Below are 72,089 nucleotides of genomic sequence, written 5' to 3' on the forward strand. Positions count from 1 at the left end.
GATCCTCAAGCACAGTGTATTCATCGGACATGGAATCATTCCAGACATCATCGAGAGAAGCCTCTTTGTAATTGCGAGGTTCATCATTGGTCGTAATAGCCGCAAGAAAAGCCGTATGGCCTGCGGAAAAGTTAGCTCGAGAGAGATAAGCAGAGATGGGATAAGGTGTAGTACCTGAGACCGTAATCGTGAGACCAGGAGAAGGAGTCGATGAGTCGAGAGAGGGGGTAGAGTAGAGTGCATAGCGTTGACGACGTAGTCTTTGAGTAGGACAGAAGGTTTGGAGACGCGTTTACCGCGCCCAAGTAGTTCTGGGAGACCAGGAGATGATGTATCAGCAGGTGAAATAATGGGTATTTGCGGAGAAGGTGATGGAAGTGAAGGTGATGATGTAGGTGATGATGATGATGTAGGTGATGATGGGGATGGTGTAGTGGTAGTATCGGGAGTTTGTGTAGGTGAAGGCTGTGTGATCGCTGCAGGAGGTAGTGATGGCGTAGTTATAGGTATTGGAAGTGAGGAAACAGGAGGTATGGGTATAGGAGGTGGAGATGGTGTGGTTAAAGGGAGTAGAGGTATGGTAGAAGTAGGTGGAACCACTGTAGGTCGTGGCTCTGGTGAAGTAGTTGGGCTTGACGATAAGTCCCAATCATCAATGATTGGAGATGGTATAGTTACCGTTGGTGAGACATCAACATCGCCAGTATAACCTGTAAACTGATCCTCGACAAAGACAAAATCACGAATCGAAAAGAATTCGTTATCATCAATATCATATAGGCACCATGTCTTTTTCCCATAAGGATACTGATATCTTGCATATTTCCATTATCTTATCCATTCACCCATGTGCATTTTGATCATATAGACTAGAATTTAGCCACGTTTAGGTTGCATTTTGCATACATGAGTCTTTATCAGGTGTTGGAGTACCACATGGAGTTCTTGGAGGCATTTGGGTGCATTTGGAGCTCAAAAGAAGTGTGTAAAGCGATCAACGAACGAACAGCGCACTAGAGCGACCTCATCGGAGTGACGCCGTGAAGTCGCTGTGACACACATCCCGGAGCGACCTGCTAAGATAGCCATTAGACTTGTTAGTAATGATTACTTGCATGTTATTCAACCAAAGACATCTGATGTTTGAAATGTGTTAGCAAATGACCATTCATCCAGACATAGAGTTTGTTTAGAATTGTGTCTAAGCTTAAGGTTGATAGTTTGATTGATCATTTGTCATCCTTAGTTCGAAACTTGATCACCCAAGGTGTAATTCCTATACCCATGAGTTCCCTTTTATCATAATCAAAGAAAGTCACTTCTTTTATTGTCTTATTGTTCTGTTATTGCATTCTCCCATTAGTAGTAGTTTAAAACAATCAAATTATGGGTTCACTTAGATTAAGTAGGTACTTGCATTCTCGGTGCTTTGAATCCCTTAGAATTGGTTCGACAATCTTTTATACTACAACATTTGTTTTAGGAGCCTTGAAAACTCCTAACATCAAATTGGAGAAAGAGACACTTGCGGCTCCGGTATCCAAATTTATCCTTGGTTCGATCCCTCCGGTGAGCATACGCCAAACACCCAAATGTACGTAAGTATTCATATGAGGGAGCTGTCCCGTAGAGTAAACTGTATGGTGTTTGACCTTGAAGTAGGGGCGTTGGGGTGCGATTGATCAAATATGCGGCCGTGAGTATACTTTCTCCCCAAAATGTAACCGGAAGATTGGCTTGGAACAGAAGGGCGCGTGCAACATTAAGGATGTGGCGATGCTTACGTTCTACACGACCGTTTTGTTGGGGTGTGTCAACACAAGACGTTTGATGCTTAATTCCTTGTTGACGGAAGAACGATGTGAGTACCATGAACTCGGATCCATTGTCTGAAGGGATAGTCTTGACCATCTTTCCAAACTGTTTCTCCGACATAGCACAAAATTTTTTAATTAAACCTTGAACCTCAGATTTCTCTAACATCAGAAAGGTCCAGACGGCGCGAGAGTAGTCATCCACAATAGTTAAGAAATAAGCTGCTCCACAAGACGCATGAGTTCGATAAGGACCCCAGACATCAACATGAATTAAAGCAAACGATTCCAAAGCTTTATTACTACTCTCATAAAAGACATATCGAGTTTGTTTGGAACGAATGTGTGTCATCGAAAACAACTTTAGTATCAGAAGAAACTGGTAATGTAGAAATCACTTTAGTAGAAGGATGCCCAAGTCTACGATGCCATAAAACAGTAGGTGATAAACTATTCCTGCGAGTTTGATTTGATCGTGCAACTGTGACTCCTTTGTAGTAGTAAACCCCCTCTCTCTCTTCACCGGCTCCAATCAGGATCCTCGTAAAACAGTCTTGCAATAAACACAAAGTGTTAGTAGATATTGCAATGCACCCAGTTTGTTTAAGGAGACGAGAAACCGAGATCAGTGTGCAATTAAAATTCGGAACAAACAACACGTTGCTAAGAAAATAATCCTTGCTCAACGATAGAGTGCCGATCATTGTAGCTCGAGAGGCTGTTCCATTCTTGGAACGTAACCGGAGAGGGAGTGATAGGAATAACATCACGTAGTAGTGAGAGGTCTCCTGTCATATGATGAGAGGCACATGTATCCAAAATAACATCAGAGGTGTTTGTTATACCGGAAAGACGATCGACAGAGAGCTGATTCTGTTGGCTTTGGAGAAGATTGATCAGTGCCGTTATCTGATCTGAGGAACCCATAGTAGTAGTATTAGCAGCAGAGGCAGAGATAGTACGGCCACGTCCTCGTCCACCAGAGTTGGAGACATGACCGCCACGACCTCTGTTGGTTGAGCCCGATGATCCCCGTGAAGTTGAACGTTGTTGTTGTTGTTCAAGAAACCAGTCGGGATATCCGTGTAGAAGAAAGCATTCATATGCTTCATGACCAGTACGCTTGCAGTGTGTACATGATCGGTTGACATCTCGATTGCGGTATGTAGTTGATGGAGTAGCGAGAGACACATCAGATGTAGTTGATTCTGTTTTGACTGAGAAGCCAACTGCATCTTGTTTGGTTTCGACTGATCGCATATTGTTGAGATGTTGTTCCGCTCGTATAACACGTGAGTAAACAATGTTAAGATCTGGCAAAGGATCTTCGTCTATTATTTGGGACCGAATAGAACTAAAACGATCCCCGTTTAGGCCGAAGAGGTTTTTGTGAACCTTAGCTACTTCTCGCTCCTTGTCGAGCTCGGCAGACGCATCACACGTACATGAAGTAATAGTTTTGAAAGTAAGTTGCTCTTCCCAAAGTTTAGAGAGTCGTCCATAATAGTCAAGAACCGACTGTCCATTTTGCTTACAGTTAGTAACCTAATCTTCCAAAAGATGTTTACGGACACTGTTCTTTACAGAGAAACGTTCTTTAAGTGATTCCCACAACTTATAGGCATCAACAACATGAGAGACAGTAAAGCAAAATTTAGGATCGATCAAAGTATGTATCCATCCAACGATCATAGAATTAGTAGAGACCCAACGAGCAAGATCAGGATTTGACGTCGGTTTCTGAATTGTACCGTCGATAAACCCTATCTTTTGTTTAGCTTGGAGAGAATTCCAAAACTCAACTGCCCATTCGGAATAGTTATCCCCTCGAAGCAAAACAGGCGTAATTAGTGAACCTGGATTGTCCGAGTGATGTAGAGTATAAGAAGGCTCAGTAGAAGAGCTTTCTGTAGTAGTAGTGGTAGGGAGAACAGTAGAGGAAGTAGTGGACGAAGTCGTCATTGAAAGAGGTAAGAAGAATCAAAAAATTTAGGTCAAAGATTGATTCTGCTCTGATACCATAAAATAGAATATAATGTGTTGTCGTTATTGATGTCCAAAGACTCGTATATATACAAGAGATAGATCCTGATCCTATGTGAATTACATATGTAGATAATGACTAAGTCATATTTATCTCTAATTTACATGTTTATCTCTATAGGATACCTATAACACAAAACTAAATTAGTTATATGGAAAAACACTGTTTGACATTCCGTAACACCCAAAATGTCCCTACTCCTATTCTATTTCTGATAGAAGATATAACCTACCTTACATACACATTCCTTCGTAATTACAATTTACGTATGAACATACGGTAAAGAACAATAGTTAGAATTGCAAGAAACTATACTTTAAAAAACTAATATTGTCTGATTTCATGACTAAACGTTCTCCCCCAGAAGTTGAGATCTCTGTCTTTATCGAGAATAAGGTAAGAGTTGGGTTTTCATGTTGTGGTTCATTGTGTTTGTTGATTTTGTTGGAGATAAACTTGAATCTATTTGTGTTAATCCTATTTAATATGTGTTTTAGATAAGGATGAATCCTAATGAGATTAGGATAATAAACTCTATATAAGAAGATGGTGAGATGTGCCATGAACTTGTGAGATTTAGAGATTGTTGTGAGAGCTTGAGTTTTGAGGTATTTTCTTAAGCTAATGAAGGGAGTTTGATAATCTTTGAGTCTCATATTGTGAATGATAAACTGATATTTGGTATCAGAGCTTGAAACAACGCGTAAGAGATGGGAGATATTGTTCCTGTGACCGTGAAACCTAAAGTAGGAAACTCTACGATAAGTTGCCCTATGCTAGACTCGGCAAACTACACTGTGTGGGCAATCCGTATGAAGCTTCTACTAAAGGTTTACAAAGTATGGGAGATCGTGGAAACAGAATCAGTTGAGAGCGACAAGAACGACATGGCTATCGCTCTTATTTTCCAATCTATTCCTGAATCACTCATCTTACAGGTTGGAGAGTTGACTACGGCGAATAAAGTATGGGTTGCTATCAAATTTCGTCACCTAGGAGCAGACAGGGTGAGAGAAGCTCGTTTGCAAACCCTAACAGCAGAGTTTGATCGCTTAAAGATGAAGGAAACAAAAACCATCGATGACTTCGTCGGCAAGCTATCAGAAATAAGTTCCAAATCTGCATCGCTGGGTGAAAACATAGATCAAACAAAGATGGTGAAGAAATTTCTTTCAAGCCTGCCAAGGAAGAAATTCATACATATGGTGGCGTAGTTAGAACAAGTTCTTAATCTCAATGACACCACGTTTGAGGATATAGTGGGACGACTAAAGGCTTATGAAGAAAGGATAAGTGAAGATGATGGAAGTGGTCAAGAAGAACAGAGCAAGTTGATGTACGCAAGCTCCGAAAACCAGAGCTACTAGTCGAACCGAGAGTATAATGGACGAGGTCGTGGAGGAAGATACTATAGTAGAGGCCGTGGAAGAGGAAGACAGTATCGCGAAACAGATCTGTCTAAAATTACCTGTTTCAGGTGTGATAAAACCGGACACTTTGCATCGGGATGTCCAGATAGATTGCTGAAGCTTCAGGAGGCTTACGAAGTCAAGTCTGAGAAAGGTGATGATACTCAAGAGGCAGATAGATTACTAGTTCATGAGGTTGTGTTCTTAAATGAAAGGAATGTGAAACCAAAGGAACTTGAAGTGAGCTCAGAGAATGAAGAGTGTGGTATTTGGATAATGGGGCAAGCAACCACATGACAGGAAGAAAGAAGTATTTTAAAGCCATTGATGAGTCGATAACAGGGAAGGTGCGCTTCGGGGATGACTCGAGGATTGACATCAAAGGCAAAGGCTCTGTACTCTTCATCACTCAGGACGGGTCAAAGAATTTACTAGCTAACGTCTACTACATTCCTGATCTCAAGAGCAACATTTTGAGTCTTGACCAAGCAACAGAGGCTGGATGTGAAGTCAAAATGAAAGAGGGAGATCTTACCTTAGTTGATAAAGAAGGAAATCTTGTAGTAAAAGCCAAAAGATCTGCTAATCGCCTCTACAAAGTACTCATGGATGTAGTGGATGATAAGTGTTTGCAAGCTACAACAGTGTCTGATTCAGCTATGTGGCATGCGCGTCTGGGGCACATAGGAGCAAGTTCGTTGAAGATAATGATACGAGATCAACTGGTGCTAGGCTTACCAAAACTGAACGTTGAGACAGACCCATGTTCGTCGTGCTTACTTGGCAAGCAAGCCAGACGTCCGTTCCCATCTTTCTCGAGTTACCGTGCTGAGACTGTACTGGAGTTGATACATGGGGATCTCTGCGGTCCCATCAACCCGCCCACAGCAGGAAACAACAGATACATTTTTGTTCTCATTGACGACTGCTCTAGGTATATGTGGTCGATACTTCTAAAAGAGAAACATGAGGCATTCGAGAAATTCAAGATCTTTAAGTTGATGGTAGAAGCTGAGACAAAGGCGAAAATCAAGACTTTGAGAACTGACAGAGGAGGAGAATTTACCTCAAATGAGTTCAAATCCTTTTGTGAGCTTTCAGGGATCAACAAACAGCTCACGGCGCCGTATTCACCTCAACAGAATGGCATAGTAGAGCGCAGAAACCGAACGTTAATGGAAATGACAAGAAGCATTCTCAAACACATGCGAGTGCCAAATTTTCTTTGGGGTGAAGGGGTTAGACATTCAACATACCTTATCAATCGTGTTGGAACCAAAGCCTTGGAGTTATCAACACCGTACGAAGTATTGAAGGGACGGAAGCCAAACATTGAACACCTCAAGGTGTTTGGGTGTGTCGGGTATGCTAAAGTAGATGCACCTCACTTGAAGAAGTTAGATGACAGAAGCAGAGCACTTGTGCACTTGGGTACCGAACCTGGATCAAAGGCATACCGACTATATGATCCAACAAGCCGAAGAATTGTGGTGAGCAGAAATGTGATCTTCGAGGAAAAAAGAGCTGGAGCTGGAGTAGTCAACCACGGGAAGTTGCTGATGAATCTAGTAACTTCAAGGTGGTATTTGGAGAGTATGGGAATCACGGTTTAAATGAGGAAGATAATATAGATAACGATAAAGCTGTGGACTCAAACCATGACGAAGAGTATGAACCGTCTCAGAGATCAGAACCGTTGATTTTACCTGACGCAGAAACAGAGGAACCACAGGTGGAACTCAGAAGATCAACCCGAATCACTAAGAAACCAAGCTACCTTGAGGATTACGTCTACCTAGCAGAGATTGAAGGGGAAAAACGTTTGCTTGTGGTGAATGATGAACCGTATTACTTTGTTGATGCAGCAAAAGAAAAGGTGTGGAAGGATGCATGTGATGACGAGATCGCATCCATAGTTAAAAACAACACTTGGGAGCTTGTTGATCTTCCACCAGGAGCTAAGGCAATCGGATTAAAGTGGATTTTTAAGATCAAACGTAACTCTGACGGCACCATCAACAAGCATAAGTCTCGCCTGGTAGCAAAGGGATACATCCAACGCCATGGCATAGACTATGAGGAGGTTTTTGCACCCGTAGCACGCATAGAAACAATATGACTTATCATCGCATTGGCTGCGTCAAACGGATGGCAAGTTCATCACCTTGATGTGAAGACAGCATTCCTGTACGGAGATCTGGAAGAGAATGTCTACGTGAGTCAACCAGAGGGATATGAAGTAGAAGGAAGCAAAGAGAAGGTATACAAACTCAAGAAAGCACTCTATGGCCTAAAGCAGGCTCCAAGAGCATGGAATGAGAAGCTAAACCATACCCTTGGAGAGCTGAAGTTTGTTAAATGCACCAAGGAACCATCTCTGTATCGCCTACGAACGGGGAAAGATCTTCTACTAGTAGCCGTGTATGCGGACGATCTATTGATTACTGGGTCTAAAGCAGATATGATACATGAGTTCAAGCGAAACATGTCTTCCAAGTTTGAGATGACTGATCTGGGGTTACTGACATACTACTTAGGCATTGAGGTACTGCAACATGGTGGAGGAATCAATTTGAAGCAGGAGAGTTATGCAAGGAAGATACTGGAAGAGACGAGCATGAGTGAATGCAATGCTACATTAATTCCGATGGATGCAGGTTTGGTATTGTCAAAAGCTAAAGAAGAGCGAAGCGTAGAAGAAAAGGACTTTCGACGTGTTATAGGGTGTTTACGATACCTACTGCACACTCGTCCTGATCTTGCCTATTCAGTTGGAGTATTGAGCCGGTATATGCATGAACCAAAGGAGACACACTTCGCAGCTTTGAAGTAGGTGTTACGTTATGTAAAGGGAACTTCAAGCTACGGATTGGAGTATAAAAGAACTGGAGAATCGACATTGGTTGGATACAGTGACAGCAGTCACAATGTATGTGTTGATGATGGAAGGAGCACTACTGGTCACATGTTCTACCTCAACAACTGTTTGATAACATGGTGTTCCAGCAAGCAGGAAACCGTTGCGTTGTCGTCTTGTGAAGCTGAATTTATGGCAGCCACTGAGGTGGCTAAACAAGGAATATGGCTGCAGGAACTACTAGCTGAGGTTGTGGAGAAGCCATGCGAAAGGGTCATGATCAAAATAGACAACAAATCAGCCATTGCATTGACGAAGAATCCTGTCTTTCATGGACGCAGTAAGCACATCCATAAGAGGTATCATTTCATCAGAGAATGCATCGACAATGATCAGGTTGAAGTGGAGCATATTGCAGGAAGTCTTCAGAAAGCTGATGTGCTGACCAAAGCACTTGGAAGAACAAAGTTTGGTGAAATGAGAGAGCTGATTGGAGTGAGAGATCTGGCGAGTGAAGTCTTCAAGTTTAGGAGGGTGAATGTTGGAGATAAACTTGAATCTATTTGTGTTAATCCTATTTAATATGTGTTTTAGATAAGGATGAATCCTAATGAGATTAGGATAATAAACTCTATATAAGTTGATGATGAGATGTGCCATGAACTTGTGAGATTTAGAGATTGCTGTGAGAGCTTGAGTTTTGAGGTATTTTCTTAAGGTAACAAAGGGAGTTTGATAATCTTTGAGTCTCATATTGTGAACGATAAACTGATAGATTTGATGTGTTTAATCACTTTTTTTTTGCAAAACTTTTTCTTCATCGTTTGTATATTTTGCACAATAGGTGTTGTTACACATGTTTATAGTGTAGCTTTATCATTTGGTGTTTAGGATAATATTGTCTGATCATGCCTAACAAATAACCATATGTGCAAATACTTTCGAATGGTGCATACATTTGCAATTACCGAGTGTGTTTTGTATATTTACTTAAATGACTCAATTTTTTTTCTCAATTGTACTTCAAAATAGAGTACAATTTCACATTGTAGTCTCTCGTGTACTATTTGATAGAGAATTTTCTGTTGTACTACTTTGATATGATGCTTTTAGAAAAAGTTGGTAAAATTGATTTTCTGGTTGCTATCAAACTCATAGATTAATTTCCTCGGTTTTTCTGTGTAAACTTAAAATGTAATTCATTTAAATAACACCAGTAAATAAAACATAATTTCAAAAGTATGTTAACCACGTAAGAAATACGAACTCTCCGATCGTGATCGGTGTGACACCACATACATAAAGTTTGAACTAGAACCGACTTCATGATGGCTTTCCAAAATTAAAAATATATTATCTTAGGTTAAAATAATTATTTATAAACAACCCATTAGTTACACATGTGTAGAGTATGTCTTCTCAGTAAATAAACAAAAAGTTATTTTATATTTCGAGGTTGAAATAATGTTTAAATTAAGGGAAATTGAGGCACATATACGTAACAAAAAAAGAAATAAAGTATATATCCATAGCAATAATCAAGTTAGAGTATTCTGTGTATTTTATGTAATATTACTTATTTTACCCTTTGAACAAATCTTGACCATTGATTTTCATATTTCTTTTGTTTCTTTTGTTTCTTTTTCATTTTTTTTTTGTCTTTTTTTTTTCTCCCCCTCCAAATTTTATTGATGTATATCTTTTGGATCAAATATAATTTAACTAAATAATTATATTAGTAACGATATACATATTTTTTTTACATATGGTATAACTTAAAATTTTTAAACCTAATTTTTAAACAATATCGGACAAAAATTATACTATACTATTCATTAAAATAAAATAATACATTTAATTAAACGCATTTAAAACAATGTGTTACTAATACTTATAGTATATTACTCTATTTACTTAGTATAATTTTTTGGAGCTCCCTCCTTCCTTTTCCCTCCACCTCCTCCCTCCTCTTCTTCTCCCTCCTCCCTCCTCCCTCCTCCTCTTCTTCTTCCTCTCTCCTCCCCTTGCTCTTACTTCTCATCTTTCTTTCTCCCTCCACCTCCACCTCCTCCTCTTCCTCTTCCTCTTCTTCCCCTGCTGTTCCTCCTCCTCAAATGCATGTTACTTTTGTATATTTTTTCTATACTTTTATATACTATTTATTTAATATACATAGTACGGTATAATAATACGTCATTTTTAATAATATGTTAAATGTACGTGACATGTTCTCAAAGAGAATAAAGTAAAAATATGCCAAATTGTTCCATCAAATAGTAATTATTGTAGTATGGCTATATTCTTTATTTTATGTCCTCTTATACATATACAACAAATTCTCCCTTAAATTAATCCTCAAAAAGGATGTTTAAATTAAAAACAGTTAAATGATACAAGACTATGACTTAAGACTTATGAGCCAAACAGTATTTTACGAGGAACATAAGATAGAGGAGGTTCCTAAGAAGAGGAGGGTGAAGATTACATACAAGTTGACCCGTTGAACACGAGTCTTGTGTATAGTCTTCCACAATCACGACTCCCGCAACCGCTACCGACAATACGAAATTAATATAGCATGTCAATGTCATGGACAAAATCTTTTTAGCGTTACACGGCTTAGGCGCCTGAAAATTTGGAAACAAGAACAAGTTTGAGCAGTGATGCGTTCACTGCGTTTGGTGAAAACGTAAAAGGCCATGATGACTATTAAATTTTAAGTTGTAAATATAAAATACTTCAAATTCATGAGAATCTTATTTGTACGCGTCGTCTGATTTGTGACCAAGAATACTGTGTTGTTGGTGGAGACTAAAAAGAACAATTCCAAATTTAGGAGTTGACGAAATTTTCAAAGCTAATAGTCTTTTTTTTTTTTTGAACAAAACAAAGCTAATAGTCTAAATGTGATATGATAACTAGAAGCAGACCAAACTCTAACAACCATCTATATTGTGTGTGACAAAAATGAAGCCTCCTATTTTCTGTTCAACACGTTAAAGGGACATATTTCAAATTGTTACTCCCCTCTCTTACCAAAAGATATTTTATTACCAAAAAAGAAGATATTTTAAAATATTTTTAATGTTTAGTTTTTTACAAAATTTTAAAGTAAACAATTTCCATTGACTCTAAACCGATAGCAATTAACAATTTAACTATCGTCCATAAATATTCTTAATAGTTAAAATTTGTTTATATTAATTAATGAAATCTGCATTGAGATTTTTAATAAATTTATCTTTAAGATACAATTAACAATGTAACTACAATTTTTTTCGGTATCCACAAAAGTGGTGAAATACATCATGCATATCCAATACTCTTTGTGCCAAGAAAGCTGACCATTATGTCTATGAAAACACCACGTTAAAATAGTTTGTTGCAAAAAACCACTTGTAACAGTTGCAAAAAACCACTTGTAACACATTCATGCACTCCATTACCCGTGTGAACTGTGAAACATGAAAATACTACATCAAATATTCGTAGCTCCATTTGATCAAAGAAATATTCCTAGCTCCTATTATTGTTTCTTTTACTCTTCCCTACTGCAAAACCATCTCTAACCTCAAAATTTATCTGAATTTTTTTTTTTTAAAGAAAATGATTAAACCCGGATCTATTAAAGACACAGACCTAACTCCCGGATGAAAAGTGCAGTCCACGGATAGACCCTCTTCCGGATATTCAAATGGGCCGAAATGCAATAGCCCATATCCGTATAGGATGACCAAAAAAATATGATTTAGTTTCGCATGACAGGAGGATCAAACCTGAAATGTGGTGACATCCGAGCTCTTCCCCTTACCACTTCACCGCAATCTCCCGGTCAATTTTATCTGAACTTTCCAAAGCCTCATCAACGTAACATGCAAAAATCTTCAGCTCAGCCAGAATCTTTATTTGAAATTTAACATCACCAACCATATACATACTACTACAAAGATATTGAAGTTGGGATTTATATCATTAACCTCGTAGAATTAATAATCTTTAAACACAACAGACCTTAAAAGAACTGTGTGGGCTACAACTACAAATGAAAAAATAAATGTTACAACATTGAAGGCAATACATATATAAACTATATATATAGTCTTCTGCACCTCCTAAACTGTGCAAATAGAGAACCTACCTTACACCGTGACAACATTCATATTTACATACGACTCCTACGAAGTGGTTTTGTCCCCCTTGTAATACCAGACCGGCTTTGTGTAAATAAGATTGGTTTTTATATGGATCTATCAACCGATTCCTGGAAACCTCCGAGCTTTATGAGGATAAGTGGAAGATTTTTGGAGTGTTCTCGTTGGTGGTGGAGGCGGCGGCATCATCATACGGGAATGATTCTTGAACTTGCTTGAAGATGAATGTTTTCTATCTGACTCTATCGCGGATGCTGATGAGCTCGGGAATGATCCTTTCTTGTTCTCCATCGTTGATAGTTTCAGTCTCTTTGAGGGCTTAGGAAGATGATGGCGATCATGATGATTATGCAGCGCTGCTGAATCTTTTCTCACGTGGTTGTTCTTCTTGCTGCTTGAGATAAGATGTAAGGAGGAGGAGGATTCAGTTGTTCCGTGCCTTTCAAGAGGCGTTTCTATTAGTTTGGATTTGCGGGCCTTCATTGACTTCTGAGAAAGCATCGTTGGCCACCTGAGGATTCCGTTTGGGTTGTTGTTGTGGTTTCCGGATTGGACTGCAAAGTCACAAAGCGTTTGAGCAGCTGCTAGTAGCTGAGGACAGGATCGAGCTGCAGAAAAACATAGCATCAATCATATGACTAGGTGATGAGAAATTGAAATGGCATTTGTGAAAACATACCATCGTCTTGAACATCTCGCGAGCCCTCTGCTTCTGCATTTGATGAGACACAAATCCATATCATACAATTTTAGTTAAAAGAATAAAAGGGTGAAAATTTAGATTCTTACCAGTAGGAACACATGACGCTTTTTGAAAGGTAGACACAGATGCTTCTGTGCACTGGCACGAAGTGGTCTTAGTTCCAGCACCAGTTTGCTTCTGTACTGGAAGGACTAAGTTTTGGTTGAAAGTGAGTGAATCCAGATTTGCGAAATGATTGGTTATACTCTCCTGAGAGCTCATAGTAGTCTCGGCTATTCTTAGCCATCGCCCTTGACAAAGCGTTTTGCCAGTAAGAAGCTTTGCAGCTTCCGAGTTGGTTCTAGAGCTCGCATTATAAGCCTGTGACCACGGGAAATGTGGCAATCCGCCACGTAGAGGTAGTTGTTTAGCTGAACGCTGCTGATCTAACATGTTCTTAGAGTTCTGAGAAGGTTTTGAAGCGTCTTGGAGCAGAGAATCTAAATCTTTCGGCGAAGGAAGCCCTAATCTTTTCAATACATCGCTAGACTCGCATAATGGAAAATTAAGTGGTGAGGAAGGAATCTCAGGATTGACACAATGATCCTGAAAATACACAAGAGTAGATAACTTTTCAGTTGAATCAACAGAAGCATACAGAAGCAGCTAAGGCCATGTCAGAATATATATGAAATTTCAAAGTATTGAATTAGGTAACACACCTTAGAAGATGAGGATAGATCTCCATCAAGAGCATTTACTTTAACGCTGTTTTCACCATTTACTGTTGCAGAGATAGAGCTAGGCGACTCCAGAGATCTGCTGATGGAAGCGTCTAATTCAGCAGAGATTTGTGATTGAACAGGCCTTCTAGTTGGAAGAACAGACCAAACATTTCTGACTACACTCAGCAAAGTGTCATTAGTCTTCTCAAGTTTCTTCATTTTGTCTTTGCCCAAAGAAGGACACTCATAAGAGCCTTCAAGAAGCTTGTTCAGTGACAAATCTTCAACGAGTTTGGTAACATCATTTATATCAGGCTTCAAGCCATAGGCACCTGCATGCAAGGCAGATTATGACTTATGAGGTACACAGAACAATAGAAAAAGATCATAGCATGTCATGACATGAGGACAAGACCTTGCCATATCAAAAATGTCGTGTTTAAATGAAAATACTAGTGAAAACACAGGTGCTGTGACTCTCACATAGTCACATTGGTACTATAGAGATCCAAAGAGTATGTCAGCCAATGAAACCTTTTCAGTTTGATGTTAAGGAGACTAAGAGAAAAGAGACTGAAAATCACCACACAACCAAGGGAACCTCTAGAGCTACATCAAAACAGGTTCACTTGTAAATTCACTTCAAAGTTCAGATTGAAAGTACACAAGAACTAGCCAAAGTAAATGGACCACATACCAAAATAAGCATTTTCGCCAGTGGCTGGATTGACAGTTGAAAAAGTTCTAGTGAGAACTTTTGGAGTCCTCTTATCACTTCGCCTGCCATTACAGCTGCTTCGTTGCTTCACTGCTAAGGGTTTATCTATGCACAGCATTAAACAAAAAAAAAATAATAAGTAGCCAAATTAAAAAGTAGCATCTCGGAACAAACTTCAAGAACATATTACATACTCTAAAGTTACCTGAGAGAGTAGATCCTTGTCCAGATAACTCCTTGGAGTCATTATCTCTGACAGTGTCATCTAAAAGAATCAATCTAGACCTTTTGGAAGTAAGGTTGCTACTACTATTTCTCGAAAGCTTTCCTCTTTTCCTAGAAGACTCTGCACTTTCAGGACTGGCGATCGGTAGATAACCGTTCTGAGGCTCGGAAGAACTTTCAACTCGGAGTTTGGTAAGCCTATCATGTACAAAGTCGTGTGAGTGCATTAACTTGCGCCATTGAGACGGATCTGAAACCCCTCCTCCTGGAAGATTTAGAATCTTTAAAAGTTAGCAAATTTACCAAATCTCTGACTGGATCTATAACGCAAGTAAAAAAAGGTCTAACCTTTCTTACTAATTGAACGCTCAATCTCGACGCGAGTCTTCTCACAGTTGCTGTTGTCTGCTGTTTTATTCGACGAAACCCTAACTCCGCCGCACCCTTCGGATCCCATAAGCTTAGCCTGCAAAGAAACCACCACGGGACAAGAAACCTCCAAAACGTCCATCAGAAGACGACATCGCAACCGTGTAGGCTGCGAGACGAAGAAGACATCTCTTCTTCTTCTTCCAAGCTAAAAAAGCTTCGATCGAGCTCGAGAGAAGCTAATTTAATTCGTGTGGGAAAATCGAAAGCTCGAAAAGAGTGAGATTGATTTAGGGATTTGACGATTTGGGGGAAGAAGAAGAAGAAGGCGATGGTGCGGCTGCGTGGTTGATTTTTCTAGGGCAAATGAAAATATGAGAGTGGATTAAAGATGAGTATTTATAGTTTTTGGAAAATTAATTTTGTCATCTTTGGATATGCTCTATGTTCCGGTGTGCTCGTCTGCACCGGTACGCATGACGTGTTTACTGCATTATTGCTGTAGACAGTTATTAGCAACCGTTAGATACAGACTGGTGACGAGGATTTTATGATCTAACGGCTTTACTGAGTCATCTAGGCTTTCGCACGTATCTTTTTTGGTGAGTTTCTGAAATGTTCCCATGGAGTGTTCAGGTGTTGGCTTGGGCATATTTATTCGACGGGATTACCCCTTATCTGAATACCAACGCCGTTAGATTCTCTAGTGTCCGTTAAATGTTTATATACATTTTATTATTATTTGATTTTAAATAAATTCACTTTTATTTCTATCAACACTAAATTCACCTTAATTTTGACCGGAACAATACCTTTGATAGATGCGGAACAACTGTGGTGTGCTCCTAAACCAAATACATTGAAACTATTGAATGTAAAATAAGAAGAGTGTTGAAATCTTAGTAGAAAATATGTGGTTTCGACTAAATTGAAAGTATTCAACCGTTGAACTTTTTTTTTTGGTGGCCCGACTTTGCTACTTGACGAAATGTTATTGGTAAAAATGTTTGATGCGTGTAAGCATGCATCCTTTATTTGGATATATATTTTTTAATATGGATAAAAATGTTATTTTCATGGGAAATTGTACTTTATAACTAGAAAATAAAGTATAATTAAGAATTTAACTAAAATAAATAAAAAGTCTCTAATAAATAAAATAAATTGTACCTCTTCGTAATCACTTTTACATCCTCGATAGTTACATTCATCTCTAAGTCACCATCACCGTTGTCACCGCCACCACGACCATCACAAAAAATAATTCATTGATCTGAAAGCATAAAGTTGATTGCTAGTCATCGGAAATCTATAGTCGTCTTCCTTGATGATGATGACTAAACTGGAGGAGATGACGATCGAGGTGAATCTTGTGATGTTGGCGATTAATTTTTTGATGGTTCAACAATCGATAGTGAAAATAGGAATCAAAATTAGAGAAAATGAATAGTGTATTGTAATATGTATTCTATTCTATATTACTCACCTACATAAAATAGAAATGTCACTTTACAATATATCTCTCTATCTCCATCTCACCTTCCTCTTGATCTCAATCTTCATCTTTCCTCCTCCTGCTCATACCCTCTTCTTCCTCTTCCTATGAGAATTTTCTCTTCCATAATAATTATTGTAAATCATATAGTTACTATTCTATTTTACTATATTATATTCTATTTTAGAATGATATAATAAAAATGTCGTTTACAATCTATCTCTCTCTCCTCTTTCTCTTCCTTCATTTAATTTCTTATTTTTCATTTAGCATGATTCATTCCATTTATATTTGGTCCTCAACCACAATCATCGTTTCCTTTGGTTTGCCACTTTTGCAGCTGAGGCATCTTCCGATTTTTTCACAGCTGTTCGTTTATATCTACTACTTCCATATATACTCCTCATCATCATTTATTTACCGGTAACCTGAAAGGAGAGAGGCTATAACCGGAAGAAAAATGAACAAATGATATGAGATCTAATTATGTCAAAATCAATGCTATTTAATATTTTCTTAATTTTGTTATCAAAATTGGTTATTTCAAAAACTAACCCTATTTTCATTGGTTGTGCAGATTTTTTTTATTTTATTTTTATCTCCATCCAATAATTCACATTCATTTATTTTGTCATGAAAATTTTATAAAAATAAAAATTATATCAAAATTCATATTTTATGATCTATAAATAGAGAAATTTTCATTTCATTTGGATACAGAAAACGTCATTTTTATTATAATCAACTATCTTGGTGTTATAAACTTTTTTTTTGTTAAGTAGATCCCAATAATAAACCTTTTAACACCTAAAATTCTTCAAATTCCACCACAATCATCAACTGTATCTGTCCCAATATGCATTTGCAGTCAACATATATTTCAACGGAGATATGACGTTCTCCGTGAAGGATGTCGGTTGATGGAGAGTCTCACACCATTCAGTCTTTTTCAGAATGAGTTCATATATTCGCTGCGACACGGGTTCAACTCGCCTTGTTCCTAAGCATTTGATGTGAATCACTGTATCAGCGGGCAAAGATACGCATCCCTAATCCTTTGCTAGAAGAAGCATCCTCCAAAAAACAACCAAACTCCCCAAAGATTCAAGCTTGATGTTTCTGAGATCTAAACATTGCCCAAGCTCTGAAACCTCAATTAGTGACGGTTTTACACAGCTTCACACCCTGAATCTCTAAACCACCGCTGAGTAGCAACGCAACCAAACATTATGCTCGGAGTCGACAAAGTAACTCCTCCAGCACAGTCTCTTATTTCACAGGCTTCTCTAACAAAGATTTTGCTCGATTCACCTCTGGTTTTTTCCGAAGACTCTCCAGAAGAACAAGCATGAATCGACGGTTTTATGCATTAGAAAAAGAAAAGGCTTAGCAACAAACATGAGCCACAAGTCAAGAGGATTAGAGCTCACATGTGGATACCTCTGCTCTCATCAAGGAGAACACGCTAACTCTGATAGGCCGCCTCACTAACCCTCAAGAACAAAGGATCTAGGATCTTATACCCTTACTGCCTCAGAAAGTGGAACACGCAGCGGAGAGTAGTAGGCGCAAATCTGGGACACAACTGTTTTGAGTTCAAGTGTGAAGGTGAGGAAAGCCTACAACGAGTCTTGGACAACAGACCGTATCCCTGCAATGATACCCTTCTGGATACGCATAAAACGGCTACCACTCCATTTCTGGCATGACGAGATGCTCCGCTGTATTGGCAAGGAAATAGGGAGCTACGAGAAACATGAGCTAACAAAAACAACAGCACGTGTTAGAGTCCTCGTAAATGGACTCAACCCGCTCATCAAGGAGACCATAATAGAGTATGAAACAAGAGAGGAGAGTAGGATTACCTTAGAGTATGAAAGACTGGCAATCGGGTTTCGGCCCAGGTCCACTTGGATTTCGGGTTTTCGGTTTCATGAATTTCAACTCCATTCGGATATTTTAAAAGTTCGGGTCGGATACGGTTTGGTTTTTAGTCGGGTTTGGTTCGGGTTTAGGTACATGTCCAAGATCCAACTGAACCCGAAATAGTTTCATTTCATATATTAATCGGGTTATCAATTCTAAAAATATTGATTTGTACTTGATTAAACTAAATATATCCAATAATTTGTTTACATGACTTCCTCAAACCATATTGATTTCATCCAAAATAATTTTGGGAGACTCGTCTATCAACCATACGAGACACTTCTTTGAACTATCATTAGATAATGAAACGTAAACAAATGAAAATTAACAACTAGAAACTCTATAAACCTAAGTAACACTATTTAATCTTTAAAAAAACATTGTTGATAAACAAACTTATTCATAACTGAATTTCAAATGCAGTTGCCAAAATACCAAAAACATTAATATTAAACAAATACCAAAAATATATATTAAACTAAGCATTTGAGTCAGTTATTCATGTAATAGATAATTATTTTAGATGCTTAATAATATCTTAATGTATTGTGGATACATCCAGGTTTTAGTATCCATGTTCTAAAACGCGGCCGCACCGGCCGATTAAGCGGCGGGAAACGGTTCGCGGAGGTTAAGCGAGGCGATTTCATCTTATTTGGCCACTAACTCGGAGTCGTCCAAAAAAAATACACGTTTTTGAGGTTTTAAGCTTAAAATCGAGTGGTACATGTTAAATCTACGAATATTAAGCATAAACATCAAGAAAAACGCAAAAAAAAACTGATGAAATCGATGAAACAAAGGTATGGCGGCTCTAAAATTTTGTTTGCGAACCCTAGAGCATATTGGGGAAGGAGATGATTCAAATTCCAACTATGAATAAATATAAAAGTAAAAGACAAAAAACGCACCTTGAGTTTCGGACTCTACTACTGTCAAAATAATTACATTTTACGGAAATTATTAATTCATATCTATAATGTATCAGAAAATTGATTAATTTTTGAAAATTAATCTCCGAGTTTTCTACAACTCGCTAGGCCCAGACCAACCGCCCGACTCACGCCTATCGCGATTCTGAACATGGGAATACATATTAGGATTTGAGATCATGTTTAGTACAAGTTTTTTTTTGGATTTTAAATCTTTCAGATTCTATCGGATATCCATTTAGGTTGGGTTTGGTTCGGATAAAACCCATCATCTGAAATACATAAAACAAGATCCATTCGGTATTTATGTCTGATTTGGATCGGTTCGTATTCATTTTTATCGGATCGGGTTTAGTTCGGGTTCGGTCTATTTTCCCAGCCTTAGTTTGGACCATTCATAAGAAAATTAATCTAATAATAATCTAACAAAATATTTTTTGAATCTTTTCAAAATTATTTCTGAAAATTAGTTAATTTAAATTCTAGTTAACATAAATTATTATTAGAAATTAAAATTAAGTTATTTTGATTTATAAACGAAAATTCAAATTATATAAATATTTTAATTATATTTTAAATGATAATAACAATGTAAAGTGATGAATTTTCGAAATTACCTTTTAAAAATATTTTAAATAGATTATGCTAGAAAACAATATTCATTTATATTTAAATTTTAAAATAAAATAGTTTATATATTAAAATATAATTAATGAATTATTTCATGTGTAATTTTTTATTCAGAGTATCCCTTAATTTTTAATTCAATTTTTATTTTTATTTAACTAATTATATTCAGACTCATGTTGCATTGAATGAGAAATGTGTACGTGGAAGCGAAATCATATGGAAATGTAGTAGTGAGATATTCTAAAAAACTATAAATCATATATGTTTTCATATCTAATATATATATATATATATATTTAAAATATAACAATAATTTTATAAAACTTATGACTAACAATTATCTGATTTAAATAAAAAATAAAAAACACCCATTTATTAAATAATTAATCCATTCAACTGATTTATATTATAATTGTGAAATACTAACAATTAAATTTATAAAATATGTTATCTAGTTAATCAAATTAATTATTTTTCATATATCACAATATATTCAAATGTATATGGAATATTTCTATAAAAATACTGGGCACAAAGATAATTTTAGTATTAATTTTAATATTTTCATATATTATTCTCTCAATTTAAGACAATTATTTTTTGCATTTTGAATAAATAAAAACATGATTCTATATTTATTACTTATTTATATTATAGGGTTGTTTAAGAAAAGCGAGATTGCAAAGCGGAGCAAAAGGTGATTTTGGAATATTTTGGAAACGAGATTCCTAATGCTTCCACAAGCTTTCATTTCTAATACTGATTCTGAAACGAAAAACAGACATCCTATGACGCTTCCAAGTAACCTAGATCCAAAAAATAATTCTTATTTAAATTGTTTTGAAACTTAACCCGGACACTAAACTAGACAATATACCGAATCACCGGGTTATTGGGTCGACTGCGAGTGAACCGTAAATTAATGAATACATTAATTTTTTTATATAATAATATATTAGTTATTAAAAATATAAGAAATATTTTATGTTTTAGATTGGAAAAATGCTTAACTTTATTTTTAATTATACATACAAAATATAAAAAAAACTATTTACAATTTTTGTAACAACCTAAGGTCATCTCTAATGGGGGAGATGTGTAATAGAGTTCCTAACATATAAAAAAATCAAAAGAAATGAAAAAGTAGGAGAGAGGTTAGCAATCGATACTGAAAACACATCCTATAAAAAACCTCTTCGAAACTTTTATGTAAATATGTGTCATTGTGTGAATGGTTTGTTTTTCTAAATTAATTAAAATTTTAATATAAACCTAAACTGTATTAAAATAATAGTGTGGAAGCACCGTATCCTATTGGTTAAGGTTTAAAGGCTTCTACATCTAGGTCTAGGGTTCAAATCCCAAACTATGCAATTTCTTGCAGATTGCGCATTATTGGAGGTCCATGTTTCAATTCCCGGAAAAAGCGATTTATTAAACAATTATGCAGACTATGAAAGAAAGTCTAACAAGAGATCTTCAACATGGTGCAAGTAAAATCCGGCCAGGCGTAGGTCTTCGTAGGACGGATCTTGATGTGCCGTGGGGTAGCGCACCGGGCAAAACAAGCATGCATGGCTTGATCATGGAAAGCAGTAAAGATATATGTTCATTTTTTGACTCATATCTTCCAAACCACGAGGCTTCTACGCATGAAATCACTTGGAGAATATTCTCAACTCAATTACGGAGCTCCTTGAAGAAGAATCAGATCAAACAAAGTTCATATGTGATAGTTATGCTATTTACAAATCAGGTGATCTTCAGTTCTCGCGAATTCAGACCACCCGAGAAGCTCGAAATGGCTAACCTTCTTTCTGATGAACCAACGGTCAATTCAATCATGACAAAGGTTATTATTCATGTTCTAAATGTTCAATAAAGCATTGGGCTTGATGGTTTTCAAAAAGATTCAAAAACGAACTTGTTTGGGCCAAATGGAGAAACCGATAAATATTGGCTAAGGGAAAAGATGGATTTCGACCAGGCCTCAAAGGGACATGTCTTGGCCCATATCAGGAGTATATTATTCACCTTTCAAAGTCCTGGTCGTGGCTATATGAAGAGGTAGTCCAAGTTTCAGTCAAAGACTTTATTTAGTCAAGTCTTTGTTTCTATTTCCAATGTCTTGTTTTTAGCACATTTTTCTTTGGATCTCTACAACTTGTAATCCTATAAATAAGGCCTTAGAGCCAAGAAATAAAACAGATTGTTTTTCCTTTTTTATGAGTTTCTCTCATTGTTTTTTGTTTAGAACACTTCTTAGTTTCTTGGTGAGGTTATCTCCAAGTTTCGATCCTTCTTTTGTTGGACCGGTGCGTCACATCCGGCAACGATCGAAGTCTGGTAGTATCTTTGGGCTATTCCGCAACCTTTAGTGTCACCCCTCATTCCATCAGATCTCCTCTTGGAGTTCATATCTTTCTTTCAAATCCGGTCGAGTGATCCTTTTAAGGCGTATCAAGTGGTATCAGAGCCACTCTTCCGGTAACTCTATTATCATTCCATCTTCTCATCTCTCCATCTTCTTCAAACACTTCTTCTTCTACTTTTCTTGAATCCGGGCCCCTCATTACCATCCATTTATAAAAAAAAAAAAGATTTACGATTTGATTCAAAAAAAAAAAAAAAAATAGAAAAAGTTCAAAGTTTGTTTTGTGGATTGGTGGTGGAAGAGAAAGCCTACTGGCTGAGGAGAAATCCAGCCTTTGAGGTGGTTAAAACGGATTTCAAAAATCAAAAATCTCTTATCTATCTATCTTGAGAAAAACCCTTTGTTTGCTTTGGATCTACCCATTGGGATTCTTGATTTGTTCTCTTAGAACCTTGAGGAGACTCTTGAGTGACCACTAAAATCTTAGAGAAACACTTGTGTGGGTGAGATCAAACACTTGAGAGTGTGAGGATTATTTTATCTGTTAACCCTTTTGTGTTAAGTAATTTTTCAGGATAAAGATGTTTGGTCTTCACAAGGGAAGTAGCAAGAAGAAATTCCAACGAGAGGCTAACTTTAAATCTTCATCTCAAAATTCATTGAATGTTTTTGATGATTTTGTTCCTGTGCAGGAAAGACTAGCCCAAAGAAGATCACATAAGATGCCGAACAGGAGGTGCAAAGAGCAGTTCAAAACGTCCAAAGGCGAAGCTGATCCAAAAAGGAAACATTTTCAGTTTGATGTCCAACAATTTTGTGATAACTTTGTGAAGGTTGTGGACAAAGCCCTCAAGGACGTCAGCAAGAGCCAAAAGAAGAGCACACCCACACGTGCCCCAGTAGCTGAGCCATCAATTTTCATCAGTGAAAAATCCAAAGGTAAATCTGAAAACAACCTTGAAGATCTAAAAGATTTTTCAGATTCTTTACCAATTTTTGATAAGTATGATGAAGAGCTAATGGAAAGTTGGATCACTTGTGAGGATGAATGTGATCTTCCTTCTCCAAAACCTGATCTTATGTTTGATATTGATAATGAAGAGACTAATGGACTAACCTGTTTTGAACCGGAGCATCCGAGTAGTCTTGTTCTAGTTTCACAGGTTTTTGAGGAAGAACCATTGAACTACCAACATCAAGGACCACGTCTTGAGACTAGGAGACCCTTGGACAATGATCTTAGTCCCATCTTTGATGAAGAAGACGAGCTTGATCCAATCTTTGATGAGGAAGCACCAAGCACATCATCCATCATCATAGAGAAACATCTTTGCTTTGATCCAGGCACAACTTCTACGCCTTTGCCTAAAAAGCACTGTGAGAAACTTTATTTACTTAATTCTCTGCCTGAAATGTTTGTTAAGATCAGTTCTCCTGTTGTAAATCGTTTTGGTTTTGACAAAGTTAAAGAATTTTGTGTTTCAAATTCTGTTTTTGATAACATGATTCATTCTTCTGAGAAATTTGAACTTGACGGAATTCTTGATCAAAAACGTTTTCAAAATGGCAATGACATCCATTTTGGATTTGTTTTGAGTCTTGATCAGTTTTTGAAACATAGCAAAAGTTTTGATCATCTTGAAAAATCATTTGAGCTTGATTTGCAACAGTCTGATTTTTGTGCTAGAAAATCGTTTGGTTCATCTGTCTTCAAAGAAAATGACTTTAATCTGAGCCTTTATAGACATGAAATGATCACTGGTAATTTATTTGCATCCACTTGTGCCTTGGACGAATTTTTTGTTAAGAAGTTGCTGAAACAAAAATCACATAGAGCTGAAACCGATTTTATTTTTGATTCTGTTTTGAAGCTTGATAACTTGTGTGTTGAAACTGATAAACCTTGGCATAATTTGAAACCAATGTTTAAAAATTGTGTTGTCTTGAGCTTTGATGTCATCTTGGTTTACAACACATTCTTTGATGATTATCCTAAGAGCTTGGATCATGTTCTTGATGTCCTAAGGATAGAGAAACTCTTTGATTATTTCTCTCGCAGATTTGATGTGGTTTCCCTAGTTGTTTTGAAAGTACAAGATAAGTATGATCATTTCCCAAGGAGAGAAAACACTGGTGAACGCCAAAGTTCTTATGTATCAGGGACATGGAACTGGAAGTACTTGAGGAAAACAAGTCCAAAACTCCAAGGAACTTTCTGTCCATACTTTTCCTTCATTGAATTTTATATGATTTTAAAATTTGTTTTCTCTTATTCATTTGCTTTTGATAGAGGTGAAATGGATTTGAGGTCAAATCCTTTTCAAGAGGGAGGGAATGATGTGCCGTGGGGTAGCGCACCGGGCAAAACAGGCATGCATGGCTTGATCATGGAAAGCAGTAAAGATATATGTTCATTGTTTGACTCATATCTTCCAAACCACGAGGCTTATACGCATGAAATCACTTGGAAAATGTTCTCAACTCAATTACGGAGCTCCTTGAAGAAGAATCAGATCAAACGAAGTTCATATGTGATAGTTATGCTATTTACAAATCAGGTGATCTCCAGTTCTCGCGAATTCAGACCACCCGAGAAGCTCGAAATGGCTAACCTTCTTTCTGATGAACCAACGGTCAATTCAATCATGAAAAAGGTTATTATTCATGTTATAAATGTTCAAGAAAGCATTGGGCTTGATGGTTTTCAAAAAGATTCAAAAACGAACTTGTTTGGGCCAAATGGAGAAACCGATAAATATTGGCTAAGGGAAAAGATGGATTTCGACCAGGCCTCAAAGGGACATGTCTTGGCCCATATCAGGAGTATATTATTCACCTTTCAAAGTCCTGGTCGTGGCTATATGAAGAGGTAGTCCAAGTTTCAGTCAAAGACTTTATTTAGTCAAGTCTTTGTTTCTATTTCCAATGTCTTGTTTTTAGCACATTTTTCTTTGGATCTCTACAACTTGTAATCCTATAAATAAGACCTTAGAGCCACGAAATAAAACAGATTGTTTTTCCTTTTTTATGAGTTTCTCTCATTGTTCTTTGTTTAGAACACTTCTTAGTTTCTTGGTGAGGTTATCTCCAAGTTTCGATCCTTCTTTTGTTGGACCGGTGCGTCACATCCGGCAACGATCGAAGTCTGGTAGTATCTTTGGGCTATTCCGCAACCCTTAGTGTCACCCCTCGATCCATCAGTTCTCAATCCTCTCGGATCTGAGTTCATATCAACCTTACCGAAAGAGTGATCCATATTTTGGTCGTATCTGATCTTCTATGTAATCTTTCTCATAATTGTAGTATCATAATAAATCAGCGTTAAAAAATAAATAATAGTAGTGGTAAGAACCTAAAAAGATGAAACTAACCGATAAACATGCACTAAGAGATATAGTAAGAGTTAAAATCCTTAAGTATATAAATGTCTGTGAATGATAAAATTAAAGTTTTAATACATAATAAACCAAAAGTAAAACATAAAATTGCAATAGATTATCGATAACAAAATAAACTAATGTCACATCAACTAGTTTTGTTAATATCCACATGATCATTTGATCTATTTATTTTTGAAAAACTAAAAACCTAAATTTTTAATTAGAATACAAAAAAATATTTTAATAATGTAACTAAAAAATATCAAGAAAAATAATTGAAAGTTACGTATTGGTTCAATCACTGGTTTAACCAATCACCGGATTTCGGGTTTTAATGATTTTCTTTGTGTATTTTACCGGATTTTTAAATAATTGTTTTTCCTAAAAACCAAACCGGATTACTACTGGATCCTTAAGGTCCTTAAGCTCCCATTTGAACAAGGCTTTGGTATGGCCTCGATTGCTACAACTAATGATAAAACAGTAGCAATATGCTGTATAAGTAGTATGTTGTAGAAGTTGTATGCTTTCATTAAACATTTTAATAAACTGATTGCTAGAGCAGAAACAATATACAGTTTAAAATTACCACAAAATATGTAATCTATTTATTTTGAAATAATATATATTAAATTATAATATATATTAATAATATATTTGTTAAAAATAATAAATCTTATTTAATTATATAAATTAAATTAAATTTAAATGTGAATTATTATTATCTTAAAATTGTAAAATTTATTTAAAAATATAAAATTCATTATTTATTTATTGGTAGAACAGTAAATGATTCATATATAATATTATCATAAAAATTAATATATGATATATAATTTACTTATTTCTAAATAATATAGATATTTTTATTTTATAATATGTAATATATAAATATATAAATATATATATATTTTGTTATGTTTTGTTATTAAAAATAATGAATGATATGTGTAATTGTATAAATTATATTATATTTTAAATGTGAAATATTGTTCTTTTAGAAAAGTTAAAAATATTTAACAGCAACATTTATTTATAAAAATATAATTTTTTATTATAAACATAATTTTTTATAATATTAAATAAAAATAAATTAATTATATATAATTTTTTTAAAAAATTATGTATTCTAACTGCAAATGCTCTACCAAAAACTCCATATGAGAGCATTGAGCAAAAAGCATTTGGAGAGCATTAGAATCTTGTAAATGCTTTTCTAAATGTTTTTGTGATAAATGTTGATTGGATAATGACGAGCTGCTAATGTTCTACCAGTCAAGCCCTATGACTTGATATCAAGTGCAGTTTCTCAATGTATTTTTATTTTGCTGACAAGAAGGATGGTTTGGATAATCTTGTTAAGAAAATGACATCAATTCGTAATTTTGTGGATAATCACAATCCGACATGCCGAGTTAAACTTGGGGATTTCGCAATTCCAAAGTTTAAGATCTCTTTTGGGTTTTTGAGGCGTCAGGGTCTTTCGAGGAATGTGTTTCAAATGCTTTGTACCATAAAGCTTGTGTCGAGATCGATGAAGAAGGGGCTGAAGCTGCTGCTACTACTTTTGGTACGCCAACAAGCTATACTAAAAATAGGGTTAATATTGTGGCTGATCATCCCGTTCTTTTCTTGATTAGAGAAAACACAACGGGAGCCGTTTTGTTTGTTGGTCAAATTGTTGATCCTTCTAAATCTTCTTAACCGAGCTAAGATCAAGTTAAATGGAAATTCTCGTTTCTATCCGTTTTGTTTAGCTCGATCCTGTTCCCGTACCAAAATTTATTTGTTGGGACAATTTAATTTGTTGTATATACTAGGGTTTAGGGTTTATCACAACGGCTTAAATTTATATATTTTTAGTTTTTTTTTGGAAAAATATATTATTTTAAAATTAAATTAATATGTTTTAAAGGCAGGTTTGATTTGGTTGGACCATATTAAATTGTAACCCAAATGTTTTGGTTCGGTCTTTGTTCAAGTTATTTTAACTGATAAAAGCTAGATTTGATAAAGTTATTTTATCTCATAACTTACATTATTTGTTTCTTAATGCTTTTTTTTTGTTAAAGAGTTATTTTCATCTTAGTGCGGAAAAATATTCCTTGATCTTTTCCTTATTAAAAAGGGTTAAACCGACTATACAGATACGCCGACGTCCAAGCGTAGTGTATATATTACATATGCATGTACTTGTGCTTGCTTACACGAAATATAAAGTAGAACCCCCAAAGACGGTGATGGATAACACAAAGATGAAAGAAAAAGTTGGTAAATCACAAGTTGCAGATTTGTCTATCCAAGAGACGAATCCAAAGAAGAAACAAAAACTTAAGCCATGTTCGTTAGTCAAACGCTGCGATCGAGATGAGCGTCACAAAATTTAACGGAAGCTTGGGAAGAATCGACGCACGATCCGCTGCTTTTAACCGTTTTTCAGCCGCAGAGGAGAGAGAATATGGACAAAATGAGACGCTGTTATTTTTTGCGTCACCAGCGTCACCGGAGCTCTTTGAATATTTGATCGCTGCGTTTTCTATTTTATCACCGGCGAAACTAATAAAACAGAAAACTGTGAAAAAATGCAGTCGCATGTCTTGATCGCAGCGTTACCCAAACGAACAGGGCTTTAGTGAATCACAAGTAATCCCAAGACCTTCTCTATCGAAGTTTGATTTGGTAAACGCGATAGAGAAGCAAAACGACGTGGCCATGTGCCTTGCGGGGAAAGTAATCTCAACCCTAGACAAAAACACTAACTTGGTCTTTTCACCGGCATCAATAAACACCGTGCTCATCATGGCGGCTAATAGGCCAGAAGAAGAAGAAACACTAAGAGCATGATTAATGAAAATTTAAGGTGAAGTTCTTAGCGGAATATAAGAAACAATCTCTTAACTTTTAATTAAAAAACCCCTCCTTAATCATGTTCCAAGATCCTTTATCCTCTCCTTTCTTAGGTCTTCTTCAACAAACGAGCTCAACGCTGTGTTCAGTGAGGTCTGTTCTCTGGTTCTCGCAGACGGTAGTGCAAGCGGTGGCCCTAAAATCACGGCAGTCAATGGAGTCTGGATAGATCAATCATTCCCTGTTGATTCCTCGCGGCAGGATCTCTTAGTAAACTTCTTCAAAGCTGAGTTCGCTCAAGTTGACTTCAGTACCAAGGTACTTTTACTTTTTATTATTTTTAGGCTTTTGATTATTACTGGAACATAACCTCCGTCCGGTTGTTTCTTTTATTTTTATTTTTGTTTATTTTTTTAGTGGGGTAGGGGATTTTATAGGCATTCTATTTATTCCTTTGATAATTTTATAGTTAGATACATTTTGTTGTTATTGATTGATGATGATTTTGCTGTTTTGAAGGCGGAAATAGTGCGTAAGGAGGTGAATGCGTGGGCTTCACGTCACACGAATAATCTCATCCAAGATGTTCTTCCTGAAGGATCCGTGACAAGCCAAACCAATTGGATTTATGGAAATGCATTGTATTTTAAAGGAGCTTGGGAAGAGTAGTTCGAGAAGTATCTGACTAAGCACAAACCATTTCACCTTCTCAACGGAGAATCAGTCACTGTGGCTTTCATGAGCATCTATAAGAACCAATATGTAAAGGCTTATGATGGTTTCTAGGTCCCGAGGCTCGATTATCAACAAGGCCGTGATGATACCAACCGAAAATTCTCAATGTACTTCTATCTACCTGACAAAAGAGATGGATTGTATAATCTTTTGAAGAAATTAACATCTACTCATGGATTTTTGGACCGTCACATTCCGAGATACAAAGATCGAGTTGGTGAATTCAGAATCCAAAATTTAAGATCGAATTTGGTTTTGAAGCTTCAAAGGCTTTTGATGATATTGAGCTTTAAGTGTCATTGTACCAGAAAGCTTTTATTGAGATCGATGAAGTAGGTACTGAAGCTGCAGCTACTACTGTCGTGGTTTGCACTACAGGCTCGAGCGCTTTTGCGCCGGAGAGGATAGATTTCTTGGCAGATCATCCATTTCTTTTTTGATTAGAGAAGACAAAACTGGAACTGTTTTGTTTGTTGGACAAATTTTTGATCCTTCCCAAGGTCTTTTATGAATTTCGCTGTCCATTGGGTTTGAGGTTTTAGTGAACTCATTGATTTGAATTGCACTGTTGGACCGAATTTTGGTCATGTTGTTAATGGACCACAATCGATCAAATGGGCCGAGAAGAGTTGAAGCCCACAACAAGCACTCGAGCAGATATGTCTGTCTTAGAGATAATCGCAAGTCCCTCTCGGTCAAAGAAGGAGCTGCAAAAAGAAATGAAGAAGCAAAACGACGCTGACTTGGCCCTTACTGGTAAAGTGATTGCTTCCAAAGCAAGAAACTCTAATTTCGTCTTCTCTCCGGCATCACTCAACAGCGTCCTAACCATTGAGGCTGCCAGTGCCAGCTCTGCTACTGAAGAACGGAAGGCCGTCTTCAACGAGACTGCTACCGTCGCTTTTGCTGATGGAAAGGCGAATGGTGGCCCTAAGATCACGGCAATCAACGGTGTTTGGGTCGAGCAATCACTCCCGGTTGATCATTCGTATAAAAATCTTTTGGTGAATGTCTTCAAGGCTACTTTCACTCAAGTTGACTTCAGGTCCAAGGTAGGTTTCCCCCCAATGCCTTGGTTTTCTTTTTGTTTGACAAAAGTTCCCATGCTTTAGTTTTAGAGAAAAAGACAAAAATAACAAGTTTATGTTCCCAAACTAGCACTCAAGGTCAAAAGTCACAAAAATAGCACTTAATGTTTTATCAAAAGTCACAAACTTAGGGTTTAGAGTTAAAGGGTGGGGTTTAGGATTTAGGGTTTAGGGTTTAGGGTTTAGGGTTTAGAGTTTAGGGTTTAGGGTTTAGGGTTTAGGGTTTAGGGTTTAGAGTTTAGGGTTTAGGGTTTATGGTTTAGGGTTTAGGGTTTAGAGTTTAGGGTTTAGGGTTTAGTGTTTAGGGTTTAGGGTTTAGAGTTGAGAAATGAGGTTTTGGGGATAAGATTTCAAATTTTGAAAAATAAAAAATTAAAATTTTCAAAGGATAAACTTAGAAATGTGTTATTTTGGTCATTTTAGTTTTTGAGTGCTATTTTTGTGATATAAACTTAGAAATGTGCTATTTTGGAGATTTGCCCTTAGTTTTATATGCGATTATATTGAATTAATACTAATATATATTTATGGGCAAATGTCCAAAATAGCACATTTCTAAGTTTATATCACAAAAATAGCACTCAAAAACTAAAATGACCAAAATAGCACCTTTCTAAGTTTATATCTTATCCCCAAAACCTCATTTCTCAATTCTAAACCCTAAACCCTAAACTCTAAACCATAAACCCTAAACTCTAAACCCTAAATCCTAAACCCTAAACCCTAAACCCTAAACTCTAAACCCTAAACCCTAAACCCTAAACCCTAAATTCTAAACCCTAAACCCTAAACCCTAAATCCTAAACCCTAAACTCTAAACCCTAAACCCTAAACCCTAAACCTTAAATCCTAAACCCCACCCTTTAACTCAAAACCTTAAGTTTGTTACTTTTGATAAAACATTAAGTGCTATTTTTGTGACTTTTGACTTTGAGTGCTAGTTTGAGAACAAAAACTTGATTTAGTGCTATTTTTGTCTTTTTTTCTATTTTTATTGTTCTGAAGGCTGACCAAGTGCGTAGAGAGCTGAATAAATGGGTTTCAGATCAGACCAATGGTCTCATCAAGGATCTTCTTCCTCCTGGATCCGTTGATAACAAAACGGATAAGGTTTATGGAAACGCATTGTACTTCAAGGGAGCTTGGGAAGACAAATTCAGCAAGTCAAAGACGAAAGACAGAGACTTTCACCTTCTCAATGGAACCTCAGTCTCTGTGCCGTTCATGAGCAGTGGTCATGATCGCCAATACGTTCAGAGATGTGGTGGTTTCAAGGTCCTTGTGCTCCCATTTCGACAAGGCCTTGATATCAACCGCAGTTTCTCAATGTATTTCTATCTTCCCGACAAGAAAGATGGTTTGGATAATCTTGTTAAGAAAATGACATCAACCCCTGGTTTTGTGGATAATCACAATCCGACATGTCGAGTTAAACTTGGCGATCTCGCTATTCCAAAGTTTAAGATCTCTTTTGGGTTTGAGGCTTCAAGGGCTTTCGAGGGAAGTCTGGTTTCAAAGGCTTTGTATCATAAAGCTTGTGTCGAGATCGATGAAGAAGGCGCTGAAGCTGCTGCTGCTACTATTTTTGCTGTGCCAAGAAGCTATACTAAAGCTAGCGTTGATTTCGTGGCTGATCATCCCTTTCTTTTCTTGATTAGAGAGAACACAACGGGAACCGTTTTGTTTGCTGGTCAAATCTTCGATCCTTAACCGGGCCGAGATCAGATTCAACTTGGCAAAGTCTGTGTCCTAGCTGTTATGGTTTTAGTTTTATGTTCTAGATTGAGAAATTATATTTAGAAACCAAAAATTAGTTTCAGTCTATATATTAGGTTTAGTTTATAGGAAACGTTCAGTTCCTTGAACTGATATGTGATATGTCTACGAAGATTTGGTTCAGGCCATATCGGTTTGATTTGATGTTTTCTACGAATTTATATTTTATTATTACTAGGTGATTTTTCCGTGCTCATATACGGATATAAATATCATAAAATAAATATATTATAATAATTTATTAATATTTTAGCTTTAATTATTATATTAATTATATTGTAATCAATATGAATGGTTTTAAATAATATTATGTTATTTTAATTAGACGTATAATTTTGGATATATAATATCTCGACTGTTTGGTTATTATTTGGATATATTAGATAACATTTACTTTTCCGATTCACCTAACAACTTAAAGTTTTGATTAATTTTGTTATTTTGATGTAGTTTGATTCTTGTCTTAGATTTGCAAACATATTTTAGTAAGATTATGTATAATTCATTATATGTTGTTTTGAGAATCAAATAGTAAAAGTAAACTAAAGTGTTGACGATTCAAAGTTACATAAATAAATATAACAATGATAGTCATTTGAAACCTTATGTATATATATATATATAAGTTATACAAAATACTTAATTGTAATAGTTGGTTAATATATATTTATAAATATTATTTGAAAACTTCATATTTATTTGTAATATGTTGAGCCGTTCTATAATTTATATGTATAAAAATATTACTATAAATAAAAAATATTATTTTAAATTAATGTTTGACTTTGTATAAAAATTTTGAATTGGTCTAGTTACTCATTTTGTGGGTATATTGTGTTACATATACTCCGTCAAATTAAAGTATAATTGTTTATATTTATTGTATTAGTTTGGTTGTTCATCTTAGATGTGTAAATATATTTTGATTTTTTAGTAATTTAGTATACGTTAATTTGGAAAAAGAAAATTATAACAATAAAATGATGATAGGTACAAAGTTACATAAAAACATAACCGATAAATTTTAAAATGGAAGATTATTTCTTTACTTTGATATCAAGATTATTTTTCTAAACTTTACTTATTATGAAATCACATTATATATATAAATATATATTCTTCTTAAATTTTATTAATATTTTATTTATCCTATATGTTAATTTAAAAAATATTAAAGGGAACTTAAATAATAAAGAAAGATTAAATTAAATTAAATTTTATTCATTAAATGTATCTTAATTTATGTTATTAAATTATTTTGTAATAATTTGAGAAATATATTGATTTAAATAAAATGCTTAATAGTTTTAAAATATATATTATGTTTTTTAAGATTATCTTTTAAAAGGGAAGATTATTTCTTTACTTTAAAATCAAGATTATTTTGTGAACATTCCTTATTATGAATTACACTATATATATAAAAGATATTTTCGTTTTAAAAATTATAAATTTCTTTAATATATTGGTTTTTTGAAAAATAAAGAAAATGGAAACCTAAATAAAAAATAAAATAATAAAATAAATATTTAATAATGATAATTAGATATATTTGACTCATTAAGGGTATCATCGTAATCAATCACCGTGAGAGTTAACATGAGCATGACACGTAAGAAACTAACTTCTCAAATAATATTATAGAAATTTTGGTCAGCAAAGTTTGGTATTTCTTTTTTTAGCAGCTTCATAAATTATGCAATAAGTTAACTATCTAAGAATTACATTTTTCTCACATTTTTCTTACAATATACATTAATAACTAGGTGTTTTGTCCGCACATGCAGGCATTTTACTAATAGTTATTAATATATTTCTTATGATTTAAACATGACAATAACTTATTTTTTATATTCTTTATCATTTTAGTTTTCTTTGATTTTTATCCGGTCTACGTCTTCTTAGTACAAAGGAAAACTATAAAACTATGAAACCATGAGAGCATAATTACATATCAAATATTACACACAATAAAGTAAAATAAGGATGTGAACTTCTTTTTTGGACAACGTAGAATGTGAACTTTTGGTCTCTCTTAATCTACTTTGTATTTTTGAACCAGAAAAATGTATTAAATTACCAAAAAAACATTGAAACACACAAATCCAAGTAAAAATAAAATAAATAGAAAGTAAATAAAAAATAAAGTTCGATGATAATTTAGAAAAAAAACTTACAAAAAAAAATAAATTGAGATAATGATAATATTTCATTGGTTTACGTGATAAATATATACATTGAGTTATCAAAATATTTCATAAGTTTACATTTAATAAACAAAAAAAAAATAGATAATGATAGTTTTATTATTATAGTTAATTATATAATGATAAATCTAATTGTTCATTAAAAATATATCTACTTTAGCCGTTTTAGAGATTAAACCATTAAACACATGTTCATAACATGATTACATAAGCAACTCTCTAAACTTAATATCAAAGCATAAGTTTTCTTATAAATTAAACAGTAATAAAACATATAAGTGAAATAACTGCAATTAAATAATTTGGAATAACTAATTCATAATTCCAAACTGCATGTAATAAAACTGATTTGCTTCCTAGTCTTTTAAACTCAACGAAAGAAAAAAAACATAAAACTCCAACTAAACAGATAACAAATATCGAAAGTACATAAATATAGATGTCAAGAACCCAAAAAGGATCTAAAGCTAAAGAGAGAATTAAGCTTTGATGTTGTTCATATAGAATGTTGTTCATATAGCCGTTAATGCAAACAACTACATCAATAATATTGTTTGGCAAAAAAATATTGTTTGATCTGAACAAAATGATTGAACCACTGAAAAGAGAACGTTGACATAAGAATGAAAGTGATATCATGAAGATAACGCAAGCAATTGAACCAGAAAACACTATACCTAGAGGATGAAAAAAAACTATAACCGATACAACTTGGAATGAATGAGAAAAATGAGACTATAAAATTTAAAACATCTTACATCACATGATAACAAGAATTGGTCTTCACTTGTGAAAGTTAAAATAATTATAATTTTAGTTCTAATTAGAAATTTTGAAATAATTATATTATTTAATGAATAAATTAATGATTTAAGCTAGAAACTAATAAGAAACTTGTGAAAGTTAAAATAATTATAATTCCAATTAGAAAGTTCGAAATAGTATACTATTTAAGTTAATAAATTAATTAAAAATTTCGAAATATTTATATTATTTAAATTAATAATTTAAATATTTAAGCTAAAAACTAATAATAATAATAATATGACAAATAAAAAAAATTAGCTAAAATCATGGAGAATGTGACAAATCAGAAGAATCACTTCATAAATAATAGTATAGATAAATATATATCTATACTATTAAAACAGAAACCATAACTTATTTTATGTGTGATTTTTTCATTTAGAGTTTGGACCATTCCTTGAAAAATTAATCAAATTTTACATAGATTAATCATAATTTATTTTATATCTATACTATTAAAATAGAAACCATAACCTATTTTATATGTGATTTTTTTTCATTTGGAGTTTGGACCATTCCTTAAATAATTAAACAAATTTTACATAGTTATAATCTATACTACTAAAACATAAGTCATAACTTGTTTCATGCGTGTTTTTTTTTTAATTTGGAGTTTGGACCATTCCATACAAAATTAATCAAATTGTACATAGCTTAATTATTATACATTTTAATATCTTTATCTTTGTTTTTTTGAAATACAAATGAATAATTTTATTAAAAAATGTAACAAAATATTTTTTTTGAAATATTTTTAAAATTATTTAATTTAAATTATAATTATCATAAAATATTATTAGAATTTAAAATTGAGTTATTTTTGATTTATAAACGAATATTCAAGTTATATAAAATATTCTAATTTTATTTTAATGATAATAGCAAATTAAATTGATTAATTTTTGAAAATACATTTTAAGAAAAAATTAAATAGGTTTTGTTAGAAAAAAATATTCATTTCTGTTTCGAATTTTATAATAAAATTATTTATATATTAAAATATAATTAATAATATATTTCATGTGTTATTTTGTTTTGTTTAGAGCATCCTTTAAAGTTTATTAAATGAATGTTTTTAATTTAAATATTAATATCCTAACGTGTGTTACATGAATCGGAAGTTGGTAATTGTAAAGCTAATTGTATGCAAATGCATATGTGAGATTTAAAAAAAACTATAAAGCATATATGTGTTGGAAGCGCATATCCATATATATATATATTAAAATTAATTTTATGAAACTTTTGACTAACAATCACTTATTCATTTAATAACTATATCCATCCAACTGGTTTTATATTATAATTGTGAAAATAATTTTCTTTTTTAATAATTGTAAAAATTCTAATTTATAAAACAAATATTATCAAGTTAATCAAATTAATTATTTTTCTTATCTCACAACATATTTGAATTTATATGCAATATTTCATGTTAAAACTACTGAACAAAGATAATTCTAGTATTAGTTTTAATAATTGAAAATTTTATAATTTCTATTTAATACTGGGGTAAACGACCTATTTCCCCTGAGAAATCAATACAATACTAGAAGGGGGATAATCTCAACTCTCAGCTATGCCACGTCATCAAAAATAATCCTCCAATCATAGCTCTTTATTTCCGGGTTGGGCTTCAAATCACAATTGAATGGGCTTTGTTTCACTTCCGGGTTATGGGTTGAATGTGTTTCGGTTTTGTCGTTGTTTTGGTTTTATCTTTTAACTAAGCCTAGATCTACGGAGACGAAGTCGCGAGTCTGCGAGTCTCTTCTCCTCATCCCCAATTCACTTCGTCTTCTCACTTTCAAACCGTAGCTTCTGAGTTTTTTCATCCTATTCTTCACAATCAATTTCGCAATCAATTTCTTCTTAGCGAAGGAGATGAGGAAGAGAAGCGCGAGAAAGAGGAGAGCCGAGGCAGGGCCACCACTGGTGCCCGATCCGAGAGAGGAAATTGGAGGCGAGGAGGTAGATGTGGGGACGCTTGGTCTTGGATTCGTCGGCGCCGGATTCACCGGGATAAGAGAGATCGGCGTCGGAGTGAGGACGGCGGAAGGAGAGAGCGCGATCGAGCATCGTCGTCGCGTTGGCCCGTAAACCCATTAACGAGACCTAATCAGAGAGCGCACCACCAAACCGTCACGAGGATCTCTATCTCCTTCTCTGTTGCGCAGGAGACGATCTCCATCTCTATTCGTCCTTTCCGAACCTGAGAAACGTGAACGGAGATGGTACCTTTGTCATTATCTCAACATAATCTCTGGCCGCCGGAATCTGTATCTACGGTGTTTCGGGGTTACGCAACCGCCACATCGAAACACGCCTGCGACCATCTTCGCCGTCACCTCCGGCTTGGCTTCCATATCCGCTCTTCCCTTCAGGTTCAAGCTAACTTTCTTCTCTTATATTTTTCTCCTAAAGTTTTGAACTTTGGAACAAAAAAGGTTTAAACTTTCTAATTAGCTCTTTTGCAATTCTAATTGTAAAAAGGTTTCAACTTTCAATCACGATCATAGCTGCTTTCAAAATTTATCTCATTTTGTCTTGGACTCTCTGTCTCTCTGCTGCTTTTGACAGATACTGCTGCAAGTCTATGAGACTGCACGAACGGAGTTCTCAAGAAGAGTCGTTGTATTCAACAGGGCTAAGTTTCTTCACTCCAGAGATGATATCAGATCTTCGTTATCTGTATGTTTCTTTAGTGGATGAGAGAGTAGGATAGGTCCTAGAGGTGAGGAGGGGTCATCATCAAATCAGGAGACATCCAAGAGAAACACAAGCAGTGGACGGAGGTGGACCAATGTCCTCCTTGCCGTTAACGTTAGGTAATGTGTTTAGTTCTTCTCTCTGTTACATGTAACAATAGATCATGTCTTTTGGTTTGAGATGTTGCATTAGATAAATGCTTTAGGCTTATGGGTTTCATTCTTGTGTCATGACAGAATGTATATTGCACAAGTTGCATCCAATGGTAGAGTGCTGACATGGGGAGCCAAGGTATCATATTCAGAGACTTGATTAAATACAAGAGGGAAACAATTTGATATCTGAATATCTCTGTTCCATTTCTCTTAAGTCTATCTCCAATGAAATTTTTTGGTTCTTACGATAAGCCAACTCATCTAATAGCTTTTACAGATAAAACATTGTTTGTTCTCTTCTCACCGCTTGCTCGAAACAAGTATGTTAATTTTTTTTTTTGGTCCTGTGGAATTTCAGGGCTTTGTTTTTTTTTAATAAGTTACAATATTTATATTAAGAGTTTTGAATTTAATGAGTTTGGTGGAAGCTCAACGTTGGCTGCAACTCTTACTTGGGACAATGAACTGTATTGGATGCTGGAGAATACTACTGAAGAACTTAAAGAGACTATGCTTTAGGTAAACCTAGAACAAATTCTGCTTTTAAGTTATTGAATGGTCTTTACACTAAAGAGAATTTTGCTGTGTCAGGTTTCTTCTGTTGTTATGAGGTTACGTATAGGGAGTCTCTAGATTTATATGTTCTTAGCAAGAATTATGTTCCCACAAAAGGATCACATTACATTGCTGTAAAGAAGGCTTTGGAGATGATTAAGCAAAATATTTCATCTCTTAGTAAGGTAGTTTAGTGACCAGTGTCTGTCTCTATTCTTGCACTGTTATGATTAGCTTAACTGATGCGTTCTGTTATTGTTTGACAGAGTGAAGGGCATGATGCTTATCACTTCTCTCTGCAACTAACTGGTGCACCAGCTCTTATCGGGAACACGATATGTATATAAGTAGTCTCTTGGTGAATTATGTTTGATTCACATATCTTGAAGAAATTTTTGTTAAAGATATTTGCATTTTGTTTGACATACATCTTTGTGCAATCACCTGAGAGGATTTTCCAAAGGAACCGGTTAGGCGTCTGCAGTGAAGCTTTGACTGCAACTAGGCCTCGAGCTGCTTCAACTGCGTGTGATATCGAGATATAGCATGACTTACTAACCAGGTTAGTTTTTAATTCTACTGTTTTAAAAAATCACATAATCCCAAGCCCTTTTTTCATTGAAATTTCCGGATATGCATACTGATTTGGTTTACCAAATTGCTGCAGCCCTAAAGATGACTTGAGTTTCCGGATATTCCTATTGCTCTGCATCTTTTAAACCTTTTGTCTATAGTTAGTTTGAATTTTGACTCTTTAACAAGTGTACTGACACATGTTATATTATCATATTTCTTCCTTTCAGTCTATATGTGAGAAAAAACTGTGAAGAAGCTTGCAAGATTGCAGCACCTATATTCTCAATTGGCGGAGAAGCTGAGGAGAGAAGATGACAAGGTGAGATAATAGTATTTGAATAATTTTACATAGCATGATCATCTAGATAGCTTGAAGTTAAGGGTTGTGAATGTTATCTCCAGGTTTTTCTTTTCTTCACAGTTGGTTTGACTCCTTTGTGTTTTTGTCTACAGTTTAACGTCATCTTGGCTGCTCTGCATCCAACTCCAGCTGTTTGTGTGCTTCCAGCAGAAGAAGCCAGACTTTTGATCAAGGAAATTGGTGAAATATTAGCTGTTTGTAACATATTTTTATAAATGCACTTCTCTACAACCAGAGCCAAACCGGTCAGATTGTAAGCTTGCCTCATCTCTGGGAAGAGGAGCTCATGTCCTAAACTAAAGAATTTTTCATTAGGTTGCAGTATCTGTATCTGTTTTTTTTTCTCCATCATATCCACCATCAACTAACTTGAGTATAGATGTTCCGAAACAATAACAATGAGGAAAAAGAAGGGCTTTATGATTACCGATCCTGTGAAGATTGAAAATATAGTTATGAATGTGGTCTCCCCGAATCCCCAAAGCAGCTTGAGCAGTAACGAAGTGGGAAAACAAAGCCTCAAGGCTTTTGCTGGTCAGGTATTGTAGATAGGACGAGGCCTTTGATTAATACATTGCAACACGTTGATGGTACCAAAATAATTATTACTTGATATAGCATTCACAAGAATGATTTTTCTGGTTTAATCGTAGTTCTTTTTCAAGTACCCGTCAATTACATCTCCATGCTGCATATCGTACAAGGAACAAATAAATTATAGTGTGGTTATCTAACCTAAATTAAAAAGAATAATACAAGTACATTCTTTCACAACTTTTCGTGGCATTTCAACAAAGAAAATTCCAGTAATAGCCGAGTTAACATGATAGAAATATAACAAGCATCATAAGCTCACTTTTAATTAAAAAATTTTTAGTAACATATATTTTGAAAATTACAGTTGTTTTGTGGATAACATAATTCATTTCATTTTCAAATATGATAGCAATACAAAATTTGAACAAAAAAATTAAAATTTCAAAATATGCATACCTAACTTAACATTTTTTTCTATAACTGTGAAAACAATTATATCGCAATAATCAAAGTTCTAATTTAAATATACAGAGGAAATACTAATTGTGATTAAGAAACACACATAAATTACTGAGAAATAGTTGAAGTTAACTCACGACAAAAAAAAGAAGTTTAAGTTAACTCAGTCGACGATAATATTTTAAAAATATTCTATTTGTTATCATATTCAAATTAGAAAAGACGTTTACAAAAATGAATAAAATATTTTCATAGTGAACGTGGTCATCTATAATAGAGCTGGGTATAAAATCCGACACCAAATCCGTTGATTCAAAATACTAGAACCTAAATCAGGTTAGATCTATAAAAGTATTGAACGGATATTAAGTTGGAAGAGATTAGATAACTGATCTCGATTAGATAATTCCCAATATCTAAAGGTAATCCAAATATATCTGAAATTATATAAGGTGTCACCCTTGAATATATTTATTTCCTCAATTTCAAATATTATGTGTCTTTTTCTGATATATTAAGTATTTTGATAATTTAAAATTAAATTAAATTTATAAAATCAAATTGTTAGAAAATAACATGTCATCTATATTAGAGCAGGGTATAAAATCCGGCACCAAATCCGCTGATTCAAAATCTTAGAACCTAAATCAGATTGGGTCTGTAAAAGTACTGAACGAATATTAAGTTAGAAGAGATTATATATTTGATCTCGATTAGACAATGCTCGATATCTAAAGGTAATCCAAATATATCCTAAATTATATAAGATGTTACTCTTGAATTAGTTATTTCATCAATTACAAATATTATATGTAACTAAAATAGTGCAAGTTCACTGATTTCAAACAAAAAATATAAATCTTTGAATATCTACTATGTTAGAATAGTGATGAAGTATGTTCTCATATTTTATACGTGTAATACAAGGTTCATTTCTATCGCAACCAGATGGACCTACTATTAATAATTTTTTTCATGATAATCCAATATATAAAATAAAAAATACTTGGATCATAACTTATATTTAACTATTCTTTATTCATTTCACATTTACTTATTTTTCTATATGTATTTTTATATGGTAAAAATGATAAATTTTCCTTTTTATTTATTTCTAATTCAATATATAGTTTATATTTTATAACAAGGGATGCAATATATGTGCATTACTAGATTAAATACATTTCTAATTGTCTAACTCCGGGCGTAGCCCGGAAAAAGTTTCTAGTATCATATAGTAACAGTTACGGATAATGTTTCACTCTCATCCTAATTTCCCATCAATTGAATTTTAAAACGTATATTCCATAGTTTTAAACAAAAACGTGATATGAAATCAGTTATACCAAATATCAAACCAAATTAAAACATTGTGCGCAACTGTTACACTATATTTCTAAGAGGGAAATAATTCATTTATCCCCTTATAAATTTTTTTTTTTAATATTTATTACAATTTGGAGCCAAACATACTTATGAGTTATGATCCTTTGCAACCTCCTCGAGATATTTCCTCCACTTGATTTAGCAACCAGGCCGAAAGCATGTCAATGATCCTTCCGAATCTTCTTAACCGGGCTCAGATCAGGCTTGACCGGGTTTCCGTATGGCTAGCGTGGTAAAAAAGTCGATATATAGTTTTGGTGTAATTCATGTTTTTTAGGGAAATTAAATTTAGATGCAATAGGTCGAAGTGGATGATTCCGAAAACCCTAGTTCAACCTTCTCGATATATATATATATATATATATATATGAGCGCTCAGAACAAATATAAACATAAAAAATTAGAAAGATGATAGGTCGACGATTTGCAACCGGATGTTCTTTTCTTTCAAGGATGAGTTCGAAGATGAAGATACAAAAACTTAGCACATCCTCAGAAACAGCAGATATGTCTGTCTTAGAGATAATCGTAAGTCCCTCTCTGTCAAAGAAGGAGCTGCAAAAAGCAATGAAGAAGCAAAACGATGCTGACTTGGTCCTTACCGGTAAAGTGATTGCTTCAGAAGCAAGAGACTCTCTCCGGCATCACTCAACAGCGTCCTAACCATTGCGGCTGCCAGCTCCGCCTCTGAAGAAAGCAAGGCCGTCTTCAACGAGACTGCTACCGTCGCTTTTGCTGATGGAAAGGCGAACGGTGGCCCCAAGATCACGGCGATTAACGGTGTTTGGGTCGAGCAATCACTTCCGGTTGATCATTCCTATAAGGATCTCATGGAGAATGTCTTCAAGGCTACTTTCACTCAAGTTGACTTCAGGTCCAAGGTAGTTCACATGCGTTAGTTTTATATGCAATTATATTGAATTTATTTTAACATGTCTTTCTTGTTCTGAAGGCTGAACAAGTGCGTAGAGAGCTGAATAAATGGACTTCAGATCAGACAAATGGTCTCATCAAGGATCTTCTTCCTCTTGGATCCGTTAGAACCAATACAGATCAGGTTTATGGAAACGCATTGTACTTCAAGGGAACTTGGAAAGTTAAATTCAGCAAGTCTGAGCGAAAGACAGAGACTTTCACCTTCTCAATGACGCCTCAGTGTCTGCGCCGTTCATGAGGAGCTCTAAACGCCAATACGTTCAGCGTTTTGATGGTTTCAAGGTCCTTAAGCTCCCATTTCAACAAGGCCTTGATATCAAGCGAAGTTTCTCAATGTATTTCTATCTTCCCGACGAGAACGATGGTTTGGATAATCTTGTTAAGAAAATGACATCAACTCGTGGTTTTGTGGATGATCACAATCCGACATGCCGAGTTACTCTTGATGATTTCGCAGTTCCAAAGTTTAAGATCTCTTTTGGATTTGAGGCTTCAAAGGCTTTGTACCATAAAGCTTGTGTGGAGATCGATGAAGAAGGCGCTGAGGCTGCTGCAGCTTCCTTTTATGAAAGACACAGCTATACTCCTAATAGGAACCGTTTTGTGGCTGATCATCCCTTTCTTTTCTTGATTAGAGAAGACACAACGGGAACCGTTTTGTTTGCTGGTTAAATCTTCGATCCTTCTAAATCTTCTTAACCGGGCTAAGATCAGGTTTAATGGTCTATGTCTTGGCTGTTATGGTTCTAGTTTTATGTTCGCATTCCGAAAACTAGTTTTAAGTCTAATTAGGTTTAGTTTATTGGTAACTTTGGTTCATTGAACTGATATGTGATATGTCCACGAAGATTTGGTTCAGGCCTGATCCGTTCGTTTTCATTTTTTTCTACGAATTTATGTTTATTATTTTATTATCAAAACATTATTATAAGCATTAGATCATCTCCATTGGTGGGGATGGTGATTTGAGGTGCTTAGAATTAAAAAAAGTTAAATATTTTGATGTGTTATATTTGTGTAGTTTAGTTTAATTGCTTTGAATAAATATTGGCTAATGAAAGAGAAACATGTGGAATTAAAATTTATTAACCAGTCCCAAAAATATGTGTTCAGAAAATCTCATGAGAGCATACGCATTGGTTACGTTTTGTAAGACTTTCTCACCAGACAAATTAGTATAAAAACTAAAAGCAAGAAAGAGAAAGAAGAAAAGTAGAGGTACAACCCTAGATAAAGAAACTTTGAGCTTGTTAGGAGAGATTAATTATACACGTGTCTGCAACACAAATTTTATGACATCAATTTTAATTAATTTAACTGTTTTACTTCAGAATACTATTATATATATATTGAGAGACTTAGTTTAAGAATTCCATCACTAATGAGCTCTGAGGGCATGAGGGCATCTTTAGTGAGGGATTCTTCCCATATTTCACAAAAAAAAAAAATATATTAAATAAATTAGAAAAAACAAGAGAGAAAAATTTAAAGAGAAAAGTACATTTAAGAAGAAACTTGTAAAAAGACAGATGTCTCTATATAAATGGTGGTATTGGATTTTAAACATTTAATTTCAATTCACAATAAAACTGTGTCTAAAATATTATTATGATAATAAAAAGTGTTTAAAATATTATTATGATATTATCTAGAGACTGAGGTTGAGAAATTAGCCAGTGCTGATGCTCTTCAATGATTTCTCTTTCCTAGTTTTCTATATTTTTATTACTATTGTTTGACTAGTTACCTCCTCTACAATCTGCTGACGCTCTTAGATCATCTACAGTGAATGTTAAATGGTGTTAAAGTTTTGGAACAAATCCACGTGGCATCAACTCCTGTTGAATTGATCAGTTTTCTATGATCAGTTTCGCCATAAGGCGCAATTGGATTGAGAGAAATTGTTGGACAAATTTTTTAATTTTTATTTCCACCTACTAATTCAAACTCATATATTTTATAATATAATTGTTTAAAAAAAAATAAAAATTATATCAAAATTCATGATTTTTATGATCTAGAAATAGATATTCACTACAAGAAAACACGCGAAATCCGACGGCCATATTCGTCGGAAATATCCGACGGACTATTTCGTCGGAAATATCCGACTGACTATTTCGTCGGAAATATCCGACGGACTGTTTCGTCGGAATATTCCGACGCAGGAAATTTCCAACGCATCATGTTCGTCGGAATATTCCGACGTTACTTGCCGTCGGAAATTTCCGACGGAGAAAGTTTCGTCGGAATATTTTTTTATTATTTCGAATAATTTAATTAATTTTTTTTTATAAATCAATAAAAACTGAAATTAAAAATAATATTATACAATAACGTTTTACATAAATTAAAAAAAACATTTTCAAGTTATTAAACATACATAAATTAAAAAAACATTTTCAAGTTTTTAAACAAAAAAAACTAAAATTCATTGGAATTCATCTGGGAACAAACGCTTCATCTTGTCAATGATCTCGTTGTTGGTCTTCTTCTAATCTGCCAATTCCGCAAGAATTGTAGCGTTCTGCGTCTCTAACGCTTCAATCCGCTCATCCTTGTTCTGCAGCTGCTCCATGATCATGGGATCTGTGTATGGAGTTTGTGAAGAAAAAGGACACGAAGACGCACGACGAGCCAAACCGACCAAACATCCTTTCTTCTTTGGAACCGTCTATATAGAAAAAAATTAAATATTAGTAATCAAATTAAAATAATAATGAAAGGAAAATTAAAAAGTTGCATGTTCCACCATTTCGTTGATTTGAAGTCGGCAAAGGTTGGTGAAAGCTGCCGTAGAATCGTCATCAGAGTTCATCGGCTGAGAAGCTAGGAGTTCTGCTTTTTTGGTTTGCACCAAATCTATGACATCTCTGATGAGGGAAATCCTGAATTTCGTCTGTCTTCTTGTTAGTATATGCTTCCCTCATGACATCAACATGATCTACGGAATTACCGCCATTTGCTTCAACCTAAACACAAAGTTAATCAATAAATATGTAAAAATATTAAAAAATATATTTTAAATAAATAGAACTTACAAGCTGATCCTCCTTAGAAGACATACTGCAAGCCCCGAGGTTGTGGACAAAAACACTTTTCCCGCCACTATCACTGTTGCGGTTGGCTGCGTTTCTTGCGGACTTTTCCTTAGTCTCCTGCTTCCCCCAATGCACCTGCAAGTCCTCCCAAACTTTGGTGTTGATATTCTTCGGTATCTTGCCCTTGAGCCATAGTTGCTTCCACTAGTAGATCTGGTTCGTATAGGACTCCGCGACCTTCTCGTGGAAGGCCAGACAAACAGTTTCGGTATTCCCAGACTCCCAATTGAATTGTTACTACAAAAAAACCGAAATTAGTAAATAAATAAAAAATTAAAAGTAAAAAAAAAAAAAATCGAAAATTAAAAGATTACCGCAAAATTACGGAACCATATCTCCTTTTTTCGGAAGGCATCACACTGTAGGTCTTGTATCCTTTGCGGAGCAAGGAATACATCATCGCATTAATGCAGGCGGTAATGCCGTTGTGTGACTTGTTGAACCTTAAAAAAAAATCAAAGATTAAGTTAAAAAATGAAAAAAAAAACAAAGATTATATTAAAAAAAGAAGAGAAAAGTTACCACGTAGTATATCCTCGTGGTTGGGGATGAAGCACCTTGAGATGATCTCGACCAGGTTGTCGAACCAATGTCGCAACTGGCATGACACCAGGCTCATATCGAGTAGATGGATCCTGAGGTGGAGCTGCAGGAGGAGGAATCAAATTTTGCTCCTGCGATGATTCCGATACATGGGAACTACTCCCTGAATGAACTCGCTTCCGAGGTACGGGACGACGCTGTGCTGCTGGTGGTCTATCAGGACCGTCAGACCTACAAAATAAAATCCGTCAAAATTAGTCATATATATAAAATGAAAAATATTATAAATGTTTATAATTCTTAAAATCTAAATATAACTTAAAAAATGTTTCTAATTTTGTAACAAGTTCATATAAACATATATATTAATAGTAGTAAAATGCTTTTATATCATTTAAATGTTTATAATCCCAAAAAATAATAAGTTTTATAAAAATGTTTATAACTTTGTAAAAACGTTACGTTTATGTATATTAAAAATATATATATATAATTAAAACGTTTTATATATATTAAAAATTATAAAAACGTTTTATAAATATATTTCATATATACAAAACGTTTTTATGTTAATAAAATTTTATATAAATAATTATAATTCTAAAAATCTAAATATAAATTTTACCAAAAGTTAAAACGTTTTATATATATTAAAAATTATAAAAACGTTTTATAAATATATTTCACATATACAAAACGTTTTTATGTAAATAAAAAAATATATAAATAATTATAATTCTAAAAATATAAATATAAATTTTACCAAAAATTAAAACGTTTTATATATATTAATAATTATAAAAACGTTTTATCAAAATATTTAACATATAGAAAACGTTTATGTATATCAAAAACATATATAATTATAATTCCAAAAATCTAATTATAACTTTACTAAAAATTAAAACATTTTATATATATTAAAAATTATAAAAACGTTTTATAAAATATTTAACATATAAACCCTAAAATCTACAAATCTAAAATTTTCAATCTACATATAAACAACAAGCTAAAACCAAATCTAACAATATATAACTCCTAAACTATCAATTCTATCCTAAATCTTTAGATTCAAAACCTATAATCCACAAATCTAACATTCAAAACCTAAAAACATATAATCTAAAGAGGGATTCAAAGACTTACATGATTGGGGAAGAGATTTGGAGGAGTTGGAGTCGGAATCGGCGGTTTGTGACAGAGAGAGGAGGGAGAGGCGCGGAGAAAATGAGGAAGAAGAGAACGAAATGAGGGAGAAGAAGAAGGGTTGGTTTATATATCAAAAACAAACCAATGGATAAATTCCGTCGGAATTCCGTCGGTTTATTTTTACGCTGTTAATAAAATAATTTCGCGAATATTCTTCCCGGGTAAAGTGAAATATTTCGACAAAATTCCGACGAAAACTTCCCGTCACTCTTTTTCCGTCGGAATTCTGTCGGAATAAACGCGAATATCGACAAAGGAAGCCTCGAGAAATCTTTGACTTTGTGCATGTTCTTTGATTGGTCGGGGGTAGAGTCCGTCAGAATTTCGTCGGTACCTGCGGTCGGAATTTCGTCGGAATTGTATTGGTATTTTCGACGGAATTCCGACGGATCCGAGAAATATGAATTTGGGGATTTGATAACAACTTTTTGAGCACATACAAATTTTTGATAGTATGTAAATGATTTACAAGAGGTTTAACTGAAATATTTAATTGTTTCACACACTATATTATACAAAATCAAAATCTAGTCTTATATACTGTAATATGTTTGCATAAGTATAAGTGTTATTGGAGGATGTTACGAATACGTTGATACGTATATGAATTATTTTTCTATACGAAAAACTTTATAAAGCCTTTATATGTGAACTAATTTCATATTATAAACTTACATATGTCATATTTGGATATTTTAATTATGCAATTATACATTTATAATAATTTAGCAAATCTAAAATAAAATTCGTCGGAATTCCGTCGGTAATTTCCGACGATATTCCAACGAAATCTAGACTTTCGTCGGAATTCGGTCGGAAATTACCGACGGAATTCCGACGACCTTTAAACCCTATCGAAACACCAAAATTATGATACTCCGTCAGAATTTCGTGGGAATATTACAACGAAATTCCGACGAACTTCATTTTTATTCTAATTTTTTGTTTTTAAAATGGGACTCCAACAAGTTATTTAAAAACTCTTGTAACTTATTAAAAAACTCCAATAACTTATAAAAATAACTCCAACAACTTATTAAAAAAACTCCAATGACTTTTATAAAATTTCAAAAACTTATATATATATATATATAACTCCGTCAGAATTTCGTGGAAATATTGCGACGAAATTCCGACGAACTTCATTTTTATTCTAATTTTTTGTTTTTAAAATGGGACTCCAACAACTTATTTAAAAACTCTTGTAACTTATTAAAAAACTCCAATAACTTATAAAAATAACCCCAACAACTTATTAAAATACTCCAACAACTTATTAAAAAAACTCCAATGACTTTTATAAAATTTCAAAAACTTATATATATATATATATATATATATATAACTCCAAAAACTTTTTAAAAACTCCAATATCTTATAAAAATAACTCCTATAAATCACTCAGAATCTGTAGAATCTTAGTCAAACTCTCCAACTTCAGCCTCTGACTCCGAGTGCACAACAGCATCATCTACAAACTGCGTAAAATCGACAACGAGTTCAACATCTTCTAAATCTTCAACTAGGTTCACGTTGCTGGTGGAGTTTGGTTGTAATGGATCACTATCAGAACTTCCATCAACTCGTCCTCTTGGGTTGATTGACATTACAACGATCCAAGGATCGTCTTTGTACGTAATCCGCAGATAACTGATGTAGCAAACCTACAAATAAAATTAAAGGTATTAGTAATATGTTAAATGAGAAATATACATATTATTAAACCATTATTATTTAAATAAATATATTGGAATACATGATCTGTTTGAGAAGCGAGAAGGAAAGGATCATAATATTGAAGTTTCCTTCGCGAATGAACCGATGTAACACCAAATGCATCAGTTTTCACCCCTCGATCTGGAGTGTTGTCATACCAATCACAACAGAATACAGTACACCGCAACCCAACCATACCGGGATACTGAATTTCTAAAATATCTTGTATGTTGCCGTAGTACACATCGTCCCCGGATGAAGACGAAACACCAGCATCATAAGTTTTCTTTGAATGGCCTTCCCTTGAGAATGCATATCCTCCAGTTGTATATTTTGGATATGATTTGACCACATAGTTTGGTCCCCTCACAAATTCGAGTATCCAATCATCGAACACTTCCCCTCTAGCCAAACCTTCAGTCACCTATAAATAAAACATGTCAGTGGTCATAGTGGTGATAAATTATTTCATTAAATATATAACTAATTTTTTGTACATGTACACTCACATAATTAAGAAGCCAAACGGCGAATCCGTCATGTCTGAGTTGTTGAAGCTCCTCTTCTGTGGCGTGTATGTAAGTCAACCGCAGCTCTGCCATATAAATACTATACAAAAGTGATGTCATAAATTAATCTACAAATAAAATTTAATAAACAATATGACCTTTTAAATGAAATAAAATTATTTACCTCTCATATTGTAGAAGATCTTCACAGTTGGTGAGCAAATATATATACAAATGAGCGTGTTCCCTCTCAGTAAGTTTTCGCCTCTTTGGTTTTCCACTAAGTCGTCCAATTTCCCTGAACATGTTTGGAACGGTAACATAATACGTTGCCCTTTGCCCTCCATCATCATGCCAAGAATGTCTCCTTTTTTTTTGTCTGCACTTCTGATGGAAAGTAGTTTTCAGCAAAGTTTGATGTTTCCTCATTGATCACCTGTGCGACTATTGAGCCTTCCACCTTGCTTAAATTTTAGATCTTCTTCTTCAGATGATGCATAAAACGCTCAAAAAGATACATCCATTGGTATTGTACAGGACCACCAAGTTCCAATTCTCTTGTGAGATGAATAGCAAGATGTTCCATTACATGAAAAAACGAAGGAGGAAATATCTTCTCGAGGTTACACATGCTCACGGGTATGTTATCCTTTAAATTACTAATACCATCCGCGGTGACGGATCTAGTGCATAAATCACGGAAGAAAGCGGTTATCCCTGGATACATATATAAAGAAAAAAAACATTCATAAGTACCTATAAAACATAATAAATTAATTGAATTGATAACCAATTAAAATATTAAAATATAAAATCTCTGCAATTGCTTCATGAACATTTTGTGGCAATAGTGCGGAAAAACAAAACGGAAGGAGGCGCTGCATCATTACATGACAATCATGACTCTTCAAGCCAGTAAATTTTCTTTCACTTTTGTTAACGCTGTTACGCAAATTTGACGCATAACCATCTGGAAATATCACTTTATCTGTAATCCAATCAAATAACTCCTCTTTTGCAGTTGCAGCCAACCGGTATATGGGAAAGGGAGCCACACCGTTCTCATCAACATGAAGTTCAGAACGATCACAAATATCTACTAAATCCAATCTTGACTTCAAATTATCCTTCGTTTTACCTTGGATGTTAAGAATTGTGTTCATCAGATTGTCGAAAAAGTTCTTCTCTATGTGCATTTCATCTAAATTATGCCGCAACAGATAATCCTGCCAATATGGCAGATCCCAAAACATGCTCTTTTTGTGCCAATTGTGTAGTTCTCCAACAGCGTCGATTCGAATATTTTCATGTCCACCAACGTCTGACGTCCTATCTGCTCCAAAATCCCATAGCTGCTCAGACAATTTTTTCCCACTAATTTCTTCCGGTGGACTGTCAAACACCTTCTTGTTCTTCGTAAACAAAGTCCTGCTCCTACGGTATGGATGATCGGGTGGTAGAAATCTTCTGTGACAGTCAAACCAACACGTTTTCCTTCCGTGTTTTAGCTGGAAAGCATCTGTGTTATCTTGACAATGTGGACATGATAGTATTCCATGTGTTGTCCATCCAGATAACATCCCATATGCTGGAAAATCACTTATTGTCCACATAAGTACTGCCCGCATCTGAAAGTTTTCTTTGCACGAAACATCGTATGTCTCAGCACCATCCGCCCATAGTTGTTGCAACTCATATATCAGTGGCTGAAGAAACACATCAAGTGATCTCTTCGGATGCACTGGCCCGGGGACGAGAATGGAGAGAAACAAAAACTCTCGTCGCATGCACAAATTGGGTGGTAAGTTGTACGGTGTCACAATCACTGGCCATACAGAATATTGTCTTCCATGCTTTCCAAACGGGCTGAAACCATCAGTACATAATCCAAGATAGACATTTCTTCTCTCATGGGCAAATTCTGGATATGTTGATTGGAAATGTTTCCAAGCTTTTGCATCTTAAGGATGTCTAATCTGACCATCTGTGGAGTGCTCTGCAGGAAAAACGGCTTATTCATGCCCGCACTATGAAGCCATGAAAAATACATACCCAAACAATATTAACGTGCCAAAACATTCCTAAACTAAATAGGAATTTGAATTGCATACCTAAACTCATAATAAATATCTAAAACATGCCTCGTAACTGACACGTGTCAGTCCATTTTAAAATATATTGATTTATTTTTTAAATTATTGTCTTTTTGTTTTCATCATTTTATTTGTTTGTAAAGTGCCACAAATAATTAAAATCATCAAATTGGCCTTATTTATAATTTCAAAATTGGAAATAAATTTTAATTTATGGTGATATATAAAATAGAAATATTTTTTATCAAATAAAATATATTTAATGATATAAATATATTATTTTTATTATTATTTCATATTGAAATATTTGATACAAAAAATTTAAATAAATAGAAAACAACATAAAAACAGTATCACAATTTAAAACCTGATTTAATCTCACTAGTTCTTAAATTTTATAAATTATTTTTATATTTTCTTAGGTTATTTTAGTTGCAAATCTTATTATGTGCTTGCGTGATATATATAATATAAATAAAATTAAAAATTTGTAATTTTTGTTTGTAGTTATCAAAACCAATGTTAATTACACTAGGCATAATGTGTGCGCTTGACCCTAACCTAGCGCCAAATCAATTATTTGGTAATTATACGAGAATTAATCGGAAAATAGTTTTGTAAACTTTTTGTGTATTATTAATATTACATACTAGTTTTGTAGCAAAATAAAAATAATGTAATATGGTCTAGTGGTTTTGTGCGATATTTGTTTTCTTGAGATGCTGTGTTCGAAACTATTTTTGGTTAACTAGCCATTCGTTTGTTTTTATTAAGTAAGGGTAATATTATTAAAGATCTCTACCGTAAAATCAAATTTCTAAAGAGTATTTTTAGTTATGTTGATTAAAATTTGAATGACTATATTTGTAAAGAAAATTTTATATAAATATAAATTGACTGGTATTTCTTATAAATATTACATATGAGTAAGATTATTTATAATTAATTCTCATGTTTTAATAAGGTACATAACATACTTTGATAACTAAATTAATTAATATATTGTATATGATAACTATCTAAATTTCTGATAAATAATTAAATTTAATTAAAATCTGGTAAAAAAATAAAATTGTACTTTTCAAATTAAAATTATAAATACGATAAATTTGATTATTTAAGTTATTTAAGGCATATTAACAAAAAATAGAATTATAGGGACTAAACTACAATTGTTTTTTAAATAATAGTCTAAATCATCATATAACCGGCTATATGCATGTTTTAGCTATTTATTATGAGTTTAGGTATGCAATTCAAATTCTTATTTAGTTTAGGAATGTTTTGGCACGTTAATATTGTTTGGGTATGTATTTTCCCTGGCTTCATAGTGCGGACATGAATAAGCCGTTTTCCCGTGCTCTGCATGCCATCTCATTGGTTGGGCTGTGCGTTCAGACTGATATAACCTCTTCAGTCTTTCCGTCAAAGGCAAATACCACATCCTTTTGAATGGCACCGGAACTCTTCCCTTTGTTTGCTGATAACGAGGTTTCCCACAAAATTTGCATCTATCCCGGTTCTCATCCGCCCTCCAATAGATCATGCAGTTGTCGATGCATACATCTATCACCTGATACGGTAAATCAATACCCGCTACCAGTTTCTGAACCTCGTAGTATGAACTCGGTGCTAGATTATCCTCTGGTAGAACACCTTTAACGAAATCAGCAATCGCATCCACACACTCTTCAGCCAAATTATAATTTGTCTTAATACCCATCAATCTAGTTGCAGATGATAAGGGTGAATGACCATCTCGACAACCTTTGTACAAAGGTTGTTTTCCTGCATCCAACATGTCAAAAAATCTCCTAGATTCTGCATTGGGTTATTCCCCTCTATAATGATCATTTATCATTTGCTCAGTACCTACACTGTAATCTACTTCCGTCCTTGGTTCTTCTAATCTAACCACAGGCTGAGGTTCGATAGTACTACCATATTCATAACCAGTTTCTCCATGTAATACCAAACCTTATAACTCTGTGTAAACCCTCTCATATATAAATGAGTCCAAACATCCCATTCCCTTATAACCTTATTATTATTGCAGGAGGAGCATGGATATCGTAACATACCGGTATTTGCTTCCGGTTGTCGTTGAACAAGCGCCATGAATTCACCAATACATGCCATGTATTCCTCCGTAAGCAAATTGGTGTTTGGATCCAAATGTGATTTATCCATCCACGATCGATAATAATTTCCATAAGACATGATTATTTTTTCGGATTTGTAGAGAGCAGAAAGAGAAAAAATAATGAACGAGGGAAATGTGGTGTGGGGAGGTCGCATTTATAGGAAAAGTTCATGCGACACTCCGACAGATTTCCGACCGAATTCCGATAAACATAACAAAATTCGTCGGAATGGTTAAACGGTCAAATATTACGTCGGAATTCCATTGGAATCCGACTGGTCAAAAAATGTCCGTTGGAAGGAATCCGAACGGTCAAAAAAATATCAGTGGGAATTTCGTCGCAAATGCATCGGATTTTTGTAACGGTCAAATTCCCCCGTCGAAATTTTGTCGGAATCCGAACGGTCAATATGGGCGTCGGAATATTTTCGTCGGTAAGTCGTCGGAGTTCTTAACGGTCAAAATGTCCGTCGGAATTTTGTCGGATATTTCTGACGAAATTAATTTCGTCGGTATTTCGTCGGAAATTTCCGACGAAATACCGACGAACACAAAATATATTGTTCGTCGGTTTCTCGTCGGAATTTCGTCCGAAGAAACCAACGAACGTGACGTCCGTCGGAATGTGGCGTATTTTCTTATAGTGACTATTCTATTCTCATATCATTTGGATATAGAAAACATCATTTTTCATTATAATCAATTATTTTAGTGTTTTAAATTTTTTTGTTAAATGGATCCTATTTGTTTTAATAATATTAATTTTAGTATTATTTTTTAAAAAGTAAGGTAAGTATATAAATAAAAGAGAGTTTAGAAAAATTATGTCATTTTTGCTTAATTTAATTACAATCAAAATATTATAGTGTGTAATTATTATATTATAAAAGATAAAAATATGAAAACAGTGGGGTAGGGTGTTGAATTTTTTAAAATAAACGATTGGATGTTGAATAGCAATTAGAAGATACAAATTCAATTCAAATGCTTTTTGCCTTATGATTTCATATGAAACTTTTCATAGAAAATTTGCATTAAAAATCTATTAAAATTTTATACTAAGTTATTTATTTTTATTTAATAATATCACAAAATTATTTTGTATCCAAAAATTAAATTAATATTATTTTAAAAAATAAAATTTAAAATAAACTTGGTTTAAACTTTTAAAATAATAATATTTCACATTTAAATATAATTAAATATATTTGATTATTGTCAGTAAAATTTTAAAAAATGATATATATATATATATATATATATCATAAATATAAATATATTTATATTATTTATAAATAACCAAATTTTTTATTTTATTATTGGTGATTTTGTGCATATCGTATTACAGCTCATTTCAATTATTTTAAGATTTTATATGCACCAAAGGAAATTAAGTTTTGCAGATTAGATTTTCAGCTCTCGATTTGTTTACTATTGACGCTCCATAAGTTATCATCTAATATGAAGATCTCAATAATTTTTCAATGCAAATTTTAAAATTAACATATATATATATATATATATATATATATTATGAATATTTACTAATGAAATTTCATATTCATACGATTTATGGTCATCTTTATCTTGATTGATTAAAAAAATTAAAACCATTGATCACAAATTTTCAATATGAGACTTTTACAATTTTATTAATTTATGGTCATTTTAAAAAATTTAAAATATAACATATAAAGAAAATTATAAAATTTTATTATATATTTAACGTGATTAGTTAATTTCTTTTAATAATATAAAATTAAACAAAAAAGAGAGATTACAAAAATTGTTATCAAATATGCATTATTCATAATAATTAATTATCATATATATGTTAATCATATTAGGTAATTCTATAATTTTTATTTAATAAAAGAATTGAGAATATTGTTTTGTACACTACTAATCAATTTGATAATTAGTTTAATAAAAAATGTAATATATATTTGTATGGACCGACTTATTTTTCTAAGAATTATAAGAATGATCCTAGTTTATGCGTGCTGTTGTATACGATCAAACAAGATTTAGATCGTACCAGATAAATGTCATAGAAAACTAAAATTTTCCACATTTCTGAAGCATTTACTTTTAAAATATTTAAAATATTTTTCTCTACAGATCAAACCCTAGATAGATCTAATATAGGATTCGTATGCAAACCCTAGATAGAACAAATATCTTGGTATATTTGTTTGACACGACATAAACAAAAACTCTAAAGATGCCATCTTTAAGATGGTGATCTGTTGGAAATTGGAATCTCACTACATGCTTTGATCCTGTTCAATCGAAGTAATAAAAGACAAATTGATCAAAAAAGTTAAAGGCTCGTGCCTAACTTTTGACGTACATATGTGACGAACAAAAACGTGAAAAGTGCTAATTTCAAACCTAACAATTTTAGTCATGCTAAATACAATTTAAACAAATAGTTAATATCAAATACGACTTTAACTCAATTGTAATTTTAAAAAATTTCTTAAAACATGCTTAAATATACATTAACTTTAAAAGAAATTAATCAGCCGTTAACAGAATACAACGACATCATTTTAATCTAATTTTTTTTTTTTAAATTCATTCTGAGACTCATATCTGTGGCTTGATACCAGTTTGTAAGGTAGTTTATATAGTTTTCAGTTTGTAATTATATTTCAAAAAGTTAGTTTAGTTTAGTGCTTATTGTTCCCCTTTAAATGGGTATCGAGTTATGGGTTCGACTTCATGAATGAACTTACTTAAAAAAAAATTAGATCAAAACGATGTTGTTTTATTTTGTTAAGTTCTGATAGTTTTTTTGAATTATAATTGAATTGAGATCGTATTTGGCATTTACTATTTGTTCGGGTTGTATTTAACACTGAAATTGTTGAGATTGAAATTAACATTTTTCCGACGAACAACATCGTCGGTATGTCGTCGGAATAACGTTATTCCGACGACATACCGACGAAACAAGTCCTCGGAAATAACTCCTCGGAAATTCATTTTTCCTCGGAAATCCCTCGGAAATTTCCGACGGAATTCCGAGGAAACTAATTTCCGAGGAAACTCCGAGGACCACCAGTTCGTCGGAAAGCTCCTCGGAATATACCGAGGGAGAACTTCCTTGGAATATTTCGATGGACTTTCCGATGGTCCAATCCTCGGAAGTTCTGACGGAAAATTCCGAGGAATGAGTCCTTCGGTATATTCCGAGGAAGAAGTCCCTCAGAAAATTCCGAGGAATGAGTTCCTCGGAAAATTTTGAGGAATGAGTCCCTCGGTATATTCCGAGGAAGAAGTCCCTCAGTATATTCCGAGGAAATGTTCCTCGGAAATTTCTGAGGGTTCATTTCCTCGGAATTTCAAAAAAAATTAATTTTTTTTTTAAAAAATAAATTTTTTGAAATTTAAATTCGAAAATATAAACTTAAAATTAAAATTGAAAACATATTAGATAATATTCAAAGTTGTACAAATAAAAATAAAACATTCCGAGTTTTTGAAAAAAAAAAAACTACGGGTCTTGCACGTTCGGGAACACCTCGTTCGGGTACATTCTCTGCATCATCTCCATCATTTGCTGGTTCTGCCTCCTCTGTGCCTCATAGCCCGCCTGATGAGCCGCCATCTGGGTCTCCAACAAAGATATGCGATCATCCTTGTCCTTCAACTGAGCCGTAAGTACTTCTGGATCAACACAGGGCGGTGGTGCAGAAGAAGGAGGAACCGACCGGGTGTGACGACCCAAACCGACCAAACGTCCCTTCTTCTTTGGAACCGACTGAAATAGAAAATAGCCAAATTTAAATCAAGAAATAAATGAATTGAACTTAAAAAAAAAAGAACTTACGGATTCAACGATTTCGTTGATTCGAAACCGGGACAAGTTGGTCGAAGCCGTCGAAGCGTCATCCTCGATTTGAAGCTGAGACACTTCGTCTTGCACCTGAGTTTGGACCAGGGTGACCACTTCCCTCACAAGACCGTTATCAATCTAGCCGGTCTTCTTGTTGGTATACGCCCTCTTCATTAGGGCGAGATCATCAACCGGCTCGCCATCATTTTCTTCCGCCTTGAAAAAACATAAATTAAATAAACATTAGAAATTAGAAGAAATGGAAAAAAAATAAAATTTCAAAACTTAAATAATTGAAGAAAAAGCAGCTGAACGCGATCCCCCAGAGAGGCAATAGATTGAGCACCCAAGTTATGCTTGAAGACGCCCTTCCCTTTACGGTCGCTCCTGCGGTTGGTGGAAGAAGTTTCTTTCGTCTCTTCCTTATCCCAATGCGCACACAACTCCGTCCAGACCGTGTTGTTTATCGACTTTGGGACCTTTTTATAATAAAAAAAAAGAAAATAGTTTAATAAATAAAAAAAATTGTTTAATAAATTAAAAACAACCTTGTTGATTTCCCACTTCTTCTTCCACTCGTGGATCTACTTCCCATAGTTGTCCATAACTTTATGGACGAAGTGGTGATAGATAAAGAGCGTCTCATCGGAATTCCAGTTGAATTCTTGCTAAAAAAAAACACAATTAGTAGAAAATATATATTAAAGATTAAAAATATAAGTAAAAAATTAGAATACTTACCGCAAACTGACGAAACCACAGATGCTGCTTGTCGGTAGGGAAGTGAGTGAAAGTCGGATGTCCCTTGTCGAGGGCCGAGTACATCATACGGTTGATCCATGCGCTGATCCCGTTTCCGGATCGGTTGAACCTAATAAAAAGAACAAACGCTTAATAATGAATCAAATTTTAATGAAAAAAATATGTTTAATTACCATGTTTGACCCCGTCCATGTGGATACGGAGTGAGATATGAAAGATGGTCACGACCGGGCTGTCGAACCAACTCCGCAACACTCATCACTCCCGGAGGACCCGGAGGAGCAGGAGCGGGTGCAGCAGCGGGAGCGAGAGGAGCAGGAGCGGGTGCAGCAGAGGGAGATGTATGGTAGGAGCTGTGGGGCGAAGGGGAATCCTGAAAATGGCTAGAATCCCGAGACAGGCTCCCCGTACCACCACGACCACGACGCTGTCGAGGCCGGGTCTGATCATCATTAGACCTGTAAATTAAAAAAAAATATTTAATAAATATTGAAATATATAATTTTATTTTTAAAAAAAAAATACCAAATAATAGTTTTTAATCACAAAAAAAGTTTTATAGATATTAAAAATGTTTAATAAATATATAAAAATAGTTCTAATAAACAAAAAATAGTTTTAATAAATAAAAAATAGTTTAATAATTACAAAAAATAGTTTTAATAATTTTAAAAATGTTTAATAAATATAGAAATTTATATTATATATATATATTTTTTTTTTAAATCCCAAATAATAGTTTTTAATCACAAAAAAAAGTTTTATAGATATTAAAAATGTTTTGTAAAATCCAAAAAAATCGAATTTATATACAAAAAATGTTTTGTAAAATCCAAAAAATCGAATTTGTACACAAAAATCGTTTTGTAAAATACAAAAATCGAATTTATACACAAAAATCGAATTTATATACAAAAATTAATTTTATAAATACAAAAATAATAAAAAATTTATAAAAAAATTCTAAATCAATTCAACAAAACAAATTATTCAACCAAATCACAATTCTAAACCTATTATACAACCAAATCACAATCCTAACCAATCACCATAACAAAAATCTATCAAATCTACACAAAAACCTAACAAATAGAACCTAAGAGAGTGGAATAGGGTCCTTACATGATTTGTGTAGGTTTAGAGAGGATTCGCCGGAGAGGAAGAAGAGAGAGAAGGGGGAGATCGCCGGAGAGGAGGGAGAGGAGCCGGAGAGGAAGAAGAGAGAAATGGGGAAGAAGAAGTGTCTCGGCGTTATAAAACCTAGGGTCCGACGGATAGTTTCCGTCGGAATTTCCTCGGTTTTTTCAATTTCAATTTTCGCGAAATATTTTGCGGTTGGTTTGCCCGGTTAAATGAAAAAATTCCGAGGAAATTCCGACAGACACTTAAATATCCGTAGGAATTTCCTCGGACATTTCATTAATTCGAGGAAAAAGAATATCCTATGCATGTATTTCTGTTGGTTTATATTGTTCCTCGGAATTTCCTCGGAATATTTTGAGGAAATTCCGAGGAACACATGTTTGGGGTTTCAAAACATCAAATTTTTTTGCCCTATATCATTTCTTATACAAATGCAATGCATACCATTGAGGAATCTTTGTATAGATGATCATAAACTATGAAATAATAAAATTTCAAAACGAATTGTAAGTATTCCCTTTACCGTTCATTAAAGTGTATAAGTGTTTCTCTTATTTTGTGGGGATTTCGTTCATACAATCGGAAAAGTGTTTATTATAGGGTAAGGAACAAATTTTTGACTTCATAATCAGTCTAAGACACTTAATAAGGGTTATATAAGTGTTATTCAAACCGCAAAACGTTGTTTTCGGTTAAAACCCTAATTCCTCAGAATTTCCTCGGAATATTCCGAGGAAATTCCGAGGAAACCCTTATCTTCCTCGGAATTCCGTCGGAATATTCTGAGGAAATTCCGAGGAAAAGACTCTATACTCAAATCCCTAAATCGACAAGGTCTATTCCGAAGAAATTCTGAGGAAAACCTATCTTCCCTCGGAATTTCCTCGGTATTTCTATTAAAAAAAAAAGGTCGATGCTAGTTTGTTTCTGAGTCATCATCACCAGATGAATCTGAATCTGGATCTTGGTGAAACTCTCCAATCACTGGTTCATCCTCTACGTGAACGACAGCTTCCTCTCCGAAGTCGGTTAAATCGACTACAAGGCCAACTCCAGCTAAATCTTCTGCTGCACTTAAGTTGCCAAGTTCCAATTCTCTTGCCAGGTGAATAACAAGATGCTCCATAACATCAAAAAATGAGGGAGGAAATATCTTCTCAAGGTTGCACTGAATCACGGCTATGTTAGTCTTCAAATTTTCAATACCTTCAAGAGTCACTGATCTCGTGCATAAATCGCGGAAGAAACCACTTATCCCTGCAATTGCTTCATGAACATTTCGTGGTAATAGTTTCTTGAAGGCAAACGGAAGGAGGCGCTGCATCATTACATGGCAATCGTGGCTTTTCAAGCCAAGAAACTTTCCTTCCTTTCTGTCGATACAGTTACGCAAATTAGATGCGTAACCGTCTGGAAATTCCACATCGTTTGAAATCCAATCAAAGAACGCATCTTTTCCCTCTGCATCAAGTCGGTATATGGGAAAAGGAGCCCTACCATTCTCATCAACATGAAGTTCTGAACGAGCACATATATCGACTAAATCCAGTCTTGACTTCAAATTATCCTTTGTTTTACCTTGAACATTAAGGATCGTGCTCATGAGATTTTCAAAAAAGTTCTTCTCAATATGCATGACATCTAAATTATGCCTTAGCAGATGATCCTCCCAGTATGGCAGATCCCAGAAAATACTTTTTTTTGTGCCAGTTATATAGGTCTCCAACAGTATCTACCGGAAAACGCTCATGTCCACCGACGTCTGGCGTCCTTTCTGCACCAAAATCTCTTAGTTGTGTCTTCAAATCTTTCCCACAAATTTCCGGAGGTGGACTGTCAAACACCCTCTTGTTCTCCGTAAACAAATTCCTATTCCTACGATATGGATGATCAGGTGGTAGGAATCTCCTGTGACAGTCAAACCAACACGTTTTCCTTCCGTGTTTTAGTTGGAAAGCATCAATGTTATCTTAACAATATGGACATGATAGCCTTCCATGCGTTGTCCATCCAGATAACATACCATATGCTGGAAAATCACTTATTGTCCACATTAGTACTGCCCGCATTTGAAAGTTTTCTTTACACGAAACATCGTATGTTTCAGCACCTTGAGCCCATAGTTGTTGCAACTCATATATTAGTGGCTGAAGAAACACATCAAGTGATCTCTTAGGATGCTCTGGTCCGGGAACGAGAATCGAGAGAAACAAAAACTCTCGTCGCAAGCACAAGTTTGGGGGTAGGTTGTATGGTGTAAGAATGACTGGCCATAGAGAATACTGTCTTCCACTCTTGCCAAACGGGCTGAAACCATCAGTACATGCACCAAGGTAGACATTTCTTCTCTCATACGCAAAGTCGGGATACTTTGATTGGAAATGCTTCCACGCTTTTACATCTGAAGGATGTCTGATCTCACCATCTGTTGAGTGCTCCGCATGCCATCTCATTGGTTGCGCTGTGCGTTCAGACAGATACAACCTCTGCAACCTTTCCGTCAAAGGCAAATATCACATGGTTTTATATGGCACTAGAACTCTTCCACTTGTATCTTTATAACGAGGCTTTCCACAAAATTTGCATGTAACCCGCTGTTCATCCGCCCTCCAATAAATCATGCAGTTGTCGCTGCATACATCTATTACCTGATACGATAAACCAAGACCAGCTACGAGTTTCTGAACCTCGTAGTATGAACCAGAAGCTACATTATTCTCGGGTAGAATACCTTTTACAAAATCAGCAATCGCATCCACACAGTCTTCAGCCAAATTATAATCTGTTTTAATGCCCATCAATCTTGTAGCAGATGATAAAGCTGAATGACCATCTCTGCAACCTTCGTACAATAGTTGCTTTCCAGCATCCAACATATCATAAAATCTCTTAGCTTGTGCATTGGGTAAATCTTCCCCTCTAAAATGATCATTTACCATCTGCTCAGTACCTACACCATAATCTACATCCGTTCTAATTGATTCTTCTAATCTAACTTCTGGCTGAGGTTCGCTAGTACTACCATGTTCATAATCAGTTTCCCCATGATGATACCAAATTTTGTAACTTCGTGTAAACCCACTCAAATATAGATGAGTCCAAACATCCCACTCTTTAATAACCTTTCTATTTTTTACAATTAGAGCAAGAACATCTTAACATATCTGTTTTTGCTTCCGGTTGTCGGTGAACTAACACCATGAATTCGGTTATACCTCGTTGGTATTCTTCCGTAAGCAATATCGTGTTCGGATCCAAATGAGGTCGATCGATCCAAGAACGAAAATAATTTGAAGAAGACATGTTTTTTATGAATCAAATTCGTGTGTAAAGAGAGTAAGAGGGATGATGAAGATATGAAGTGAATGAAGAGGAAGAGGGGTGCTTGTATTTATAGTTAAATTCTGCCGACAGACCGAGGAAATTCCGACGGAATACCGACGGAAACGGCTCTTTCCTCGGAATTTCCTCGGAATTTTTAAAATTCCCCAACGGCTCTCTAACGGCTATAATATATCCTCGGAATTCATCGGTTTTTTCCGAGGAATACATTTTTCCTCGGTATTCCATAAGAATATTCCGACGGATTGATATTTCCTCGGAATTCCATCTGTATATTCCACGGAAATTTCGAGGAAACCAAATTTTGTGTTTCCTCGGAATATCCTCGGGATATTCCGAGGATTTCATTTTCCGTTGGAATGTCCGTCAGAATACCGCTGTTTTCTGGTAGTGTTGTTACTATTTTTTTTTTTGCCAAATATGTGAATTCCATTGAAATGGGTAGAGTTTGTAAAATTATTACAATAGGTTTAATCATGTTATGATTTGCCTTGGCAAAAAAGATAAAAACAAGGCAAAGCAGATAAGAGAAGGTTCGAAGATAAATACTATCTAAGAAGCCAATGCTGCATTAGTCCACAGCTGTGTCTTTGATTCCTTTTGGACAGAATAGCATCCCTTATAAAGCGGTCGAGTCTCTTGAAGATTACCGCCGCCGGAGTGGAGATGCTATCGTGATAACGCTTGTTGCGCTCAGACCAGATTGAGTAGATAGTTGCTGAAGCCACCAAACGTTTGAGCAGCATTGGTGCGACTCTGTCTCGTAACATTAGCCATTCCGAGAAGGCTAACCATGTATGGAACCCCGCATTAGTGTAACCCAGTCTTCCTAGCGCGAGTCTCCAAAGATCCATGCTCCATTCACAACGAAGAAACAGATGGTCCCTGGCTTCGAGGAATGTGTTACATAGGCAACAAGATGTGCGTATGTCCGCGCCCCAACGAGCCTTCTTGTTACTAATCTGAGAACAAAATCAACATCTTTTGTTTTTCTATTACAAACCCCAACATGATGGATTCTAAAAAAGAAGAGAGAAAAAGTTCGCAAATCACAAGCTGAAGATGCCTCTCTTACCAAGATTAATCCAAAGAAGAAAAAGTAAAAACTTTGCAAATCACAAGTTATCCCAAGTCCATCTCTCACAGAGATTGATTTGGTAGAAGCGATGAAGAAGCAGAACGACGTATCTATGTTCCTTGCTGGGAAAGTAATCTCCACCCTAGCAAGAAACTCTAACTTGGTCTTTTCTCCAGCATCAGTGAACGCAGTGCTCACCATGGAGGCTGCCACCTCCCAATCCGACAGCGTCAAAAAAGAAATCATGACCTTCCTCAAATCTGCCTCCATCGATGAGCTCAACGCTGTATTCCTAGAGATCACTCCCAGACGGCAGCATGACCGGTGGCCCCAAAATTGCCACGGTTAATGGAGTCTGGATTGAGAAATCACGCGGGTTTAGTCGCTCTTGTAAGGATCTCCTGGTGAATTTCTTCAAGGCTGAGTATGCTCAAGTTGATTTCCGATCCAAGGTAATCCTTTATATATACTAAAGCACAAGTCACCTTACCAATCAGATTTTGACACATGGATTTATATTTTAAAAATTAAAAAATATTTAAAACAATAAAATCATTATTGAAAAAAATAAATGGCAAGCACGATCTCCACAACTAAATTATGTGTTTGTTTCCTAAATTTACTGTAAAAAGTACTTGCTCATCCATTTCTCTCCAACAACTCCACGATCACCAATTATCAATCTCCAGATTCCAGTTATTCATCCATCGTTTATATTTGCCATCTTATTGATCCACACGCAAAAAGAAAGACAAAACACACTTTCTCTACTACTCAAATTCACAAATATTGTGTTTATATTCAACGTTTTATCTTCCACGCAAACATATATTTTTTCTTACTCAGTCTCTCATGATCTTACTCTTTTATATGCAGTGTCTGTATATTAAGCCTCGCTCTCTCACATGCAAGGTTTCCCTTCGAAGAACTCAGCCTCAGGTTATCTCTTTTTCCAAATATGAAAAATCTGAAATATACTTACAAAATGAAATATATAAAGATTTTTGAGAATTTGCACTCTACATACAAGAAAGATCCAATAATTAGCTCTATACACATTTTTTTGTTTTCATAGGAATTGTAGATTAATTTATGACCATTATACCCCTATTGCTTTCTACTCTTCGATTTTCATGATGCCCACATATTCCTTTAGATTCTTTTTCTGATAATCCAATTCTACATGAAATAAAATGTATCTGTGTCAGACAAATTGATATATTATATTATATTCATAAAATTTCCCCGAACCAAGACACCTCTTCTTCTTCTTTATACGTTACTGTTCATCACTTAAATGATATATATCAGACATAACTCTATTTACTATGTCTTATTTGTGTTAATTGTCCAATCCAAATAGATCCAAGCGGCCGTGTAACGCCGCCTCCATCTTTTCCTTGTAGATGTCATCTGGTTTTATTTTGGTGGTGTTTCTTCTCTTCCTCTTCTGATTTGTTTACGTTGTGCGACAGAATTAGGAAAGCTTTGGCTGTTCTATAGTGGCTCGTTGGTTTAAGGCGGAGGCTCTGCTTGAGGGCGGTGGAGCAGACAACCGATTCCGCAAGTCAATCATCGGGATCCCTAAAGTTTGTCTCGATTGTTGAGAGGTGCTCGTTTGACGGCGGATCTATCCATAGAGATGGCGGTTCTCCCGGTGACGACTGTTCGGACTTGTGAGAAGGTGGAGACCCTTCGCAATCAACGGCGGAAGAGTTCGAGAGTCGGGTGTTCTTTATGGCTCTGGTGTTATGTGGCAGCGGGGCCCCTTTGAGATGGCTTAGCTTTGAAGGTACACCGGTGAAGGTTCTATTAGCTGGCACGGACACTCTGCTATAGTGATGTCCCGGATAAAATGATATGCTGGCAGCGGTGTCTGTCGCAGGTGGCGGCTCCGCCTCCTTCGTCTTCTTTCCCACATCTCCTCTAGTTCGCTTTAGATTTGTGTGTTTAATTAGGTGTGTTTCTTCTTTTTTCCATGTAACCTAGCAATTTCCGTTTCATCGGAGCTCCGGTCTATTTATGTTCAGATTTCCCCCTAGGGGCTTGATATATATTTAAGAGAAAGTGGAGTTTTTTTTTATTTTTTTGAACTGATTCTCTGTTACAAGTGGAATTAACAAATCAAAACGACCAGGTCCCTTGCTAAACTCTCATTTTTAACAGTCCCGGTAAAAGATTAAACATACTGCTATCATCCAAGTTTGATTACTAAAATGTTTACCCTTAACAATAACAAACTATCAGATTAACACACCGAGTAACCGACCAACGAAGATGCAATCCTGCATCAGACACTTCATTACACCAACGGTTACAAGTGAATTTAGTAAACCAAAACGACGAGAGACATTGCTAAACTCCCGTTTAACCATCTCGAAAAAAGATAAAATAGATAGTGCTATTGTTCAAGGTCTGTTAGATTGTTACTAAATTTTTTAGCCTTCACAAAAACAAATTGACGGTCTAACATAACAAGTAACCAACCAATGAAGATGTAACCCTGCAAATAGACACTTTATTACTAAAAAGCAAAAAATAACTTTCACACAGAGATGCTATCAGCTTTTCACTTCTCATCAACACATTTCAGCATCTACCCTCCATGATGCTCCCTTCAAAGGATGTCTCTTTTTTCCTCTCACAACCATTGCTTGTCTCGACTCCTTTCGGTTTACAAGTCAAAGCTAGCTTCATCATTTGTAGCTGACTGTTAGCATCAGAGTTTGGATCTCGTGCTTTTGTATTGTTCCTCTTAACTGATTCCAAGGGGCCTAAATCCAAGTCTTCACCGGCACTTCTCTTTTATTATTGATAGCTAGTATTATGTTTAGCTGAAGTCTGAAGGTTTTCTCCAGATAATAATATTTTTAAGAAACATTGTCCATACTTTCCTAGAGCACTTCTCTCTTATTCAATTACACAGCTAATTTTTATTTGTTGTAATCTACGAAAGACTTGTTTACTCAATAACTACAACATTATACGAAGAAGGGATTTTATTTAAATATAAGGTATCGATACGTATTGTACTCCTTACATCTCAAAACTGGATTATGCTATAAACCGAGCATACAAACAAATGCTAAAACAATCTTTAATATATTTTACATGCTAATGAAAAGCTTAACAGGCTACAATATTTTATTGTCGGCTATTAATATAATTAGTGTATCCAATAATATTTTTATCCGTCCACTCCTAAAATTAGAACGTTAACTTCCCAAAAATTCTCCTAGCAATTTTCGTATAGAAGCTAATTAATATATTGTCCAAGAACAACATATTCTAGCTGGATAAATCTTTAAATGTGTTAAAACTCTCGTTCTCATCCTCTATCACCCCGAATCCAAAACCAATCTCGTTCTTCTTCTATTACCGTCGCCACAAACATATCACTCGTCCCATAATCTGGAAAAGTTTTGCAAACAAAACAACATCTCTTGGGCATACCATTGCGTTGTCGTCCATATACTTCACCTTAACTACATATTTTATTTTGACTCCAAATACACTTCTTCTCTGTTTTTATTTCAACAGAAAGGGGTATTAAAATGTTAAAAGAAGAGAATTATAACCGCAGCTACACGGAACGGAGTTGTCCAAGCTCGTTTCTTCACCCGACGCCGTCATGACTAAGCACACAGAAGGAAACAAATTTATTGTAGGTCAGAAGAACATTCTAACGACAGAGAAAAGAACATTTATTTTGTGTCAGGAATAATCACCTTGATTTATTTCGTCAAGTGTGAGAAGAATCTCATCGTTGAGCTCCCTTTTATACACAAACCTCGAGTACTTGTTCTTGAAACCCTCCCCAAGAAAAACTTTTCGCATGCAACCCAATATCTTTTCTTTTGATCTTCCTGGCCATGCAGCCGCTGTGTCAGGTTTTCCTATGTTTCTACTGGTTCGTGATGCACAAACAGACACACGTAAAAGAGGTGGGCAAAAGGGCAATCATTACTAACCCCCCCAATTAAAAGTATAACCATTTTAGCTTACTACCTAAATACGGCCTACCCTAAATCGCGAACACAAAACGTCATGTGGTTAGTTTGGTAATTGCAACATCACCTGGATTGAATCTGATCCCCACACATAATTATATTGTGTAGTTACCTAATTATGCACTTCTTATTAGATATTGAACCAATTCACCCAAGATTTTTCTGTAAGGTACATTTCTGGAACGAATAAAAACAGAAACGAGAAAGAGGAAGACTAAAGACAAACTTGGCATTAACAAGAACGGCTTAGGCCAACAGATAATCAAGCAAAACAAAAATCTCAAACTACAAAAAAAAAACAAAAGAGCGCTCTTTACAACAAACGGAGTGAAAGAGCAGAACGTACATAATCTAAAAACAAGTGGTATCATTAGTTCTTCTCTTATTGTTTCTCTTTTATGTTACTCTTCAAAACTATGCTTTGTTTTTGTAACCGTTGCAAGTTTGCAGAAATACCTAACACTGTACCGGAAAAATGATGTGATGCATCTTTCATAAGATGCGGAGAGACAACAAAAACCTAACACCCTACCAAGAGAAAGAGTATCAACAACTTTGTTGATGCAAATAGACTATTATCACAATATATCAGAATATTCAACGATTTTACAAAACTATTGGTAAGTCTTTTAAATATAAACTGAATTTTTTGACATATATTTTTAATTCTGTTGTTTTATTTTCATTATTTCAAATCTACGTACATTATATTTTAAAGTATTTTTTTTGTAGAGAAATACAAATAATTTTTTTTGTAGAGAAATACAAATAAAAGTTAAGTGGATCAAATATAATATTTCTATGTGTTCCTATATATCTCAACTTTTTATGAAAAATGCTTCCAAATATGTATATCCTCTTTTTAAAAGATCACAATAGTTGTGGGAACCGAAATTTGCACTGTCGATTTCCGTTTAAATAAGGAAACTAGGAAAACCCTAATTTCTCAGAGGTCCCGGATATCTGGTAATACCACACGCCAAGCAAATCAGAACACAATAATGACAACGAAGAAGTATAAAAATCGTAAGAAGAGAGCAAAGAGAAGTATTATTCCGAATTTGCGTATGAGCGTTTACAACAAGGTATAAGCCTGAGCTCGAGAGCTGTCGGCGAGATTCTTATTTCTAGCAACCCTAAGACGGCTAAACCTAATTGAGTCGCAGCTCGAAATAACAAAAATGGAAAGTTGCCTAATTGCTCTAAGTGCTAAGTTTTCTCTGAAAAAGTCCCTCCCATGCCTCTCGCCTAGGATCCCTTATATACTGGCTCCAAGGTCGGTTTACGCTCTTCCTCTTCTGCCCTTAAGCCGCCATAGCATAAAAATGGAGATATTCCATTTTTTCCAATCTTCGTAATTATCTTCCAAATTTCGTATTTATCCACGGAAACTTGACATTTATCTTCCCTTGCGAACCAAGTGTAAACCGACATGTGGTTCACGGGCTGTTGGTTAAGAAATCGTAAGTTGGGCCTCGAGTCACGTCTTAGGTCCCTTTGTCGAAGAAGCACGTGTTTGGTCGCTGCGTAACGATCCTTCTCGAGCTCTTGTCCGATGATTCGCGTTTCTTCCGCAAAGGTTTTTCGTAAAGAAGAATCTATTTCGAAAAAGTATTTGTCGAAGAAGTTTTCTACGTTTTTCTTCTTCGGGGATTTGGACGTTAACTTCGTCGTAACCGTTTTTGACCCCAACAGTTAGCCCCACAGCTCGTTAGAGTCGAGACTCTTGCGGGCGGTTTAACGATTTTGGCGAAGTTAGGCGTATTGAACGAAGTTTACTTCAAACTCAGTGGAAGAGAATTCTCGAGAAAATGTTTTTTTAAAAAAAATAAAAAAATAAAATAAAATTCTGATCTCATACTTCTATAAGTAGTGAGCTCTTGTCATTCATTTGCTTCACACCTTTCCTTCTTCAAACCTTCAAAAACTCTCTAGCTCCAAATATCTTGTTTTTAACATGTCTTCTTCCCATGGTGACAAGCGGAGTTCCGATGTTGAGATGGGCGAGGCTACATCTCCGGCGCCGATTCCGACTTCTCCGGTCGAAGCGCCGGCTTGCGTTGCCGATCATCTCTCCTTTCGAGAGAAATTAGTTCGTCGCCAAGCCGAGAAAGAAAATGTTCGAGCCGGCGCCGAGTTACCGTCGTCTTCTGCACTGGCCGTTGCTCCGGGTCATGGGACCGAGGGCGTAACTCCGCGAGATACGGGAACTCTCGCAGGCTCGGTTGTTCCGGATGCTTCGGCTTTACCTGCTGGATCGTCCACGACTCCGATTCTCGTCGAAGATAAGGGGAGGGCCGCTGACTCTATGCCGCCTCCTCCTGCCAGGAAGGAGATCGTTCTAGCGCTGCACGCTCCTAGTGTTGTTCCGGTTACTCAGCCTAAGGGCCAGAAGAGGAAGTTTACCAAGGGCGGTGACAGGGAATCTTCGCAGCAAGGAGGCTCGAGCATAGTGTCGGGGCTTCGCGGAAAGGTTTGTCGCTCACTCACTTTCTTGATCGTTGTATATTTTTCTAAAAGACAAAGGATCTCTAAATTTCTTCTCGTTTCGCAGTTCGTGTCGTTGATCGACGGGATGATCAGCGAGTGCGGTTCTGAGACCAGTCATCTTGCCGGGGAGTTGTTGGAACTTCAGGGTAGATGGTCCGAAACCGAGCCCATGCTGACAGCTGTCAAGGGTTCTCACTCCGTGAAAGTGTCGAAACTTGAGATCGCGATAGGGGAGCTCAAGAGGGACCTCGGGAAGAAGGTGAGTTCATTGCTCAAGAAGAAGAAAGCCAGGAAGGCCAAATCTTCGGAAGTTCGTCGTCTTCAGCGTCAGATTGAGAATGATGCAGGATTAGTGAGCCGCGGGATTCGAGAGGCCAAGGACGCTCTTAGTTCTGAGTTCCAAGCTCGCTTGGCGAAGATCTCCGCCTTTCTGGGCTCCCTCGAGTGCATTCGGAACATGGATTTAGCCTTGGCGACAATCGAAGGCGGGATGGCCGTGGTTCAGTCGTTCCAAAGTGAGACTCCTCCGACCTTAGAGGCCGAAGAGGCCCGACTGTCCGGCTGCAAGGGAGATTTGGCAGTCGTGGATGGAGATTTCGATCTCATCCTAGCTGCAAGGGAGGGGAAGGATGCGGTACTCGGGGGTGACGCGGCTCTAGGTTTAGATGAAGCGACGGTTTAAGAGGGAGCGTGAATTCTGAGGATGACTTTGGTTAGATCTCTTGCGGGAGATTTTTTTTATGTTCGATGTTTCGGCCTTAAATGGCCTTATTTCGTGTTTCGGGACTGGCCGTGTGTGGCTTTGAATCCCCGCCGCTCTGCGGCTTTTATGACAAGATGGTCGAGTTGCATTTTTCATAAGCTTACGTATGGAGTGGAAGAAGGGTGATGAGTTGTCGTCTCATATCCTTTTTCGATGTGAAATGTTTTGTTCGAGATCTGTTTCGAGAGTTTTTCCTCGAGGTATCAACATCGCGGGATATCTGAAGATGTCGAACATAAACATAGAGGCATGGTTTTGGGATCTCGTATGTTTTGGATATCATGCCTTGAGATGTTAGAGACCAGTGCGCTGGGTTTAGGCAAGACCTAAGTTTACTTTCGGTTTAAGATTTTGTGCGGTGACTAGCCGGCTATCGATTTATCTGTCGCGATTTTAACCTGATTCGTACCGATTTAAAGTCCGCGATAGGTTCTCGGCTTATATGACTTGTTAGATACGAATCGAGCATCTC

General features: G+C 35.1%; 2 protein-coding genes, 2 long non-coding RNA genes and 3 pseudogenes across 4 annotated transcripts; 5 read left to right on the top strand and 2 right to left on the bottom strand.

Annotated features, from left to right (window-relative positions):
- Positions 1-12,075: 12,075 nt before the first annotated feature.
- Positions 12,076-15,374, bottom strand: BNAC09G12500D. The gene is made up of 7 exons (XM_013825246.3): positions 14,974-15,374; positions 14,606-14,890; positions 14,380-14,505; positions 13,680-14,014; positions 13,065-13,563; positions 12,955-12,987; positions 12,076-12,883 (listed from the first exon to the last, which is right to left on the bottom strand). The coding sequence occupies exons 1-7, from the start codon at positions 15,134-15,136 to the stop codon at positions 12,375-12,377; spliced, it is 1,950 nt and encodes a 649-aa protein (XP_013680700.1). The 5' UTR covers positions 15,137-15,374; the 3' UTR covers positions 12,076-12,374.
- Positions 15,375-23,373: 7,999 nt separating this feature from the next.
- LOC106406960 lies at positions 23,374-29,827 on the top strand (annotated as a pseudogene).
- On the top strand, positions 29,528-35,339 carry LOC106406967 (probable non-inhibitory serpin-Z5). The gene is made up of 2 exons (XM_013847732.3): positions 29,528-30,368; positions 31,410-35,339. Exons 1-2 carry the CDS (start codon positions 29,931-29,933, stop codon positions 32,112-32,114), a joined length of 1,143 nt encoding a protein of 380 aa, XP_013703186.3. The 5' UTR covers positions 29,528-29,930; the 3' UTR covers positions 32,115-35,339.
- Positions 35,340-36,302: 963 nt separating this feature from the next.
- On the top strand, positions 36,303-44,758 carry LOC106416706 (annotated as a pseudogene).
- Positions 44,759-64,385: 19,627 nt separating this feature from the next.
- Positions 64,386-72,089, top strand: part of LOC125592476 — a 16,638-nt pseudogene continuing 8,934 nt past the window's right edge.
- On the top strand, positions 65,416-66,441 carry LOC111213752. The gene is made up of 2 exons (XR_002663419.2): positions 65,416-65,731; positions 65,830-66,441. It is a non-coding gene; the product is annotated as an uncharacterized LOC111213752 (long non-coding RNA).
- On the bottom strand, positions 67,762-68,339 carry LOC125593413. The gene is made up of 2 exons (XR_007329323.1): positions 68,083-68,339; positions 67,762-67,989 (listed from the first exon to the last, which is right to left on the bottom strand). It is a non-coding gene; the product is annotated as an uncharacterized LOC125593413 (long non-coding RNA).

This window comes from Brassica napus, chromosome C9, assembly GCF_020379485.1.
Source record: "Brassica napus cultivar Da-Ae chromosome C9, Da-Ae, whole genome shotgun sequence".
In the NCBI taxonomy this organism is placed as follows: domain Eukaryota; kingdom Viridiplantae; phylum Streptophyta; class Magnoliopsida; order Brassicales; family Brassicaceae; genus Brassica; species Brassica napus.

What these genes read in the sequence shown, in the direction of transcription:
- LOC106406967 (XM_013847732.3), top strand. Translation starts at nt 29,931, where the DNA reads ATGGGCCGAGAAGAGTTGAAGCCCACAACAAGCACTCGAGCAGATATG. An exon ending in AAGTTGACTTCAGGTCCAAG is followed by an intron (nt 30,369 to 31,409) that starts GTAGGTTTCCCC and finishes ATTGTTCTGAAG; the next exon opens with GCTGACCAAGTGCGTAGAGA.
- BNAC09G12500D (XM_013825246.3), bottom strand. Translation starts at nt 15,136, where the DNA reads ATGGACGTTTTGGAGGTTTCTTGTCCCGTGGTGGTTTCTTTGCAGGCT. An exon ending in GCGTTCAATTAGTAAGAAAG is followed by an intron (nt 14,891 to 14,973) that starts GTTAGACCTTTT and finishes TAAATCTTCCAG; the next exon opens with GAGGAGGGGTTTCAGATCCG. An exon ending in GCGAGATGTTCAAGACGATG is followed by an intron (nt 12,884 to 12,954) that starts GTATGTTTTCAC and finishes GTTTTTCTGCAG; the next exon opens with CTCGATCCTGTCCTCAGCTA.